This window comes from Nelumbo nucifera, chromosome 1, assembly GCF_055504915.1.
Source record: "Nelumbo nucifera cultivar China Antique chromosome 1, China Antique-T2T, whole genome shotgun sequence".
Lineage (NCBI taxonomy): Eukaryota > Viridiplantae > Streptophyta > Magnoliopsida > Proteales > Nelumbonaceae > Nelumbo > Nelumbo nucifera.
Genome location: NC_142649.1, coordinates 147985904 through 148057992, shown reverse-complemented (window position 1 = coordinate 148057992; position 72089 = coordinate 147985904).

The window sequence follows — 72089 nt, the reverse complement described above, 5'->3', positions numbered from 1 at the left end:
GCTGACTCAGCGAAAGCGACAACTCAGCATTGTGGTCCAGTACGGCTAAGTGATAGGCCCATAAAGCAGCTCGCTACATGATAGCGGGGTAAAAGAGGGGCTTGCCACAATGCGAGCTCCGGGTCCCCCGAGCTACCTCAAGGGATATTCCGAGGCAAACTTTAACTTGCGAGCTAAGAAAGCCATTTCGCCCGAGCTCCCGAACAAGGCAAGTCATCCGAGGACCAATTCTACTAAGGGTACTTCTGAAGTATTCGAAGCTCGTTGCAAAGTAGCTCGCGAATGGGCCGCACGAGCATTCCTCAAGAAGCTTCTATTGAATAAGCCGTAGTAGTCAGACTGGGCCACATCCCTAACTGACAGTGTAGTCCCTGTCCTTTCGACAGTCTGCGCCCACGTCTCTCAGTAGGCGGAGGCGTGCCTATCACTTTGGGGACGTGTCACTCGCCCGGGTAAGGAGTACGTCCCAACAGCCACCTGCGCAGCCCTGGTAGGTAATGGCTGTGGCAGGGACCCAGGGGCGGTTATGCCCGATCTCGCAAGAGCGCTCCTATAAAAGCCCTCAGGGCAGAGGAGAAATTTCTTCTTCAGACCTCCAACTTCTCGAATATAGTGATAAAGCGCGACCTCCACTCTTAGCTTTCGTTTATCTCTTTGCTCCCCATACACAGTACTAACTTAAGCATCGGAGTATTCCCAACGGGCAAATCCCCGGGAATCCTTCCTTTCATCTTCTCAGGTGCCGCTCGTTGTCAACAAGGAGCCAGTCAGCCGCCAGCTAGGAGTGCCCAGATCGCGCCACATCATTTGGCGCCGTCTGTGGAAATCGCTTCAAAAGGCCTTCCCCTTTAAATTCTTTCAGTTACTTCTTCTTCCTTGAAACAACCCAGCGCTCATGGCATCCTCTAGCAATGTCGAACGAAGCACGGAAATGGGTAACTCCAGGGAGCAACCCCAGTCTCCTATTGTTTGTATCGGACAGTTCACCGTCCCCCTCTCAGCGGACGGAATCCCCAGCTTGAATGTGCCTCTCACAATGGCACTTATCATCGCCCCACTCCCCGCTACAGTCGGAACAACGTTCATCGAACCCTCGGTCGTGCCCCCAGCGACCAGCTCGAGTCCTGCAAGTGCTACGTTTCCGCCCTAAAGGGGAAAACCAAGGTGGCCGATAACCTTGAACTGGAACAACCCATGGAGCAAGGCAAAGAACGAGCCGTGCCCACGGAAGAAAGAATCGCGGTCCCGACCTCAACAGCAGACCCAGCTCGGACGCTCCAGATCGGCACTTCCGTCCAGGAGCCCCTATGATCCGAACTGGTAAGTTTTTTACTTCAAAATTTTAATATTTTTGCATGGTCCGCGGCAGAAATGCCCGGTATAGACCCCGAACTCATAACTCACAAGCTGAACACTGATCCTGTAGTTAGGCCCGTTAGACAGCAGAAATGCAACCTAGCCCCGGAATGGTGGAAAGCGGTCAACGAGGAAGTCAAGAAGCTCCTTGCGATGGACTTCATAAGAGAAGTCCACTACCCAAGCTGGGTAGCCAACCTCGTCCTGGTAAAGAAGGCCAACGGCAAGTGGCGCATGTGTATCGACTACACCGACCTGAACCGAGCTTGCCCGAAAGACTGCTTCCCGCTCCTCAGAATCAACTGTTTGGTGGACGCGACCTCAGGGCATGCATTGCTATGTTTCTTGGACGCCTACTCGGGCTATAACCAGATCAAGATGGACCTAGCGGACGAAGAAAAGACTGCCTTCATCACTGAATTCGGCCTGTACTGTTACAAGGTTATGCCCTTCGGGTTGAAAAACGCAGGGGCAACCTTTCAAAGGCTTGTAAATAAATTGTTTGCGCCGTTAATCGGTAGAAAAGTAGAATCCTATGTAGATGACATGGTCGTCAAAACCCAATTCTCACATGAATTAATACAAGACTTGCATTCTGTTTTTGGAATTTTGCGTAAGTTCAATATGAAATTGAATCCAAACAAGTGTGTGTTCGGTGTAACCTCGGGTAAGTTCCTAGGATACATCGTTAACCGGCGTATTGAAGCCAACCCGGATAAGGTTAAGGCCATCTTAGACATGAAACCACCCCGGAAGCCGAAGGAGGTTCAGAGGTTGAATGGCCGCATAGCCACCCTAACCCATTTCATGTCTAAGTCGGCGGACCGCTGTCTGCCGTTCTTTAAGGCAATAAAGAGCAAAGGGTTCGAATGGACCCAAGATTGCCAGCTCGCGTTCGATGAGCTCAAGGAATACCTTACTAGCGTGCCGACCCTAACCCGGCCCGATGAGGGCGATGTTTTAGAACTCTACCTCTCGGCAAGCAACGAGGTGGTCTGTTCGGTACTAATAAAGGAAGTAGATCGGGTCCAATGACCCATCTATTATGTTAGTAAAGTATTGGAGGGAGCAGAAACGAGATAGCCGGAGATGGAAAAGCTAGCATATGCATTGATAATTGCAGCTTGGAAGCTCCGCTCGTACTTCCAGGCTCATACTGTTAAGCCCGAGGTCTCCGGTCGGTTAACGAAGTGGTCCATTGAGCTCAACGAGTATGACCTCTAGTACAAGCCGCGAACTGCCATTAAGGCCCAAGCCTTAGCAGATTTCATAGCCGAATGCACATTCAGCTCCGAAGTTCCCAGGCCGGTTGAGCGCGAGGCTCCTACCTCGGGTGAGCCCGAAGCTCCCGGGTCGGTCGAGTCTGAACCCCATGAAGTAGTAGCCAGTGTGGCACCTCTCCTAGCTCGGCCAACCATGAGCTGGGATGAGGAGCCCTGGATCCTTCACGTAGATGGCTCCTCGAACCAATAGGGCAGCAGTGCCGGAATAGTTCTACACGGCCCAAGCGGCATGAAACTGGAATACGCACTACGCTTTGAGTTCGAGGCGTCTAACAGTGAAGTAGAATACAAGGCGTTGATAGCTGGACTAGCTTTAGCCAAAGAAGTAAAAGCCAAGCACATCATTATCTGCAGCGACTCCCAGCTCGTGGTCAACCAGGTCACGGGCGAGTATGAAGCTCGCGAGCCGACCATGGCCTATTTAGCCAAAGTCAGAGAGGCCCTGCTCAACTTCCAATCACACTTCATCAGACAGATCCCTAGGTCGGAGAACGCCGAGGCCGATGCCCTATCCAAGTTAGCTAGCACTAGCGACATCACAATGAGAACCGTGTACATAGAGGACCTGTCTCGGCCTAGCATTCTCGGGGGGGCAGAGGAGGTCACTTCCGTCGTTCAAGTAGAGCCAAGCTAGATTGACCCACTCAAGAGCTTCTTGTTACACGGGACCCTCCCGGCAAAGCACAATGCAGCCAGAAGGGTGCAACGTCAAGCAGCTAAATACGTCATGATAGACGAGCGGCTATACAGGAGATCCTAGACACTCATGAGGGTCTGTGTGGCGGACACTTGGGGGGCAGGGCCCTCGCCCAGAAAGCGCTTCGACAAGGGTATTATTGGCCAACGATGAAGGCAGATGCCATTGAACTCGTTAGAAAATGTGATAAATGCTAGAGACATGCCAATGTTCACCACCAACCCGTTGCCGACCTCAAATACCTCACCAGTTTGTGGCCCTTTGCACAGTGGGGCATTGATCTACTCGGAACATTCCCACCAGCAACGGGTGGAAGGAAGTTCTTAGTGGTAGCAGTGGACTATTTTACCAAGTGGGTAGAAGTCGAACCCCTCGTAACAATAACAACCCGAAATGACCAAAACTTCTTTTGGAAGAACATCGTATGCCGCTTTGGATTACCTCGAGTATCGATCTCCGACATCGGCAAACAGTTCGAGGACATCAAATTTCAAGACTGGTGCCAAGACATGGGGATCCAACAGAACTTTATTTCAGTCGCGCACCCTCAGGCAAATGGCCAGGCAGAAGTCACGAACAGAGCCATCCTCCGTGGACTAAAGGCACGGCTGGATCGAGCTGAAGGATTGTGGGCAGATGAACTACCCAGTGTCCTATGGGCCTACCGGACCACGGAGAAAACCGCCACGGGAGAAACACCCTTCAATCTCACCTACGGCACCGAAGCAGTGATCCCCGCAGAGATCGAAGTACCTATGTTGCGCCTAGAAGCATACAGTGATCAAACAAACGAAGATGAGCTACGCACCAACCTCGACCTACTCGACGAAGTAAGGGATCTCGCATACATTAGGACCGCAGCCTACCAGTAGAGAGTAGCTCGGTACTACAACGCCAGGGTCAAGAAGCAGAACCTCCACGTTGGCGACCTAGCCCTTCGTAAAGTTATGGTACCTGAACCCGGCACTGGCAAACTCGGGTCCAACTGGGAAGGTCCTTACCGAGTGAAACGAGTGCTTGGGGAAGGAACATACGAGCTCGAGACCCTCAAAGGGAAACAAGTACCTCGAGCATGGAATGTTATCAATTTGAGGCAATATTATCTGTAAGAAGCGAGTAGGCCACGAGCTACTCCCAAAGCCTAAGGGCCAGAATACTGAGCTAACATGACCTCGGCACAAGAAGACCCCAATCACCACTTCGGCTTGGGAGAATCCAAGAGCAGACTATGGGTCCCTCCCTAAGCCTAAGGGCCAAAACACCAAGCTAACAAAGACCTCGGCGTGAAGAAAGACAACTACCTCAATGGCGAAGGCAAAGTATGAAATATTAAAGGCGTAAGCAGCTCGGGTTCAAATCCTACGAAGCATAGCTCATCTCGATACGTCAGTCGATCTAAGGGATAACCAACCAATGCTTAGTTCGGACGTACGTAGTAATCACTTCGCGGTATGCCACGGAGGCCCTAAACGTGACTAATGGTGCACAATCCGGCCGGTATTAGCTGTCAACGACCTTGCCTCTAAACTGAGCAGCAGGGAACCTGAAACGGAGAAGATGAGGAAGCTTCGGGGGGAACCCGATGTAAAGGCTCCGAAGCTCAAGTTAGAATCCTTCAAAGGCGAGATAAAACCAGATAGCGCAAAGTTTGCATACCATGTTCTTGAGGGGTAGAGAGCCTTTTATAACCACCTCGCGCACTCACTCCTAGGCTTCTGCCAGGTCAGGTATGATTACTTCCGTGCTTCTGCCAGTTCGGGTGTCATCACCTCTGCTGAGGCAGAACCGCCACTGCTCTTTTTGTCAGAGCCGTCTCTGTAACTAGAGATGGCGGTGGCAGGTGACGGTGGCAGGTGGCCGTTGAAGTGCGGCTGTCAAGCGTCAGATCCCAAGTCAGTCAGGTGCGCCGCCCCTGGATACGGACTCCTTCGGTGTCAGGTATGGTGTTCTGGAGGCGAAGTGCTGGAGCGGTGTGCGAGGCGAAGTCTTGAGTTCGGATAGGGGAGTGTCCCGAACTGCCATGAGGCGGGCCAGTTTGGGTCACTGCTTTGTGTGGCTCGGGGTTAAAGGGAGAGTTCGGGCTCCTCGTAGGGAGTTCGAGCTCTTAGTAGGGAGGTCGGGCTCCTCGTAGGGAGTTCGGGCTCCTCGAAGGGAGTTCGGTCTCCTCGAGGGGAGTTCGGACTTCTGGTTTCTTCCCTTTGGTGTTTGCACCCTGGGTACGTTGCTTTAAGTGCCGAGCTACTTATTTTTTGCCACGTGGCGTGATTGCGAGGTTGGGCCAAATCTTCCTCCATCAATTGCCCCCAGTCCTCGCGCTAAGGGTCTTGCCCTGGCGCGGGGAGTTCGCGAGGTGTCAGGTAGATTTGCCCTGACCTTTGGATCTTGGTTCTGATGGCGCGAGGTGCGTTGTCAGGGTTCCTTGGGTTTCTTCGAGCGTTCAAAAGGCGGGAAGCGTGCCGGCTTGCCTAGGCGCCGATAGATGTGACAATGCGCACTTTATTTCAAAATTTCAAAAAAGCGTGCCACTTGGGAGGCACGATAGAAGGCGTCTTTTCAAATTTGAAAAAACGTGCCGCTGCCGCTTTTATTGAGGAGATGTGCGCTGGCGTTCCGTCAGTTTCGAAAAGACGTGCGCCGGTGCCCTGTCAGTTTCAGAAAGACGTGCGCCAATCACGTCTCGGTCTTAGGGGACGCGCGGTCGGTGCAGCTGTGGGCCGTCAGATTGGCTTTGATCTAAGCTGTTGCTTTTCGATCACTGTGAGTATAAATAGCAGGGGGGGCAGTCGCTATCACTTCTGTGTTTTTCTTGAGGTCACGTCCGAGTTTCAGCTCGCATCCAGTTCACGTCCAGGTTTTTTCAGCTCGCGTTCAAGGTCTTCTGCTCGTCCGAGCTCCTGTGGTCTACAACCTTTTTCCAGGTGAGTATTTTTCTGGATCTCATCTCACTCCCCGATGTCTAGCTTGGATAGCTCAGATAGTACTTCCAGTGGGTCTGATGCAGGTTCTACGAACCGAGTTGCATCCCCTGACAGCCCTAGCGAGCCGGAGGTAGAGCTCGAGGAAGAGTTCGAACTCGTAGGCTGAGGCGCTTCGGGCAGTTTGGCGTCCACCTCTCGTTGGGGTCGGATGTTAGACAAGTTTGGTTCTTCGACCATGACGCCCAAGGGGCTTCAATCCCTCATTACCTACTATAACTTGCCTGGGGAGTACGCCTATTTCATACCTTCGGGTAGCTTTCCTTGGGAATATGGTCCTAATGAGATCGTGATTTTCTAGGAGCAGCTCGCCGCGGGGCTGCGATTGCCTTTTCATCCCCTCCTTGTCGAAGTCTTGAACCACTTCGGCGTGACGGTGGGCCAGCTTCACCCGAACTCCATTCGAAATTTGGTGGGGACAATCTCCTTATTTTGCGAAGAGAGCTTTCCTTTGGACTTGGAGATTTTTTCTTCAATCTTGATGCTTAAGAAGCAAGCGGGTCCCCTCCCCGGGCGTAGGCGGGCATACTACCTGTTTCCTTGCCCGGGCTTTAAGATTTTACATGAGCTCCCCAACAAGGTCCCAGCATGGAAGCGGGACTATTTCGGGGTGCGAAGTGTGCTGGGGTGGCTATTTCAGACCGGGTGGGGGATGGCCGCTCCTAACTCTGGGGTCACGCTTGACAAAGAGACGGCGAAGGGCCTCCGGCAATGGGCGCGGCTTGGGCTGAAGTGTCAACAGTATCTGACGGAGGCCAAGCTCATTGCAACCGGCCTGAGCTCAGGTAGGTTCTTTACTTAGAGATTCTGTCTTGCTGTTTTTCTTGCTTTTTACTGATGGCGAACTTCTTTTGGTAGGTGTGATGGATTCTCGAGGGACCCGGGGTGGGCACTTGTTTCAAGGCATGAAGAGGAGAAAGCGGGTTGCCAAGCGAACTCGCGCCGAGATGCCCCAGGATGCGGAGCCCGAGGTGCAGGACTATCCGCCAGAAGATCTACCCAGGGAGCCCGAGATGGTTCCTCCAATGCAGGAGCCGGCAGGGGGCTCTTATGCTGAGACTACTTACACAGGGGCTCCTACATACTTCGGGTCTTCTCATACGCGAGCTAGGCCTTCGGGCTCGGGGGCCTCGGGGGATTTCAGGAGTGTGCTGTCGCCGACCCATGCTCTTCAAAAGAGTAAGGAGGCTATTTTCCCCGAGGAGGTCGCGGCATGGACTGATCTCCCTCTGCATCAAGTGGTCTGTCGTGCCGTTACCCATGCCATGGTGGTAAGTTTTCTCCCTTTTTTAGAACTCTTTGGCTTTCGTTTTGTTGGTTTCTTTTGATCACTCGGTTCCTTTTGGTAGGTGAATTCTTCTATTCACGCCTTGGCGGCTCAGGTGGAGAGGAGCTCGAGGCAGGCGCGAGCTGCTGAAGAGGCTCGTCGCGCTGCCGAGGAGGCTGCTCGTGTTTCCCGGATCAGGCAGGCGAGGTCTCAGAGAGATGCCGAGGCCATGGGAGTGGTGGTGAAACACATGGCGGACTTGAGGCTGGATCTGCAGCATCAGGTCGAGTACCTTCAGGAGGACATCAGGGAGAGGACGCAGATCTTTTCTCAAGGTATCGAAGATGCCAAGAAGAAGGCTGTCGATGAGTACATTGCTTCGTCGGGTTTTGATGATTTGATGGTGGATTCATACAGGAGGGGTTTTAAACTAAGCCGGTGGATGATCCAGAATACGTACCTCGAGCTCGATATTAGCGCCATATCCACTTCGCGCATAACTCAGGAGATGGCCAATGCTGCTGACGGTGAGACAGACTCTGAGGGCGAGGCGGGGCCTTTGGGTATTGTTGATGTGCCTTCTGATAATGAAGAGATAGCTCCGGGCTTGTAAAAACTTTTTTTTTTTAAATGTACTACCTTACTTTTGAAATGGAATGGCTTTTGGTTAAGTGTTGGTTGTTCTTTATCCCGAACTGAGCATATTTTTCCGAACTAATCATACGTCCGATCTGTTTTCTGTCCGGGCTACCGCACTCGTGCGGCCTGTTTTGGTGGTGATTTTATCCACTTTGCTTGGCGGTCTATAGGTAGTATCGCCTTAGGTTGACGATGTTCCATGCTCGGGGTACTTGCTTTCCCTCTAAGGTTTCGAGCTCGTATGCCCCCCCGAGTGCTTTCTTTACTCTGTAGGGTCCTTCCCAATTTGGTCAGAGTTTTCCCACGCCGGGTTCGGCTACCATGATCTTACGGAGAACCAGGTCGCCGACGCGGAAGCTCCTCTTCTTTTCTCCGGCGTTATAGTACCGAGCTACCTTTTGCTGGTAGGCCGCAGTTCGGATGTGCGCGAGGTCTCTTACCTCATCCAGTAGGTCAAGGTTGGTGCACAACTCATCTCCATTTGTCTGCTTGTCGTATGCTTCTAGTCGTAGTGTAGGTACTTCGATTTCCGCCAGAATTACCACTTCGGTGCCGTAGGTGAGGTTAAAGGGGGTCTCTCCCATAGCGGTTTTTTCCGTGGTTCGGTGAGCCCACAAGACACTTGGTAGCTCATCCGTCCACAACCCTTTAGCTCGGTCTAGTCGTGCTTTCAATCCGTGGAGGATGGCTCTATTCATTACTTCTGTTTGACCGTTTGCCTGAGGGTGTGCGACCGACGTGAAGTTCTGATGAATTCCCATACTTTGGCACCATTCTTGAAACTTGATATCCTCGAACTGTTTGCCGTTGTCGGAGATCAGTACCCGAGGTAGCCCGAAGCGACATACTATGTTCTTCCAAAAGAAGTTCTGTATGTTTCGGGCTGTAACTGTTGCCAGGGGTTCAGCTTCTATCCACTTTGTGAAGTAATCTACTGCCACCACTAGGAACTTTCTCCCACCTGTTGCTGGCGGAAATGGCCCCAGAAGGTCGATCCCCCATTGTGCAAAAGGCCATGGATTGGTGAGGTACTTGAGGTCGGCAGCAGGTTGATGGTGGATATTGGCATGCTTCTGACACTTGTCGCATTTTCTGACGAGCTCGACGGCCTCTGCCTTCATCGTTGACCAGTAGTATCCTTGTCGAAGTGCCTTTTGAGCGAGGGCTCTGCCCCCTAGGTGTCCGCCGCACAAGCCTTCATGAGTGTCGCGGAGTACGAGCTCGGCTTCGGCAGGTTGCAAGCAACGCAGGTAGGGGAGTGTGTAGGATCGTCGGTACAACCATTCGTCTATTATGACGTGTTTGGCTGCCTGGTGCTGCACCCTCTTGGCTGCATTGCGGTCCGCAGGGAGGGTTCCATCTAGCAAGAAGCTCGCGAGTGGGTCGATCCAGCTCGGCTCTGCTTTAAGGATGGGAGCGACCTCTTCTGCCCCATCGAGAATGCTGGGCCAAGATAAGTCCTCTATGTACACAGTTCTCATGGCGTTGTGACTCGTGCTAGCAAGCCAGGACAGGGCTTCGGCCTCAGTGTTCTCTGACCTCGGGATTTGCCTGATGAAGTGTGACTGGAAGTTGAGCAGAGCCTCCTTTACTTTTGCCAAGTATGCAATCATAGTGAGCTCGCGTCCTTCGTGCTCGCCTATAACTTGGTTAACCACGAGCTGGGAATTACTACAGACAACTACGTGCTTTGATCCGACCTTGTGTGCTAGGTTCAGCCTGGCTATCAGTGCCGCGTACTCCGCCTCGTTGTTGGATGCCGCGAACTCAAAGCGTAGTGCGTATTCCAATTTTGTTCCACTCGGACCGCGTAGCAGTATTCCAGCCTCGCTGCCCTGCTGGTTCGAGGAGCCATCTACGTGAAGGATCCAGGCCTCCTCATCCCAGTTCGTGTTTGGCCTAACCAGGAGAGATGCTACACTGGCTGCTACTTCACGGGGTTCGGACTCTATTGGCTAGGGAGCTTCGAGCTCGCTCGAACTGGGGATCTCAGGCTCGACTAGCTCAGGGGCTTCGAGGATAAACGTGCACTCGGCGATAAAATCTGCCAAGGCTTGGGCCTTAATAGCAGTTCTTGGCTTGTACTGGAGGTCATACTCGCTGAGTTCGATGGCCCATTTCGTCAATCGACCGGAAACCTCGGGTTTGAGTAAAACTTGCCTCAGAGGTTTGTCAGTCAAGACGATGACGGTGTGAGCCTGGAAGTACGGGCGGAGTTTCCAAGCTGCTATCACTAGTGCGTATGCTAGCTTTTCTATCTGTTGGTACCTTGTCTCTGCTCCCTACAAAATTTTACTAACATAATAGATGGGTCGCTGGACCCAGTCTGCTTCTTTTATTAGTACCGAACTGACCACCTCGTCGCTTGCCGAGAGGTACAATTCTAAGACTTCGCCCTCCTTGGGCCGGGCTAAGGTTGGCACACTAGCGAGGTAACTTTTTAGCTCGTCAAATGCGAGCTGGCAGTCTTGGGTCCATTCGAACCCTTTGCCTTTGATTGCTTTGAAGAAGGGTAGGCAGCGGTCTGCTGATTTGGACATGAAGCGGCTTAGAGCGGCTATGTGGCCGTTTAGCCTCTGAACTTCTTTTACTTTCCGGGGTGGTCTCATATCTAGGATGGCTTTTATCTTGTCCGGGTTGGCCTCAATACCGCGCCGGTTGACAATGTACCCTAGGAATTTGCCCGAGGTGACACCGAAGACACATTTGTTAGGGTTCAGCTTCATGCTAAATTGACGCAGGATTTGGAAGACAGAATCTAAGTCTTGTACTAATTCTTGTAAAAACTGTGTCTTGACGACCATGTCGTCTACATAACATTCCATCTTCGTGCCAATTAAGGGTTGAAATAGCCTATTTTCAAGTCTTTGGAAGGTTGCCCCGGCATTTTTTATTCCGAAGGGCATGACCTTGTAGCAGTACAAGCTGAACTCGATTATGAAGCTGGTTTGTTCCTCATCGGACTGGTCCATCCTGATTTGGTTGTCGCCTGAGTAGGCATCTAGGAAGCTTAGCAACTCATGTCCCAATGTCGCGTCCACTAGGCGGTTAATCCTGGGGAGGGGGAAGCAATCTTTCGGGCAAGCTCGGTTCAGGTCGGTGTAGTCGACGCACATGCGCCACTTGCCTTTTGCCTTTTTCACCAGCACTGGGTTGGCTACCCAGCTCGGGTAATGGACTTCCCTTATGAAGTCTGCTACGAGGAGCTTCTTGACCTCCTCATCACCCGCCCTCCAGCACTCTGGGTCTAAGTTGCGTTTCTTCTGTCTAACGGGTTTGACTACAGGGTCAGTATTAAGTTTGAGAGTTATCAGGCCGGGGCTAATACCGGGCATGTCGGCCGCGGACCAGGCAAAATTTTCTAAATTTTGAAGTAAAAAACTCACCAGTTCGGTTTGTAGGGGTTCCTCGACGGAAGCACCGATTTGTAGTGTGCGAGTTGGGTCTGTAGCCGAAGTCGGGACTGCAACCGTTTCCTCTGTGGGCGAAACTCGTTGCTCGCCTTGCTCCGCAGGCCGCTCCAGTTCGAGGTCGTCGGCCACCTTGGTTTTTCCCTTTAGGGCGGCAACATAACACTTGTGGGACTCGAGCTGGTCGCCCCGCGCTACCCCTACACTGAAGTCTGTAGGGAACTTCATGGCCAAATAGTAGGTGGAGACCACTGCCCGCAGGATATGCGTGATTGGCCGCCCTATTATGGCATTGTATGGGGAGGGGGTCACGACCACCAGGAAATCATGGTTGAGTCTGACCACACAAGGCCATGTGCCGACTTCCATAGGTACTGTTATTTTTCCGAGGGGCCTGACTTCCTCTCCACTGAAACCCACCAGAGGAGTGTTCGCGGGCTTCAGCTCACTCCTCTGTAACTGTAGCTGGTCAAATTCTGATTGGAAGAGGATGTCTGCTGAGCTGCCCGAATCTACGAGTACGCGTCTGACCTCGAAGTCGTTGATCCTTAGTTTAATGACGAGCGCGTCATCGTGGGGGTAGTGGACCCCTCGCGCGTCGTCTTCCGTGAAGAAGATTGGTTCTTCGGTCTTCGGTCTTTTTGGGGGGTTCCGTTCCTCAAGGGCCACTTCGCGAACTGAAGTCCGGGCTGCTGCCGAGGTGCACCCTGCTACCACCGAATCTCCTACAATTACATGGATGGTTCCCCGAACTGGCCTCTCTTCCGGAGGCTGTCGCTGCAACGGTTCGGCAGGTCTACTGCTAGATTTGGGGGCATCCTTTTTGTGCTCCCCTTGCCGACCTGCCTTATTGTTATTATTGTTATGCTGTACAAAATTCCTTAAGTATCTGCGACGGATGAGCCCCTCTATCTCATCGCGGAGATTATTACACTGTTCGGTACTATGATCGTGGTCTTTATGGAAACTACAATACAAATTCTTATTTCTCTCGTTTGGATTTCCCTTTAGGAGAGGTGGCCACTTAACGTATGGGGCGTTCTTGATTGTCATTAAGATCTCGGTCTGCCTCACGTTTAATGGCGTGTAATCCGTCCGAACTGCTAGGGGAGCCCAGAACGACTGGTTCAGCTTTGGCTCTCGGGCCGGGTTTTTTCTATCGACTGGGTTGGAGGGCTCGCCTTCCCTCTTTCTTTTCTCATTCCCGCTTTCGGTTCGTTGGTTGATTTCTTCCTCTGTCCTCATGAACTTGTCCGCGAGCTTGAGGAATTCGGCCACGGTTGCGGGCTGGTTAGCTACCATGTGCCACTTGAACTCTTTGTGCATTACTCCTCTCTTGGCCGCCGCGAGCTGCACCACGGGATCTAACCGCGGTATTTGTAAGCATGCTTCATTGAATCGCTTGATGTAGCCCCGGATGGATTCTCCTTCCCTCTGGACTACTCCGAAGATGCTTTCCTCTGTTCTGGGGCACCGTTTGTTGGTGACAAAGTGTGCGGTGAAGACCTGCATGAACTGGGCCCAGCATTTTATCAACCCGGGGGCCAGGTTCCTGTACCAAGTGCGGGCTACCCCCCTGAAGGTGGTGGTGAAGGCCACACACATGCACGATTCATTGGCCTTGGCGAGGTGCATTTGGTACTAGAAAGCGTCAACGTGGTCGTTGGGGTTGAAGGACCCATCATACTTGTCCAGAGGTGGGAGCTTGAAATCCCTGGGCAAGGGGACTGCCAGGAGTTCTGATGCGGGGGGGGGGGGGGGGGGAAGAAACAAAGAGAATCGGGGCAGCTCCTACCTCATCCGAGCTCGTCTCTTCCTTGCCTTTGAGCTCTGATAGGACACGGGTGGCAGTTCGGCAACTTCGCCGGCGCCTTCGTTGTTGAGTGGGCCTGGTCCTGGCGCTGCTGGCCTCTGTGTTGCCGAGCTCGATTGGCCCAGAATGCTGGTAGTCTGCTGTTAGGGCATCGAATCGGTTTTCCGTGAGCGGGAACTCGGGCTTGGAGCGCTGAGGTGCCGATCTTGTGGGCGAGGTTCCTGACCCGCCTGCGAGCTGCGAGGTGGGGTTGATTTTTCCCTCTCTTCGGCCTGGGGACGAGGCCTGGCTGTTAGGGGGGTTCTGGGGCCGAGAGGCCTTTCCCTGGTGGGGGCATCCATCCTGTGGGGAGGCCTTAACCGGCCTCGGAGTAGGGTGCCGAGGTGGAAGTGGTGGTTGGTTCAGCGGCAGTTGTGGGAACTGCTGTTGATAGTGATACTGGGAGATGTTGTGCAGTACTTGGTGCTGATGAAGCTGGTGTTGCTGGAACTGTTGCATTTGGGCTTGCATTGCCCGCATGCACTACATCAGGTCGTCCAACCGGTTTTGGCTGGCTGCGGGGGGGGGGACGGCAGTTGGTTCAATGAAAGTTGTCTCAACAGGGGGAGGAAAGGGGATGCTCATGGCAGGAAGGTTTACGGGCGCCACTGCTTGTGGGGCATTCAAGCTGGGGATCCCATCCACCGAGAGGGGGATGGTGAACTGTCCAACGCACACCACGGGGACTTGAAGTTGTTCCCCAGTGGTGTTTGTCTCCGTGCCACGTCCGGCGTTGCTGGAAGAAGCCATGAGTGTTGGGTTTTCTTTTGAAGGAAAGAGGTTATGAGAGTTTGGAGGGAGGCTTTTTGAAGCGTTCCCACAGACGACGCCAATTGATGGTGCGCAATCCGGCCAGTCTTAGCTGTCAACGACCTTGCCTCTGAACTGAGCAGCAGGGTGAAGGGATGAGAGATCCATCCTATGGACGCCCAAAGATTGCGGAATAAGGGGCGAATTTCAAAAATTTTATCTCTCCCTTCAACTGAGAATCGTATTCCCCATTTAGAAAATCATATTTTCAAGGATCAATCTTGAACGATAAACTGAACCTGATCTGAACCAAAAGGAGTGGGAGAGGATTATACCTAATACGGAGAAATACTATCTCCCAATGGAGGTGTTCACGCCCAAGGAAGGATCCAAAATCTGCTCCCACTGAAGATGGCGTAGTGCAGGGTGGAGCAGAATCAACAACGTTCTTCAAAAGAACTTGATCCTTCCTAAGGATCAACTGGACGAATTGAGTACAGCTCCAACCAATCTTTTCCCTGAAAGATTGAAATCAAGATCCAATCTTGATTGCTCCCAAGAACTGGAGATCGAACTGAAGGAATGGCAAAAGCAGGAAGGTGGCGGCAGGAGAGAAATCGCAGTATGCAGGAAATCTCTCAATCTCTCTTTCTTTAAGAGAAGAATGCTATTGATTATGTAAAAGGCAGTCACCCCCTTCCCCTTTTATAATCTCAAAGGGATCAGCTCCTAATCAGATTAGGAGCTGCTAATCCAAATCATATTTGGGTTAGAAGTCCCTTAGTGATAAGGGATAATCCTTATCTTATCTGCAAATCAGATCAGCTGTCTCCTAATCTAATTAGGAGGTTTCCAGATCTAAATCTTATTTAGATCTTGGAGTCTCTGAGTGGATAGGGTCTAAGCCCAATCCTTTTAGCTGACCCACTTCAGAATTCGCCCCCTTTAAATGACTGATCAAATCAGCTCAGTTCGAAATGGGCTTAAGGCCCATTTAAGGTTATGTACTCAAAAGGCTTCCAAATTGCTGCCCAGTTGGGCTTCCTTGTATGGCGTGGGACCCAAGCATTGATCTACACATCAGCCACATGGGTTCGGCCCAGCCTTTGCTACAAGGCCTGGCCGAATACACTGTTAATGACAGTGCACCCCCTGAAACCCATCAAATGAGCTCTATGGGCCCAACACTTACACTAAGTGGTCCCTGGGCCAAGCCACCTAGTAACACCCAGGGACTGTGGGCAGATGCAAGATTAGCCCATCAGGTGTTATCCTCAATGGTCTTACACTTAACCTCTCAGCCCATAATGATCATACACTGCCCGACAAGAGAGGACCTCTCCCTCGGCTGCAAGGAACAGTGTTGCACTCTCCACTTATATGGATCCTGGGAATTAAAACCTTCTTGCAAACAATTTAGAAACCATACATATATGCTTTTATATCTTATATAAAATATATTTTGCAAAACAAATCTCAACGGTTGAAATCGGCTGCCGGCAGTCTTGGTTTCCATCAGTGAGAGTGCATCCCCGATCATTACCTTTGTCCGACAAAGGGGCTGATCCTGTCACTATGATCACCCACTCAGATGAATTCTCGGACTGTCCCAACATACCCAGGTTTTGACCCCCGCTAAGGATCTCACTGATTGGTACATCAAAGACAGCCCAATCCGACACCTAGTGTAGTATCATAATCGAGTCTAGGGGTCGGGTGTAACTTTCCAGTTTTGCCCATCAATCTCCAAGGTCCAAGGCAATACTGGAAATCTGGTCCAGTTCAAAGATTCAATTAATCCTACACTGTATGTGCCTAGGGTCTCACTCTGGCAGCTGAGACAGGCCACCCCAACCGACTTGGTGGCACCACAGTGTCAGCCTTGTCAGGATAGGTCTCCCCAGATCGACCCACTGGCTGTGAACATTCTAAACTAACACGAGTCTCATTAACTGTCCAGTTTAAGGGTATTACACAGAAACATACCAAGGGAACATGAATCAAATATGTATCTTTATTCATTTACAATAAACTCATAAAGTACATCATTCTGATTGAAGCTAAGGGCATACAAAACTGTCTAACACAGGGAACCTGAAACGGAGAAGATGAGGAAGCTCCGGGGGGAACCCGGTGTAAAGGCTCCGAAGCTCAAGTTAGAATCCTTCAAAGGCGAGATAAAACCAGATAGCGCAAAGTTTGCATACCATGTTCTTGGGGGGTAGAGAGCCTTTTATAACCACCTCGCGCACTCACTCCTAGGCTCCTGCTAGGTCTGGTATGATTACTTCTGTGCTTTTGCCAGTTCGGGTGTCATCACCTCTGTTGGGGCAAAACCACCACTGCTCTTTTTGTCGGAGCCGTCTCTGTAACTGGAGATGGCGGTGGCAGGTGACGGTGGCAGGTGGCCGTTGAAGTGCGGCTGTCAAGCGTCAGATCCCAAGTTAGTTAGGTGCGCCGCCCCTGGATACGGACTCCTTCGGTGTCAGGTACGGTGTTCTGGAGGCGAAGTGCTGGAGCGGTGTGCGAGGCAAAGTCTTGAGTTCGGATAGGGGAGTGTCCCGAACTGCCATGAGGCGGGCCAGTTCGGGTCACTGCTTTGTGTGGCTTGGGGTCAAAGGGAGAGTTCGGGCTCCTCGTAGGGAGTTCGAGCTCTTAGTAGGGAGGTCGGGCTTCTCGTAGGGAGTTCGGGCTCCTCGAAGGGAGTTCGGTCTCCTCGAGGGGAGTTCGGACTGCTGGTTTCTTCCCTTTGGTGTTTGCACCCTGGGTACGTTGCTTTAAGTGCCGAGCTACTTGTTTTTTGCCATGTGGCGTGATTGCGAGGTCGGGCCAAATCTTCCTTCATCAGTGACAAATAGGGAGAACGCCTACCGAAGAGCCCTACTTTGGGTAGGTAACTTCAATAACCCAAATAATGAGATCACTTTAGCAAAATAAAAGGAGTTCATCATACTCAGAAGAGGGGAGGGACTTTCATTGTCAAAAAAAAAAAACAAACAACAAACAAATGCAGTAAAGGAAAATAACAAGTGCAGCAATTGAGCTAAATAGCTCGGGAAAGGTTTGATCATCATAGGGCACAACCGCCCAACCGAAAAACTGGTGAAAGACCGGGTTTACGGCACCCGGAAGCCACAGAAGCCCAGAGAAACGCCAGCTCAAGGATCCGCCTTCTCATCCTCTGGAGAGTCAGGCTCCTCTTCATTCGCTTGGTCTGCTGTCTCGGGGGACAGACCCTTCATAGTAATGTCATCGAGGTTAAGCCCGAAGAACTTCTTTCGGACCAGCCACCAGCAGAGCTTAAACCCTGAGCGGTACGAACCCAAGCCATACTCAGCCTGGAGGTCATGAAATTCTTGGGAGTCTTTAAAATCCCAGTCTGCTTTCTCTCGCTCAGCCTCCACCATCTGGTCAAAGTTTCGAGTCCGATTCAGAAGAATGGACTCCAGGTCCCGCACCTGTTGCCTGAGGAGCTCCCTCTCCCTTGCCATTCTCGACGATTCCTCCCTATAGCATGCGCTCTCTTCAGTAAGCCGAGCGATTTGAGCCTCTTGGTCATGAACGAGCAGCCCTTGAGACTCGCTCCCCTTGCGAGTGTGATGGAGCTCGCCCCGGATCCGGTCGAGCTCGACCTGGAGCTTCTGATTGGCAGCACATTGGTCGAGGGCGTTGACGCGATGGATGCGCGTCTGGAGAGCCATGGCATGGATGGCGGAATTTACCTATCGACGAAAAGGAAGATCAGAAGACAGTGAAAAAGGGCAAAACGAGAGGGAAAAAGGGAAAAAGGCCACTTACCACCATGCAGTGGGCAGAGGCAAATGCAGAGAGATCCCTGGGCTCCATGTTTCCCCACTGAGCGATCTCGTCATTATTGATTGCCTTCCGACTCCTCCGGCGAGCTACTAGATAATCGTTTAACCCTTCCCAGTTTCCCACTGGGAACCGGGGGTAAGGACAGGGCTGATGGGGGTTAAAGGGGGCCTCCCTCGGCATAGAGGGCTCGCTTCCCCCAAGGTTGACCCCACTAGTCCCCTCAGGAGGGGGCATCGGAACCTCGGGCGGAGGAGAGGGCAGGACCGGCTCGGCAGACCCAAACTCAGTGCTTCCCGAAGGAGGGGTCCAGTCGGGGCGCGTCCTCTTCACCTGGCATCTCTGGCTGCCCGAGAGAAGGCGGCGCGAATCGGCACTAGACATGATGGCTGCCAAAAGACCACAAGATATTAGTTCAACAGAAAGCAAAATGCATGTGTACACAATAGTCACAAGACACTACGTGACTTAAAAGGCCGACCTACCCGGGCTCAAGCCTGCCTGCACGAGCTTCTCCTTGGCCAAGTAGTCCGACCAAAGGAAGCTTACTGACGCCCAGGAGAACATCGTTTTCTGAATCATAGGGTTCAGCTCGGTCTCGGGGTCCTGGATGGCGCCCCTCCAAGCGGTGGGAAAGGACCACCCCTCGGGGTTATGGACCACAAAGTAGTCTCGCTTCCAGGCGGGGATCTTATTCGGCAGCTCGTACAAGAGCTTGTAGCCACGACGGGGAGAGAGGTAGTAAAAGCGCCTCTCCGGAGGAACCCCAGGAGCAGCATTCTTTATACAAAGGATAGAGGCGAAAATGTCAAGGTCCAAAGGGAGGCAGTACTCGTGACATAGGGATATAGTCCCAACCATGTTTCAAATAGCGTTGGGGTGAAGCTGGTCAACAGTGATGTTGAAGTGGTTTAACACCTCCACTATCAAGGGGTGCAGGGGAAGGCGAAAGTAGCGGATCAGAGACCTGAGTCTCTCCACTGTCATTAAGGAAGGGCCAAAGGTATTAGGCTCCCTCCCCCTAGAAGTGGACGCCATGTCGCCAGAGGCCTCCCAAGCCTCCGGGATATGCTCCTAGGCTCCCCCCGAGCTCGAGGGAGCATCATCATCTTGGCTATCACCCCTGTGGTAGGTATGGTGTGGGTACCCAGACATGGCTGACGGCGATTGGGACTCACCAGAGTAGACAGAACAGAGCGGACTGAGGAACTCGAGTAGACTAGGCGAAGTACGCGACCTCAGAGTCCAAAGCAAGATGGTGTGGATGGAGATAGGGCCGAGGGGGGCTCCCCATTTATAGCCCTCGCCCTCTCAAACCGATGGCCCGGATCAAAGCAGATCCAACCGTCTATGGGCGCCCTGACCGCACGCCTTCTGAAAACCGAAGGCGATTGGCGGCACATCTTCCATGATTATGGTAGTCGTAGCCGAATGACATTCGGAATTAAAGGCCACCTCAGCACATTTTCGGAATCCGAAAAGTCAAAGAAGTCAGAAGATCTCTTGATTCCCGCAAATGCATTTATTGAAGACAGTCAATCAAGTTTGAATTTCGGTCAAATCAGTCCATCGCGCTTCATAAAATCCCCGCGCTAAGGTGGCACTCTTAGCCCGAGGAGTGGGGGGCAATTGATGAAGGATGATTTGACCCGACCTATGAAACGGCGACATGTGGACACTGACTTAGCGTAAGTGACAACTCAACATTGTGGTCCAGTACGGCTAAGTGATAGGCCCATAAAGCAGCTCGCTACATGATAGCGGGGTAAGAAGGGGCTCGCCACAATGCGAGCTCCGGGTCCCCCGAGCTACCTCAAGGGATATTTCGAGGCAAACTTTAACTTGCGAGCTAAGAAAGCCAGCTCGCCCGAGCTCCCGAACAAGGCAAGTCATACGAGGACCAATTCTACTAAGGGTACTTCTGAAGTATTCGAAGGTCGTTGCAAAGTAGCTCGCGAATGGGCCGCACGAGCATTCCTCAGGAAGCTTCTATTTAATAAGCCGTACTAGTCAGACTGGGCCACGTCCCTAACTGATGACGCAATCCCTGTCCTTTCGACAGTCTGTGCCCACGTCTCTCAGTAGGTGGAGGCGTGCCTGTCACTTTGGGGACGTGTCACTCACCTGGGTAATGATTACGTCCCAACGGCCACCTGCGCAGCCCTGGTAGGTAACGGCTGTGGTAGGGACCCAGTGGCGGTTATGCCCGATCTCGCAAGAGCGCTCCTATAAAAGCCCTCAGGGCAGAGGAGAAACTTCTTCTTGAGACCTCCAACCTCTCGAATATAGTGATAAAGCGCGACCTCCACTCTTAGCTTTCATTTCTCTCCTTACTCCCCATACATAGTACTAACTTAAGCATCGGAGTATTCCCACTGGGCAAATCCCCGGGAATCCTTCCTTTCATCTTCTCAGGTGCCGCTAGTTGCCAACAAGGAGCCAGTCAACCGCCAGCTAGGAGTGCCCGTATCGCGCCACATCAACAAGATAGTTAAGAAATACAGTAGAACTCCAAGAAAGAAAATGTTCATTTCAGGCGTGGAGTCACTCTCTCTAAGGGTATGTCTCCCAAGTCTCTCGAAGAGATTTAGGGCATGAAAGAGATTCTCTATGCCTCAACCGTAGGGAGCATCGTGTATGCCATGCTGTGCACTCATCCTGACATTTCTCAAGTAGTGAGTGTGGTGAGAAGATACCAATCTTAACCCAAGGCAATAGCATTGGACCGTTGTGAAAAACATAATTAAATACCTTCGGAGGACAAAAGAGTTTTGTCTGGTATTCGATGGTAGTTCACTACAGATCCAAGGGTATACTGATGCCGATTTCCATTCAGATCTAGAAGATAGAAAGTCTACATCTAGTTATATCTTCACGATATGATTGCATGTTGTTAGCTGGAAAAGCATCAAACAGGGGTTCACCGCAGATTCCACAACCAAGGCCGAATACATTGCCGCAAGTGAAACTACCAAGGAAGCTGTTTGGATGAAGAAATTCATTCAGGAATTAGGAGTAGTTCCATCCAACACATCACCTATTCCATTGTTGTGTGACAACATTAGAGCCATTGCTCAATCTAAGGAGCCACGAGCCCACTCGAAGTCGAAGCACATCGAGAGGAAGTACCATGTATTGTGGGAGATAGTTGGAAGAGGGGACGTCCTGGTTCAGAAGGTAGAATCAACGAAAAATGTAGCAGACCCATTAACTAAGCCATTGACACAGAAAGTGTTTGAGAAACACGTGGAAAGTATGGACTTTGGCTTGTACTCGATTAGACCTAAGTGCAAGTGGGAGCTGTTAGATAGTTATGCCCTTAGCTCCAATCAGATTGATGTATCTTTTAACATTTATTGTAAATGAATAAGGTATATAATTGATTCATATTATTGTGGTGTGTTTCTGTGTAACACCCTTAAACTGGACACTTATGAGATTCGTGTTAGTTTAGAATCTTCACAGCCGTTGGATAGATCTGGGGAGATTTATCCTATCAAGGTTGACTGATGTACCGACAAGTTGGTTGGGGTGGCTTCTCTCAGTTGCTAGGGTGAGACCTGAGGTACATGCAGTGTGGGTTTTTTTGAAACCCTGAACCGAACCAAAATTCCAATATTGCCATAGACCTTGGAGATAGATGGGCAAAACTGGAATGTTACACTTGACCCCTAGACTCGATTATGGTATTGCACTAGGTGTCGGATCGGGCTATCTTTGATATGCCAATCAGTGAGATCCTTAGAGGGGGTCAAAACCTGAGTATGTTGGGACAGTCCGAGAATTCATCTGAGTGGGTGATCGTAGTGACAGGATCAGCCCCTTTGTCGGACAAAGTGAATGATCGAGGATGCATTCTCTTTAATGGAAATCTAAACTGTTGGCAGTTGATTTCAACCGTTGAAATTTGTTTTTGCAAAAAATATTTATATAGTGATATACGTATATATATTGTAGCCGAGGGAGAGGTCCTTTCTTGTCGGATAGTGTTTGATCATTATGGGCTGAGAGGTTAAGTGTAAGACCATTGAGGGTAATACCTAATGGGCTAATCTTGCATCTGCCCACATTCCTTGGGTTTTAATAAGGTGGCTGGAACCAATGACCATTTAGTGTAAATGTTGGGCCCATTAAGAGTCCATAGTGATGGATTCAGGGGTTCACTGTTTCCTACAGTGAATTCGGCCAAGCATTGTAACAAAGGTTAGGTTGAACCCATGTGGCTGATGTGTAGATCAATGTTTGGGTCCTAAGACATACAAAAAGAGTCAACTGGGCAATAGGTTAAGAGGTTAAGCGAGCACATAAACTTAATGGGCCTAAAGCCCAATTTCGAACTGGGTTAATTAGATTAGTTAAATAGGGGCGGAACTAGGTTTGGATCAGCAGATTAGGATAAGAGGATAAGTCTTATGCATTTAAAGAGTACAGATCCAAATAAAGATTTGGATCAGGAAACTCCTAATCAGATTAGGAGGTTGTCTCTTTAAGGCTATAGATAAGAGAGCAGGGCAGACATATAAAAGACACTGGACAAGACACAACAAATTGCAGAGTTCTTCCCTGTTCTTGCCGCCCCTACCCAGTTCGATCTCCACCTATGGGAGTGATCAAGAATTGTTCTTGATATTGCTTCTTGGTAGAAGAAGCAATTTGAAGTCGTGCTCACCAGTCCTCTACTCCATTCTTGCTAAAGAATTCGGTTTTTGCTGAAAAGCTGTTTTGCTGATCCTGCTTCACCTCACACTGTGTCATCTTCAGTATAAGCAGGTTTTGGTTTTCTCCTTGGGCGTGAACACCTTCATTGGGAGTTACTGTTACTCCGTGTCAGGTATATCCCTCTCCTCCCTTTTGGTTTCAGATCTGGTCTGATTTGGTTCAAGATTCATCATTGAAAATGCAGCTTTCTAAATAGAGAACACAATTCCCAGATGAGAGAGAGAGAGAGAATTTTGAAATTTCGCCCAACCTTCCTGCAAGGTTTGGCCATCCATATGATGGATCTCTCATCCCTTCACAAAGATGCTTGCATCCTACCTTTTTATGGTGCATCAAGTTATAGCTTTTAGTTTTATTAACGGCGATTTCTTGTTGAAAGTTTAAACTTCTGATTAGTAACGCGGTTATCACTCAACGGATCGCATATCCAAAAGACAATTGACCAATAAACTTTTTTTGGTTCGACTATGACATGAAAAAGATATGATATAAAAAAGATAGCTGACTAATAAAAAGATATGATATAGATTACGTGACACTACATTACTAACTATCAACACGTGGTAGGGAACACGGTGTTATTTATCAAAACGTGACATTGCATTACTAACTATCAATTTAGTCTTCTTCATTAATAGTCCATAAACTAACACTTCATTACTATCAATTTAGTCCTCTGTCCCTCAGTTAATTTTAAAAATGTCAAAATTATTCAGAAAAGAAACATTGTTCATTGTCTTCTTGAGACTAAAGGCTAAAACGGTTTTATTTACCATAAAAAATTGGGAAAATTTCTGATAGGTACCTTGTTAGGCCGAGTGCCAATTTAGTACCCACACTTTAAAACGTAACAATATAATACCCGAACTTTTAAAATGCGACAATCTAGTACTTACCGTTAATGGACCATCAGTTATATATATCACATGACCTCATGTGCGATTTAAGACTTTTGAAAATATCAAAATTACCCTTAGATATTATTCATCATCTTCTTTTTCAAGAAAACGAAACAGAACCCAAACACACTGTTAATCATCTTCTTTCTCAAGAAAATGAATATCAGGTTTCAGAAACCAAAATCTCTTGATGGAGGTGAAGCCTCCATCCAAACCTAGGAATGAACGTTTGGCTTTCTCAATAAAATGAACGTCTGGTTGTCTTCGCCGCACCTCGGGAATTTTCCCTTGATAAAACAACCGTCTCCTGCTCTTTGTCTTTTAACCACGTTAAGAGTCTCTCTCTCTCTTATGGTACAAATACACAACGCACCAAATCTCATCAACAAAAAGACGCCTCCGTCGCCTCCCTTTTTTCCTTCAATATTCCCCCTAAATTTTATTTCTTCATGATCACCCAGACCTCCGATCTGACAAACTCGTTGGATTTTGATCATAAAGCAATCGGATTCAGCTCAGGATTGATTCGTTTCAATTTGGAATATTTGGATTTCCGATCTCCGTAACGTTCTATCAGCGTTCGCGTGTTGAATCGTGCATTGTGGCATTCTATCCGCATGGCCTGTTGGTCCATCAATTGGTTTTCGATCTATATCGGGCGGTGAACCCGGTGGAGCTGAAAGAAGCATGGGAGGATCGAGGACTAGATCTTCGATGATTAGCTTTTGTTTTTATTCTGCCTATATTGATGTCTCAAATATACTACTACAGTTTGGATTCGAAGTGGAGAATCTATGATGATTAGTTTTAGAGCTAATGCAGGGTTGATTACATAAGCTGCCTTTTTGTTCGTGAATTATTTAATGGGTAGCTCGTGGAAGAGATGATGTAGTTCTGAAGTGGACTATGCACTAACACTTTGTTCTCTGCTCGTGGTGTAGTTCTGGAGTGAGTTGCCCCCTCATGCGAGGCAGGAACTCCTGAGGATTGATAAATAGACACTCTTTGAACAAGCTCGTAAGAACCTTTATTGCTCTAGATGCAATGGTTTGTTGTTGGAATGTTTTTCGCAGATTGTCATGTATGGGAAGTCTTTGCAGCAGGAAGCTGCAGATGGACACTGATGGAGGATGATTTGACCCGACCTACTAAGACGATGACACGTGGATCTGATTCAGCACGAGCAACAACTCAGCATCATGGCTTGACCACAACTAAGTAACGAGCCTGTAGATCAGCTCGCTATGTTATAGCTCGCTATAGGGGGAGCTCGGTACAACACAAAGCTCCAGGTCCCCCGAGCTATTGGAAAGGGAATACTCCAAGACTATTTCAGCTCGCGAGCTAGGAAAACTAGCTCGCTCCATCACCTGGGTAGAAGAACTGCCCCAAAGACCAACCTTGATGAGGGTCACCTCAAAGTACCCCTAAGAGCTTGCTACAAAGTAGCTCGCGGCAAGGATAGCTCGCTACGAGGTAACTTGTGACTGAGTGATGCGACGCTCTCAGGAAGCTTCTATCTGACAAGACCGTACCCGTCAGATTGTGCCACGTCTCTCGACTGACAGCGCACTCCTTGCCCATTTGACAGTCTGCACCCACGTCTCTCGACAGATGGTGGCGTGCCTGTCCCTTCAGGACGTGTCACTCATCCAAGCGGGTAGTACATTGCAACGATCACCTGTGCAGCACTGGCAGGTAACGACTGCAATAGGCGCCCAGTGGCGGTTACACCCGATTTGACAAGAACGCCCCTATAAAAGCCCTTTAATCGAAAGGGAGAGGACATTCTCTCGAGTTTTGATCTGAACTTGAATTCTTACTTGTTCACGAGCTAATATTGTGACACAGTGATCTAGCGCGACCTACACTCTTAGCCTTTTATACTCTTTTCTTCCACCCCAGCGTTCTAACTTAAGCTTCAAAGTATTCCCGCCAGGAAAATCCCCCAGGAATCCTTCACCTTCGTCTTCTTAGGTGCCGTACGTTGCCAGCAAGGAGCTAGTCAGCAACCAGCTAGGAGTGCCCATATCGTGCCGCATCATTTGGTGCCGTCTGTGGGAAACGCTTCTAACAGCCTTCCTCTAAGCTTCTATAGTTCCTTCTTCTAAAAAACTCAGTATTCATGGCTTCTTCCAGCAATGCCGGATGTGGCACCAGCCAGAACGCTTCGGGGGAGCAGCCCCAGCTTCCTATCGTCTGTATTGGATAGTTCATCGTTGCCCTCTCCGTGAACGGAGTCCCTAGCTTGAACGTGCCTCTTGTAGTGGCACCCGCGGTCGGTCCACTCCCTTTCACAGTCAGGGCAACCTTTCCTGAACCCTTAGTTATGCCCCCAGTAGTCAGCCTGAACCAGTTGGAGGACCTAATGCAATGCATGCGAGCCATGCAGGCTCAAATGCAACAATTTCAACAATTCTAACTCTACCAACAACAAGTGCTGCACCAGGTTTCCCAGTACCAATACCAACAGCAGTTCCCCTCTACTTCAGGCCTAGCCGTCGCTTCCCCCTCGGCATCCGACCACAAAGAAGACCAAGCCCTCCCGCCTGAGTGAGCGACCTCACCGGGAAGAGGCCTCCCAGGCCCAGGATCCTGCCAAGAGCCAATCCTCTTCCCACAGCAAGAAGGAGAGGCCAACTACCCCTGCCTCGCAGCCTGTGGGCAGGTCGGGGGCCTCCCTGCCAACCAAGCCTGTATCGCCCCGGCCTTTGCAGTTCGAGCTCCCGCTCGCAGAGAATCCGTTCGAGGTCCTGGCCACGGACTATAGGCAGGACCCTTCGGTCCAGAGTCACCACCAGTAGTCTGAGCCCGTCGAGCTCGGCGACACTGAAGCATCAAGCACCAACGCCGAGCCAGCGAAGCAACAACAAAGACGCTGACGAGCTCGCCAAACAGCTACCTGAGTCTCTCCCGAGCTCAAAGGAAAAGAGGAGGTATGCTCAGGTGAAGTGAAAGCTACCCCTCTCCTCTCAGTTTCTTCCCCATTATCTCTAGAACTCCTTGCTGTCCCCATGACAAGGGACTTTAAGCTCCCTCCTCTGGATAAGTACAATGGGTCGTTTGATCCAAATGACCATGTGGATGCCTTCCAGTCCCAGATGCACCTGGCAAGAGCCAGCGAGTCCTGTATGTGCGTGGCCTTTTCCACCACCTTCAAAGGGGCCCCGCACCTGGTACCGAAACCTCGCGCCCGACTCGATAAGAAGTTGGGCGCAGTTCGTGCAAGTTTTCACCTCTCACTTCGTCACCAGTAAAAGGTGCCCGCGAACTCAAGAGAGCCTCCTCGGCATAGTGCAAAAGGAAGGGGAGTCCATCTGGAGCTACATCAAGCGGTTTAATGACGCTTGTTTGCAGATACCCAACCTGGATCCCGTAGTTCGCCTCACAACAGCCAAGCGAGCTATCACCCACAAAGAGTTCAAGTGGCACGTAGTTGTCAACCAACCCAAGACTGTGACCGAGTTCCTTAAGCTCGCGGATCGGTTCATAGGGACAGAGGAGGAAATCAACCAGAAGGGCGAGCCCATTAAAAAGAAAGAGGGATCCAAAACCCCCATCTCAAGGCGATAGTAGGAAGAAGAAGGACATAGCTCGGGGGGCAAGGCCAGTCCAACCCTTCCGAGCTCCAGCAGCAGAAAGGGACTGTACACCCCTCAATGTGAAGCGGACCGAGATCCTCATGGCGATCAAGAACACTCCGTACATGAAGTGGCCACCTCGGCTGAAGGCTGACCCTAACGCCAGGAATAAAAATTTGTATTGTAGCTTTCATAAAGATCATGGTCATAGTACCGAAAGTTGTAAAAACCTCTACGATGAGATAGAAGAGCTCATCCATCGCGAATATTTAAGAAATTTTATACAAAGTAATAATAATAATTAAGCAGGTCGACAAGGGGAGCAAAGTAGAGACGCTCCCGAGTCCAGCAGACAAGCGGAACAGCCGCAGAAGCAGCCCCCCGAAGAGAGACCAGTTCGGGGGACCATCCATGTTATAGTCGGAGGTTCGATTGTGATGGACTGCACCTCAGTAGCAGCTCGCACGTCAGCTCGCTAGACCGACAGGGAGGAGCGGAACCCACCGAAGCGACCCAGGAAAGAAGACCCCATCTTCTTCACAAAGGACGACACCGCGGGTCCATTACCCCCATGACGACGTGATCATCATAAAGATGAAGATCAACGACTTCGAAGTTAGGCGCATCCTTGTCGATTCGGGCAGCTCAGTAGACATCCTCTTCAAAGTGGCCTTCGACCAACTCCAGCTTCAAGAGTGTGACCTAAAGCCCGCAAACACTCCCTTGGTAGGCTTCACCCGAGAGGAAGTTTGGCCCCTGAGAAGGGTAACAGTACCTGTGGAAGTCGGCACCTGGCCTAGCATAGTGAGGCTCAACCACGATTTCCTAGTGGTCGCAACCCCCTCCCAGTAAAACGCCATAGTAGGTCGGTCGATTACCCATGCCTTACAGGCTGTGGTGTCCACCTACTACTTGGCCATGAAGTTACCACGGACTTCGGCATCGGGGTAGCGCGAGGTGACCAGCTTGAGTCCCGCAAATGCTACGTTACTGCCCTTAAGGGAAAAACCAAGGTGGCCGAAGACCTCGAGTTGGAGTGACCTACGGAGCAAAGTGAGGAGCGAGCTGCGCCCACAGAAGAGACCGTCTCCATCCTGGCCTCGGTGGAAGACCCAACCCAAACTCTTCAGATCGGTGCTTCCATTAAGGAGCCCCTGCAATCTAAACTGGTACGCTTTTTACTTGAAAATTTAGATGTTTTTGCATGGTCTACGGTAGAAATGCCCGGCACAGACCCTAGCATCATAACTCATAAACTTAATACTGATCCTGTAGTTAGGCCCATTAGACAGAAGAAACACAACCTAACCCCAAAGCGATGAAGGGCAGTCGACAAGGAGGTCGGGAAGCTCCTTGTAGCCGATTTTATCAGGGAAGTCCATTATCTGACCTGGGTGGCCAACTCCGTTCAGGTGAAAAAAGCTAACGGTAAATGGCGCATGTGCATCAACTACACCGACCTGAATTGAGCTTGCCCAAAGGACTACTTCCCACTTCCCAGAATCGACCGTCTGGTGGACGTGACCTCGGGGCACGAGTTGCTGAGCTTTCTAGACACCTACTCGGGCTACAATCAGATCAGGATGGACCCTACTGATGAAGAGAAAACTGCGTTCATAACCAAGCTCGGTCTATACTGTTACAAGGTCATGCCCTTCGGGCTAAAAAATGCCGGGGCGACCTTTCAAAGACTTGTAAACAAACTGTTTGAGCTGTTGATTGGCAAAAAAGTAGAATGTTATGTAGACGACATGGTCATCAAAACCCTGTTCTCATGCGATTTAATACAAGACTAGAATTTGGTTTTGGAAATCTTGCGTAGATTCAATGTGAAGTTGAACCCGAATAAGTGTGTCTTTGGAGTCACCTCAGGTAAATTCCTGTGGTACATTGTAAACGGCGCGGCATTGAGGCCAACCCGGACAAAATAAAGGCCATCTTGGATATGAGACCACCTCGTAAAATGAAGGAGGTTCAGAGGCTGAATGGCCGAATAGCCGCCCTGAGTCGCTTCATGTCCAAGTCGGCAGATCGTTGCCTACCTTTCTTTAAAGCAATTAAAAGCAAAGGGTTTGAATGGACCCAAGATTGTCAGCTCGCATTCGACGAGCTCAAAAAGTACCTCGCCGGTATACCGGTCTTAACCCGGCCCGAGGAGGGCGATGTTTTAGAGCTGTACCTCTCGGCAAGTGACGAAGTGGTCAGCTCAGTACTAATAAAGGAAGTAGATCAGGTCCAACGACCTATCTACTATGTTAGTAAAGTGTTGCAGGGAGCAGAAACAAGATATTCAGATATAGAAAAACTGGCATACGCACTGGTCGTTGCAGCCCGAAAGCTCCATCCGTACTTTTAGGCTCATACTATTATCGTCCTCACCAACAAACCTCTGAGGTAAGTCTTACTCAAGCCCGAGGTCTCTGGTTGATTGACTAAGTGGGCCGTTGAGCTCAGCGAGTACGATCTTCAATATAAGCCGCAAATTGCTATTAAGGCCCAAGCCTTAGCAGATTTCGTTGCGGAGTGCACTTTCAGTTTCAAAGTCCCTAGGCTATTTGAGCATGAGGCCCCCAGCTCGGGCGAGCCTGAAGCTCCCAGGCTGGTTGAGTCCGAGCACCGTGAGGTAGCAGCCAGTGCGGCATCTCTCCTAGTTAGGCCAAGAGTGAACTGGGATGAGGAGCCCTGGATCCTTCACGTAGATGGCTCCTCGAACCAGCAGGGCAGTGGAGCCGGAATAGTTCTGCACGACCAAAGTGGCACGAAACTAGAGTACGCACTACGCTTTGAGTTCGCGACATCCAACAATGAAGCTGAGTATGAAGCATTGATAGCCGGGCTATCTCTAGCCAAAGAAATGAAAGCCAAGCACATTATCATCTGCCGTGATTCCCAGCTCATGGTCAATCAGGTCATAGGAGAATACGAAGCTCGCGAATCGACTATGATTGCCTACCTGGCCAAAGTAAGAGAGGCTCTGCCCAACTTCTAGTCACACTTCATCAAGCAAGTCTCGAGGTCTGGGAACGCTGAGGCCGATGCCTTGTCCTGGTTAGCCAACACCAGTGATAACACCATGAGAATCGTGTACATAGAGAACATGCCTCAGCCTAGCATTCTCGATGGGGCAGAGGAGGTCGCTCCTGTCGTTCAAGTAGAGCCGAACTGGATTGACCCGCTCGCGAGCTTCTTGCTACACGGAACCCTCCCTGTAGATCGCAATGCTGCCTGAAGGGTAGAGCGTCAGACAACCAAATACGTCATGATAGACGAATGACTGTACCGAAGATCCTACACACTCCCCTACCTGCGCTGCTTGCGACCTTCTGAAGCCGAGCTTGTGCTCCGCGACACTCATGAGGGCCTGTGCGGCGGACACTTGAGGGGCAGGGTCCTCGCCCAAAAATCACTACGATAGGGATACTACTGGCCAACAATGAAAGCAGACGCCATTAAGCTCATTAGAAAGTGTGACAAGTGCTAGAGACATGCCAACATCCACCATCAACCCGCTGCCGATCTCAAGTATCTCACTAGCCCGTGGCCTTTCGCGCAATGGGGCATCGATATACTTGGACCGTTTCCACCAACAATAGGTCAGAGGAAGTTTCTAGTGGTCGTAGTGGATTATTTCACCAAGTGGGTAGAAGCTGAACCCCTTGTAACAATCACAACCCAAAACGTTCAGAACTTCTTTTGGAAGAACATAGTGTGCCGCTTCAGGTTACCTCGAGTATTGATTTCTGATAACGGTAAGTAGTTCGAGGATATCAAATTTCAGAACTGGTGCCAAGACATGGGAATCTGATAGAACTTCACTTCGGTCGCACACCCTCAAGCAAATGGTCAAGTAGAAGTCACGAACAGAAATATACCGAACCATGGGTGGACGAGCTAGACCGAGCTAAAAGACTATGGGTGAACGAGCTACCTAGTGTTCTATGGGCTTACCGAACCACAGAGAAGACCGCCACAAGAGAGATTCCCTTCAACCTCACCTACGACACCGAGGCATTTATCCTAGCTGAGATCGAGGTTCCCTCGCTATGACTGGAAGCATACGACGACAAGGAAAATGAAGACAAGCTACGTACCAACCTCGACCTGCTCGACAAAGTAAGGGACCTCGCATATATTAGGACTGCAGCTTACCAGCAAAGAGTAACTTGGTACTATAACGCCAGGGTCAAGAAGCAGAACCTCTGCGTTGGCGACCTTGTCCTTCGTAAAGTTATGGTACCTGAGCCTGACGCTGGCAAGCTCGGACCGAATTGGGAAGGACCCTACCGAGTGAAACGGGTGCTCGGGGAAGGAACATTTGAGCTCAAAACCCTTGAAGGGAAACAAGTACCTCGGGCATGGAATATTGTCAACTTAAGGGAATATTACCTGTAACTACTTAGTAGACCACGAGTCACTCTCAGAGCCTAAGGGCCAAAATGCCGAGCTAACACGACCTCGGCGCAACAAGACCCAGTCGCCTCCATGGCATGGGCAAGCTACTGAGTAGACCATGAGTCACTCCTAGAGCCTAAGGGTCGAAATGCCAAACTAACACGACCTCAGTGCAATAAGACCTAGTCGCCTCCATGGCGTGGGCAAACTCCAATGGCAGACTATAAGTCACCCCCTCAGCCTAAGGGCTAAAACACCGAGCTAACTAAGATCTTAGCATCAAGAAAGACTTAGCCGCTTCAGTGGTGAAGGAAAAGTGTGAAATATCAGAGGCGTTAGTAGCTCGGGTTTAAACCTCACGAAGCATAGCTCATCTCAGTACGTTGGTTGAACTAAGGAATCACCGACAAGCGTATAGTTCGGGCTTACATGGTAATCACTTCGCGGTATACCATAGAGATGCCTTATACGTTAAGGGGCAGCTCGGGATAACGACTACTGAAAAGTCCTACTTCGGACATGTAGCTCTGAAAGCTCAAGTTATGAGATTGCTTTAGCAAAAATAAAAGGAGCACACCATACTTTGAAGAAAAAAAGAAATTTCATTACCATTGCAAAAAAAAAAAAACTGAGTTAAACAGCTCGAGAAAGTCTAACAAGAGGTAAAAAGGGCACAACCGCCCAACAAGATCTTTTCAAGACTGGGTTTATGGCACCCGGGAGCCACCAGAAATCAGAGCAGAAAACCAATGCCGCCAGCCTCAGGGGTCCATCTCCTCCACCTCGTCCTCATCCTCCGGGGAGTCAGGCTCTTCCTCGTCCGCCTGGTCCGCCATCTCGGGAGACAGACCCTTCATGGTGATGCCATCAAGATTGAGCCCAGAAAATTTCTTTCGGACCAACCAACAACAGAGCTTGAATCCGGAGCAGTACGAGCTCGAGCCATACTCCACTTGGAGGTCGTGATACTCCTGGGAGTCCTTGAAGTCCCAGACCGCCCTCTCCCGCTCGGCCTCCACCATGGTGTCGAAGTTACGAGTTCGGTCCAGAAGAGTGGACTCCAAGTCCCAAACCTGTTGGCAAAGGAGCTCCCTCTCTGCGACCACCCTCGACGACTCCTCCCTCTAGCGTGTGCTCTCCTCGGAAAGCCTGGTGATCTGTGCCTCCTGGTCCCGGACGAGCTGCTCCTGGGATTCGCTCCCCTTGCGAGTGTGAAGGAGCTCACCCCGGGTCTGGTTGAGCTTGCCTTGGAGCTTTTGGACGATGACCCTCTGATTGTGAGCGTCGCCGGAGTGGATGTTCGTCTGGAGGGTCATGGCGTGGATAGCGGAGTTCACCTGCCAACAGGAGACTAAGGTCAGAAGGCAGCAAAAGGAAGCAAAAGACAAGGAGAGGGGAAGGACCACTTACCACCATACAGTGAGCGGAGGCGAGTGCGGCGAGATCCCTGGGCTCCATCTCCCCCCACTTAGCGATCTCCTCGTGGCAGATCGCCCTTCGGCTCATCCGCCTGGCCACTACATAATCATTAATACCCTCCTAGTTCCCCACTGGGAGCTGTGGGTAGAGAAACGGATGAGAAGGACTAGGAGGAATCACCCCTTGCTATGGGAGCTCGCCCTCCTTGAGGCCAACTCCGCCACCACCTCCTTCAGATGGGGGCAGCGGAACTTCAGGTGGTGGAGAAGTGAAGTCTGGCTCTGCAGACCCGAACTTAGTACCCCCAGAGGTGGGATTCCGGTCAGGACGTGATCTCTTCACTTTGCGCTTCTGGTTGCTTGAGAGGAGGCGGCGCGCGTCAACACCAGACATGATGGCTGCCTAAAAATCCACAAGATATTAGTTCGGTAAGAAACAAAATGTATGTATACACAATATTGTTACAAGGGACTACGGGACCTAAAAAGGTAACCTACCCGGGCTCAAGCCAGCCTACGCGAGCTTCTCCTCGGTCAAGTAGTCCGAATAGAGGAAGCTTACCGATGCCCAGGACATCATCGTTTTTCGAGTTTCAGGGTCCAGCTCGGCCCTGGGTCCTGGATGGCACCCTTCCAAGAAGTTGGGAAGGGCCACCCCTCGGGGTTACGAACCACAAAATAATCTCGCTTCTAGGTGGGAATCTTATTTGGTAGCTCGTACAAGAGCTTATAGCTACGACGGGGAGAGAGGTAGTAAAAACGCCTTTCCGGAGGAACTCCAAGAGTGGCATTTTTTATACAGAGAATAGAAGCAAAAATGTCAAGGTTCAAGGAGAGGCAATACTCATAACACAAAGAAATGGTCCAAACCATGTTCCGGATAGCATTGGGATGAAGCAGATCGATGGTAACATTATAGTGGTTTAGCACCTCCACTATTAGGGTGTGCAGGGGAAGACGCGGGCCAACCTCGAGCTGTTCCTGGAAAGTAACTATCTCATCGGGACAATGCTCCCAAGGGAAGTTACCACTGGGGAGACTGTAGACGAGGTCCCCAGGAAGGTGAAAATAGCGGATTAGAGACCTAAGTCTCTCCGCCGTCATAGAGGAAGGACCGAAGGTGTCAGGCTCCTTCCCCCGAGAAGTAGAGGCCACATCACCGGAGGTCTCCCGAGCCTCTGGAACCTGATCCCAAGCTCCCCTAGAGCTCGAGGGAGCATCATCGTCCTAGTTACCGTCCCGGTAATAAGTATGGTACGGATACACAGACATGATTGACAGTGATTGAGACTCACCGGAAAAGACGAAACGAAGTGAACGGAAGAGCTCGGGTAGAGTAGATGGATTCGTGACCTCAGAATCCGAAGACAGCAAGATAGCATGAAAGGAAATGAGGCCTAGGGGGCCCTCCTATTTATAGCCACTACCCCTCCAAATCAACAGCCCGAATTTAGGTAGATCCGATGGTTCACAGTCAAGCTGACCGCACGCCTTCTGAAACCGAAATGTGACTGGCTGCACGTCTCCCATGATTGAGGTAATGGCGGCTGCACGACATTCGGAGTTGAGATCCGCTTCAGTGTGTTTTTGGTATTCGAAAAGTCAGAAATGCCCTGATTCCTGTGCACGCATTTAACATGAGCAGTCAATCAAGTTTGAATTTCAGTCAAATCAACCCGTCACACTTCATGAACTCCTTACGCTAAGGCAACACTCTTAGCCTGAGGAGTGGGGGGCAATTGATGGAGGTTGATTTGACCTGACCTACTAAGACGATGACACATGGATCTAACTCAGCACGAGCAACAACTCAGCATCATGGCCTGGCCACAACTAAGTAACGAGCCTGTAGAGCAGCTCGCTACGTCATAGCTCGCTATAGGGGGAGCTCGCTACAACACGAAGCTCCAGGTCCCCCGAGCTACTGGAAAGGGAATACTCCAAGACTATTTCAGCTCGCGAGCTAGGGAAACCAGCTTGCTCCAGCACCTGGGCAGAAGAACTGCCCCAAAGACCAACCTTGATGAGGGTCACCTCGAAGTACCCTTAAGAGCTTGCTACAAAGTAGCTCGCGGCATGGATAGCTCGCTACGAGGTAACTTGTGACTTAGTGATGTGACGCTCTCCGGAAGCTTCTATTTGACAAGACCGTACCCGTCAGACTGCACCACGTCTCTCGACTGACGGCATAGTCCCTGCCCATTTGACAGTTTGCACCCACATCTCTTGAGAGATGGTGGCGTGCCTGTCCCTTCAGAACGTGTCACTCATCCAAGCGGGTAGTACATTGTAACAATCACCTATGCAGCCCTAGCAGGTAATGGCTGCGACAGGAGCCCAAGTGGCGGTTACGCCCGATTTGACAAGAACACCCCTATAAAAGCCCTTTAATAAAAAAGGAGAGGACATTCTCTCGAGTTTTGATCTGAACTTGAATTCTTACTTGGTTACGAGCTAATATTGAGACACAGTGATCTAGCGCGACCTATACTCTTAGCCTTTTATACACTTTTCTTCCTCCCCAGCGTTCTAACTTAAGCTTTGGAGTATTCCCGCCGGGCAAATCCCCCGGGAATCCTTCACCTTTGTCTTCTCAGGTGCCGTCCGTTGCCAGCAAGGAGCCAGTCAGCAGCTAGCTAGGAGTGCCCGGATTGTGCCGCAACAGACACCTTCCCAACAGAAGAGCATGAACTTTGAAAATTCAGAATGATGGTGGATTGAATATTTTGCCTTTGAGCTGCCATGATGACTTCCAAGATCCTTCAGTTCACCCTTGGGGAGGTTTGGCTGCAACTCGGGATGGGATGCTAACACTTTTGAATTGCTTTATAGAGGCAAAATCACTCAAGCCACTTCAAAATGTCAGTCTAATGATTCCTCATAATCTGATAAGGTCCCAGTTTTCTCCCCAAACTCGTTTATTCCTCCCTTCGACGCAACGTGCGAGACAGCCAAACGTTCTTCAAAACCTAAGAGATGGTCTTCTGGCGTAGCGAGTTAAAGAAAATTTGATGGTCTCTCAGTCAAAATCTTAGTTGTTGTTGATGGTTGATAAGGAAAATTTGATGACATTTGAAGGGTATTTGTGTCTTTTCCCATAATACTTAACGGCGAGTTAACGGTAGGTATTAAATTATCGCATTTTGAAAGTTCGGGTATTAGATTGTCGCGTTTTAAAATTAGGATACCTATTGAAAATTTTCTCTAAAGGGATTCAACTATTATCATACAGCTCTCTCAGTAGTCTCGATAATAACAAAGAAGAGGAGGTTTAGGCTTTCTCTCATTTTTTTTTCTTTCTTCCTCTGTTACTGTCAAATCTACTCGACCGAGAAGATTCTAACAGCAGTCATGGCGACTGCAACAAAGGGGTTGTCAAGGAGGTCGGCATCCAGATCATGTTGGCCGCAAACATCCATCTCCAGACCAAGAATTGTGCAGAAATACGATGTAATAGGAAGAAATACGATCATGGCGACTGCAACAAACGATTTTAGCTTTTCTTTTTGCCATACTCCAACCAATATAAGAAAAAGCAACAGAAATACGATGAAAAACTAGGGAAGAAAAAAAAATCAACTAACAGGAAAACATAAATCGGTTATGGCATGTGAGCGCTCATTTTGGCCAAATTTCTGGTGGGATGAGGAAATCCCGGCATAATCAGCAAACATCACTTTTCCTATCCAACTTCATTCTTCACCAATTATTGCAACTCAAAATAGGAGGAAGACAGAAGGCCGGACGGTCATTTACTTGCTTTTGCAACAATATTTGGAACTTTGGCATCCTCTTCGGGGCTTGGAACTCCCTCAATAGCCTTGTTCTCGCCTACCTTCGGCTCGTTGGTATTCTTACTCCTTTCTCCCATCAATAAGAACAATCTCCATTGTTTCAGCAACCAATCACTGGCTTTGGCTTTCAAACTTCTTTTGTCACTCCTCAATTTGCTCTGTTTTCTCAATCAATTCCTTTGCACCTCGCAAATGCTCAATTGACAACTCAAATGCCGCCAATTTCCCTTTTACCTTTCTTCCTTGCTGATTTGCGACACCCAGACGATTGTTGATGCTTACAAAGACGAACCAGGAAATCCCAAGTACGCATTCAAGTATTTGCCGTTCAGTGTGACTGATCCAGCCGCTATAACAATCCTACTGGCATATCAGATATCATTTGGGCAGAGGCAATGGGGAAGCTGGTTGGGTAAAGAGGAACAAATCTGGTTTCGTGTTATATTGATGTAGTTGAGAAGTTTCACAAATTTCTCATGCATACCATCATCATTCCACTGTGAAAGCATGGGAATGTTGTCGCATATTGAGACAATCTACATCTCTTCATGAACATGCATCAAACTCTCTTGAGAAGGCTTTTTTTTTTCTGAACTTGGGTCAAACTCAGAGAAGGTGCAGCAGCTGCACCACCAATGGCTGATATTCCAGCTCTTGCTACGGGTTGGGAATAATAGAGCTAGTCATTTGAAACATTTCTTTTTTTTTTTTTTAGCATCATTTCAAATCCCTTCCCATGAATTAGAACTTTCTTTAAAGTACATAGGGAAAATCTCGTTGAAGGTGGTGAGAGGGATGAACTTGGCAAAACCCCAAGTTTTCATGGCATGAAAACAATGCCTCTTTTGGTTTAGTCTTAAGGTAGAAGACAATGAACAATGTCTTTTTCGAAGGGTAGTTTTGACATTTTCAAAAGTTTTAAGTCACACATGTCATCTTTGATATAGATAATTGACTTTTAACGGCCGGGACTGAATTAACAGTTTTTAAGAGTACAGGTACTGCAAGGGCACATTTTGAAGTCCAGGGGCGGACTTGAGGCAACACCTAAAGTATAGAGTACTAATGAGCAATTTTCCTTTATTTCATCCACTAAAAAGTAATGGTACATTGCTAAAACCTCCCTCTAAAGTTATTGTTTGGAACTTTCTTTGAACTTTGGTAATTGCAATCACTACTCATGAACTTCCTAACACATTTGCAAGTAGACCTCCTCTAATAGAATCCTCTAACAAAAGGCATGAAAATGCCCAAAATATCCATATAGTTGACTAAAATTTTTATTTTTCAAAATTTCTCTTCATATCAATCTTTACCCCAAACCCTTTTAATCTCTTTTTTTTTTGAAATTGACTTATTTTTCAAATTTGATCGCTCAAAAGTAAAGTTGCAACTTTAAATTATTGGATTTGGTCCAATATGATCCAGTCCAACGTGAGTCCATTACAAATGGACCAGGTCCCATACAATCTAATTGAATATTTTGGACCATTTTGGACCCATCCAATTCAATGTCTATACCATCTAATTTGTTCAAATTCATTTTAATTTAGATTGGCTTCAATCCAAACCTAGTCCATTATACTTATATTCTTATCTTATATCAATGGACCACATATTGGCTTAATCCAACCCAATATGCCTTCTTGGTCCGTCCAATCTATCCAAATTGATTTTGGACTAGACAGGGTTCAGTCCAAAACCGGTCCATTAACACCCTTAAATATAGTAATTGTATGGATATTATGGACATTTTCATACCTCTTGTTAAAGGATTCTAATAAAGGGGTCTACTTGCAACTATTTAAGAATGTGATTACAATTACAAAACTTCAAATGAGATTTCAGCAATTTACTCGAAAATAAAAACAAAGTAGTAACGTCAATTCAGCAATGCCAATTTCAATTGTTAGGGTTAATAAAGGTAGCCCCTCCTCATGGAACCATCTTAACAGGCTTTTATAGCCATGCATTGAGTACCTCTCCATAGTTGTATGTTTTCTTATGGGGAGATATTCCCAATGCATGCCTGCAAGGGAATGACAGTCTTATGAGGACCAAATCCGACTTCCTATTGAGTTTCGATTTGCCTTTACATAACCACCCTCAGGATTTTACAGCCATGCATTAATATTGGAAACATTTCCATAGTTACTGTTTGGGTTATGGTTGAGCTGGCCTTGGATGCCACGTGTCACCTCCGTGGTCACCTTATCTCTTCGGCCATGTCACCTTCGTGGCTTGTCTTATCATCTCGACCATGTTAGCGCCACGCCATATGGATAAGTGCGACCAAGATAGGAGAATGACGTATGGATGAGGACAACTCCACTGGGAATTAGGTCTTATCCTGAAGACCTCGGTGGGCAACCTCACCCTGACAACCCTGGAAGCCTCATCAGACCAGGACACAGATCTTTGGCTTTAAAAAGGTACCTCCCGCTCAAGGTAGGGGATCCAACTTTTGACTTTCATACCGTTACGCTGCTCGGACCAGAACCGTTCTCCCAACTGCTCGGCCCGACCACCCGTCCTCTTTCACTGACTTGAGCATCGGAGTACCTACCCGGAGAATAACTCCTTGAGCCTCTGATCTTGTTCTTGGTTTCAGATCTTGGAGCACGACATCATCCTTCCACCTCAGCTCCACCCAATTGGTAGGATCATCTGATTGTGACCTCGGTTCAAGAGCTACTTTGGATCGAGCAGCATCAGATTGGCATTGTCAGTGGGAATCGTAAAAAAATCCATTCCTAATTCTCTCTCTGCGCAATCCAGAAACGATGCCAAGAAACACATCGAAACAGTCAACAGGCTGATCCCCATCTTGGGGATGTCGCTCTCACCGCAACCCTCCACGTGAGTTTCAACAGTAGCCTCAATCCCAGGCTGCAGTTGATCCCACCTAGTTTCAAGTGATGCAACAAAAGGTCGATTGGATCTTGGCCATGATGCAGACACTGAACCTTGCTCCGCGACCTCCTCAAGCTGTCCCTCCCCTACCCTGATGCTTACTGATGAAGGGAAATTTGGCCCGACCTCGCAATCACCCGACACGTGGCAAAAGCAAGCAACTCGGGGCAGCAGAGCGCCCAAAACGAGCACTGAAAGTAACGAAGTCCAAGCTCACTACTGAGCCCGAACTCCACCAGACCGGATTCTCTACTAGGAGCCCGAGCTCCCTACCAAGAACCCGAGCTCCCTACTGGGAGTCCGAGCTCCCTACTGGGAGTCCGAGCTCCCTACTGGGAGTCCGGACTCCCTACTGGGAGTCCGAGCTCCCTACTGGGAGTCCGAGCTCCCTATTAAGAACCCGAACTATCTTGGGTCCTAAGCCTCACTAAGCCGTGATCCGAGCTGGCCCATGGCAGCTCGGAAACACTTCCCAAACCGAACTCAAGACATCTCGCTCGCCACTCCAGCACTTCGCTTCTGAAACACCAGACTGGCCAGACGTACCTGACACCAAGGACGTCCGTATCCAAGGGCGGCGCACCTGACTGATTTGGGATCTGACGCCTGACAGCCGCACTTCAAACGGCCTCCTGCTACCGCCACCTGCCACCGTCGTTACCAGCCGCAGAGACGGCTCCGACAAAAGGAGCAGTGGCGGTTCTGTCCGGCCAGAGGAAATGACATCCAAACTGGCAGGAGCTCAGAGATAATCATGCCCGATCTGATAGAAGCCTGGAAGTGAGTGCGCGAGGTGGTTATAAAAGGCTCCTACCCCCCAAGAACAAGGTATGCTAACTTTTGTGCTATCTGGCTTATCTTGCCTTTGAAAGACTCTAACTTGAGCTTCGGAGCCCTTACGCCGGGTTCTCCCCGGAGCTTCTTCACTTCCTCCATTTTAGGTCCCCTGCCACTCAGTTCAGAGGCAAGATCGTTGACAGCTAAGATCGGCCGAATTGTGCATCATCAATTGGCGTCGTCTGTGGGAACGCTTCAAAAGGCCTCCCTCCAAACTCTCATACCCCTTTCTTCTTCTTTAAAAAACTCAACACTCATGGCCTCTTCCAGCAACGCCAGACGCGGCACAGAGACAAACACCACCGGGGAACAGCCTCAAGTTCCCGTGGTGTGCGTTGGGCAGTTCACCATCCCCCTCTCGGTGGACGAAATTCCCAATCTGAATACGCCACAAGCAGTGGCGCCTGTAAACCTTCCTGCCACAAACATCCCCTTTCCTCCCCCAATCGAGACTACCTACGCTGAACCAACCGCCGTCCCCCTGGCAGCTAGCCAAAATCGGTTGGACGACCTGATGCAGTGCATGCGGGCAATGCAAGCCCAAATGCAACAGTTCCAGCAACACTAGCTTCACCAGCACCAAGTGTTGCACAACCTCTCCCAGTATCACTATCAACAGCAGTTCCCCCAACTGCCACCGAACCAACCACTACTTCCACCTCGCCACCCTGCTCCGAAGTCGGTCAAGGCCTCTCCGCAGGATGGGTGCCCCCACCAAGGAAAGGCCTCCAGGCCCCAGAACCCCCCAAACAGCCAGGTCTCATCCCCAGGCCAGAGAGAGAGAAAAGTCATCCCCGCCTCGCAGCTCGCAGGCGGGTCGGGAACCTCACCCGCGAGATCAGCACCTCGGGGCTCCAAACCGGAGTTCCCACTCATGGAAAACCGATTCGGTGCACTGGCAACAGCGGACTACCAGCATTCCGGGCCCATCGAGCTCGGCAACACGGACGCCAGCAGCACCAGTACAAGGCCCACTCAACAGCGAAGGCACCGTCGAGGTCGACGAACCGCCACCCGTGTCCTGTCAGAGCTCAGAGGCAAAGGTGAGACGAGCTCGGACGAGGTAGGAGTTGCCCCGATTCTCTCAGTTCCTTCCCCCCTCGCGTCAGAACTCTTGGCAGTCCCCTTGCCCAGAGATGTCAAGCTCCCACCTCTAGACAAGTATGACGGGTCCTTCGACCCCAACAACCACGTTGATGCTTTCCAGTCCCAAATGCACCTCGCCAGAGCCAGCGAATCATGCATGTGTGTGGCTTTCACCACCACCCTCAGGGGGGTGGCCCGCACTTGGTACAGGAACCTGGCCCCCAGGTCGATAAAGTGCTGGGCTCAGTTCGTGCAGGTCTTCACTGCACACTTTGTCACGAGCAAATGGTGCCCCAGAGCAGAGGAAAGTATCTTCGGGGTAGTCCAAAGGGAAGGAGAACCCATACGGGGCTACATCAAACGATTCAATGAAGCATGCTTACCGATACCGCGGTTAGACCCCGCGGTGCAGCTCGCGGCAGCAAAAAGAGGGGTGACGCACATAGAGTTCAAATGGCACATGGTAGCTAACCAGCCCGCGACCGTGGCCGAATTTCTCAAGCTCGCGGACAAGTTCATGAGGACGGAGGAAGAAATCAACCAACGAACCGAGGGCGGAAACGAGAAAAGAAAGAGGGATGGCGAGCCCTCTAACTCAGTCGACCGAGAAAACCTGGCCCGGGACCCAAAACCGAACCCGTCGTTCCGAGCTCCCCTACCAGTTCGGACGGATTACATGCCACTGAACACAAAGTGGACCGAGATCTTAATGACGATCAAGGACGCCTCGTACGTGAAATGACCACCTCACCTAAAGGGAAATCCGAACGAAAGAAACAAGAATTTGTATTGTAGTTTCCATAGGGACCATGGTCATAGTACCGAGTAGTGCAATAATCTCTGAGACGAAATAGAGGGGCTCATCCGTCGTGGATACTTGAGAAACTTTGTACAGCGCAACAATATTGACAATAAAGCAGATCGGCCGGGCGAGCACGAAAAGGACGCCCCCGAATCTAGCAGCAGGCCTGCCGAACCGTTGCAGCGACAGCTTCCAATAGAGAGGCCAATTCGGGGAACCATCCATGTAATTGTGGGAGGTTCGGTGGTAGCAGGGTGTACCTCGGCAGCAGCCCGGACTTCAGTTCGCGAAGCGGTCCTCGAGGAGCAGAACCCTCCGAAAAGGCCAAAGACCGAAGAACCAATCCTCTTCACGGAAGACAACGCGCGAGGAGTTCGCTACCCCCATGATGACGCACTTGTCATTAAACTAAGGATCAGCGACTTCGAGGTCAGATGCGTACTCGTAGATTCGGGCAGCTCGGCGAACATCCTCTTCAAATCAGCGTTTGATCGGCTACAGCTGCCGAGGAGCGAACTAAAGCCCACAAACACTCCCCTGGTGGGCTTCAGCGGAGAGGAAGTCAGGCCCCTTGGAAAATAACAGTACCTGTGGAAGTCGGCACGTGGCCATGTGCGGTCAGACTCAACCACGACTTCCTGGTGGTCGCGACCCCCTCCCCATACAATGCCATAATAGGGCGGCCAATCACGCATATCCTACGAGCGGTGGTCTCCACCTACTATTTGGCCATGAAGTTCCGTACGGACTTCGGTGTGGGGGTAGCACGGGGCGACCAGCTCGAGTCCCGCAAGTGCTACGTTGCCGCCCTAAAGGGAAAGACCAAGGGAGCCGGCGACCTCGATTTGGAGTGGCCCGCGGAACAAGGCGAAGAACGAGCCTCGCCCACAGAGGAAACAGTCACGATTCCAACCTCGCCTACGGACCCAGCTCGCACACTCCAGATCGGTGGGTCCGTCAAAGAACCCCTACGGACCGAACTGGTAAGTTTTTTACTTCGAAATTTAGATATTTTTGCATGGTCCGCGGCCGATATGCTCGGCATTGACCCTGGCCTTATAACTCACAAACTTAACACTGACCCTTTAGTCAGACCCGTTAGACAGAAAAAATGGAACTTAGCCCCAGAGCGCTGGAAGGCAGTCGATGAGGAAGTCGAGAAGCTCCTCGCGGCAGACTTCATAAGGGAAGTCCATTACCCGAGCTCGGTGGCCAACCCTGTGCTGGTGAAAAAGGCGAACGGCAAGTGGTGCATGTGCGTCGACTACACCGACCTGAACCGAGCTTGCCCAAAAGACTGCTTCCCCCTTCCCAGGATCGACCGCCTAGTGGACGCGACCTCGGGACATGAATTGCTAAGCTTCCTGGATGCCTACTCAGGCTACAACCAAATCCGGATGGACCAGTCCGACGAGGAAAAAGCCAGCTTCATAACCGAGTTCGGTCTGTATTGTTACAAGGTCATGCCCTTCGGATTAAAAAATGCTGGGGCGACCTTCCAAAGACTTGTAAATAGGCTGTTTCGGCCCCTGATTGGCACGAAGATAGAGTGTTATGTAGACGACAAGGTCGTCAAGACACAGTTTTCACAAGAACTAATAAAAGACTTGGATTCTGTCTTCCAAATCCTGCGTCAGTTTAGCATGAAATTGAACCCCAACAAATGTGTCTTTGGCGTCACCTCGGGCAAATTCCTAGGCTACGTTGTCAATCGGCGCGGTATCGAGGCCAACCCAGACAAGATAAAAGCCATCCTATATATGAGATCGACTCGGAAAGTAAAAGAAGTTCAGAGGCCAAACGGCCGCATAGCCGCTCTAAGCCGCTACATGTCCAAGTCGGCAGATCGTTGCCTACCCTTCTTCAAAGCAATCAAAGGCAAAGGGTTCGAGTGGACCCAAGACTGCCAGCTCGCGTTTGACGAGCTAAAAGGTTACCTCGCCAGTGTGCCAACCTTAGCTCGGCCCGAGGAAGGCGAAGTCTTAGAACTGTACCTCTCGGCTAGCGACGAGGTGGTCTGTTCGTATATATTATGTTAGTAAAATCTTGCAGGGAGCAGAGACAAGGTACCCGCAGATAGAAAAGCTAGCGTATGCACTGGTGATAGCAGCATGGAAACTCTGCCCGTACTTCTAGGCTCACACCGTCATCGTCCTGACCGACAAACCTCTGAGACAAGTTTTACTCAAACCCGAGGTTTCCGGCTGACTGACGAAGTGGGCCATCGAACTCAGTGAGTACGATCTCCAGTACAAGCCAAGAACTGCCATTAAGGCCCAAGCCTTGGTAGATTTTATCGCAGAATGCACGTTTAGCCTCGAAGCCCCTGAGCCGGTCGAGCCCGAGATCCCCAGTTCGGGCGAGCTCGGAGCTCCCAAGCCAAACAAGTCTGAACCCCGTGAAGTAGCAGCCAGTGTAGCATCCCTCCTGGTTAGACCAAGCGCAAACTGGGATGAGGAGCCCTAGATCCTTCACGTAGATGGCTCCTCGAACCAGCAAGGCAGCGGGGCTGGAATAGTGCTACGCGGCCCGAGCAGAACAAAGCTGGAATACGCACTACGCTTTGAGTTCGTGGCATCCAACAACGAGTCGGAGTACGAGGCACAGATAGCCGGGCTAAACCAAGTGCACAAGGTTGGAGCAAAGCACATAGTTATCTGCAGTGATTCCCTGCTCGTGGTCAACCAAGTTACAGGCGAATACGAAGCGCACGAGCTCACAATGATTGCATATTTGGCAAAAGTAAAGGAGGCTCTGCTCAAATTGCAGTCACACTTCATCAAGCAAATCCCGAGGTCAGAGAACGCTGAGGCCGACGCCCTGTCCCGACTAGCTAGCACGAGCCACAACGCCAGGAGAACCGTGTATGTAGAGGACTTACCTTGGCCCAGCATTCTCGGTGGGGCAGAAGGGGTCGCTCCCGTCACTGAAGTAGAGCGGAGCTGGATCGACCCACTCGCGAGCATCCTGCTAGACGGAACCCTCCCCGCGGACCGCAACGCAGCCAAGAGGGTGCAGCGCCAGGCAGACAAATACGTCATGATAGACGAACGGTTGTACCTACGATCCAACACACTCCCCTACCTGCGATGCTTGTGCACAGCCGAAGCCGGGTTGGTACTCCGCGACACTCATGAAGGCTTGTGCGGCGTGTTAGACAGTTTTGTATGCCCTTAGCTTCAATCAGAATGATGTACTTTATGAGTTTATTGTAAATGAATAAAGATACATATTTGATTCATGTTCCCTTGGTATGTTTCTGTGTAATACCCTTAAACTGGACACTTAATGAGACTCGTGTTAGTTTAGAATGTTCACAGCCGGTGGGTCGGTCTGGGGAGACCTATCATAACACGGCTGACACTGTGGTGCCACGAAATCGGTTAGGGTGGCCTGTCTCAGCTGCCAGGGTGAGACCCTAGGCACATACAGTGTAGGATTAATTGAATCTTTGAACTGGACCAGATTTCCAGTATTGCCCTGGACCTTGGAGATTGATGGGCAAAACTGGAAAGTTACACCCGACCCCTAGACACGATTATGATACTGCACTAGGTGTCGGATTGAGATATCTTTGATGTACCAATCAGTGAGATCCTTAGCGGGGGTCAAAACCTGGGTATGTTGGGACAGTCCGAGAATTCATCTGAGTGGGTGATCATAGTGACAGGATCAGCCCCTTTGTCGGACAAAGGTAATGATCGGGGATGCACTCTCACTGATGGAAACCAAGACTACCGGCAGCCGATTTCAACCGTTGAGATTTGTTTTGCAAAATATATTTTATATAAGATATAAAAGTATATATATATGGTTTCTAAATTGTTTGCAAGAAGGTTTTAATTCCCGGGATCCATATGAGTGGAGAGTGCAACACTGTTCCTTGCAGCCGAGGGAGAGGTCCTCTCTTGTCGGGTAGTGTATGATCATTATGGGCTGAGAGGTTAAGTGTAAGACCATTGAGGATAATGCCTGATGGGCTAATCTTGCATCTGCCCACAGTCCCTGGGTGTTACAAGGTGGCTTGGCCCAGGGACCACTTAGTGTAAGTGTTGGGCCCATAGAGCCCATTTGATGGGTTTCAGGGGGTACACTGTCTTCAGCAGTGCATTCGGCCAGGCCTTGTAACAAAGGTTGGGCTGAACCCATGTGGCTGATGTGTAGATCAATGCTTGGGTCCCACGCCATACAAGGAAGCCCAACTGGGCAGCAATTTGGAAGGTTTTTGAGTACATAACCTTAAATGGGCCTTAAGCCCATTTCGAACTGGGCTGATTTGATCAGTCATCTAAAGGGGGCGTATTCTGAAGTGTATCAGCTAAAAGGATTGGGCTTAGACCCTATCCACTCAGAGAGTCCAAGATCTAAATAAGATTTAGATCTGGAAACCTCCTAATTAGATTAGGAGACAGCTGATTTGATCTGCAGATAAGATAAGGATTATCCCTTATCACTAAGGGACTTCTAACCCAAATATGATTTGGATTAGCAACTCCTAATCTGATTAGGAGCTGATCCCTTTAAGATTATAAAAGGGGAAGGGGGCGGCAGCCTTGAAAAACACAACAACATCAATAGCATTCTTCTCTTTGAAAAAGAGAGATTGAGAGATTTCCTGCATACTGCGAATTCTCTCCTGCCGCCACCTTCCTGCCATTGCCATTCCTTCAGTTCGATCTCCAGTTCTTGGGAACAATCAAGATTGGATCTTGATTTCAATCTTTTGGGAAAAGATTGATTGGAGCTGTACTCACAAGCCGTCCAGTTGATTCTTGCGAAGGGTCAAGTTCTTTTGAAGAACATTGCTGATTCTGCTCCATCATTCACTGCGCCATCTTCAGTGGGAGCAGAATTTGGATCCTTCCTTGGTCGTGAACACCTCCATTGGGAGATAGTATTTCTCCGTATCAGGTATAATCCTCTCCCATTCCTTTTGGTTCAGATCTGGTTCAGTTTATGGCTCAAGATTGATCCTTGAAAATATGATTTTCCAAATAGGGAATACGATTCCCAGTTGAAGGGAGAGATAAAATTTTTGAAATTCGCCCCTTATTCCGCAATCTTTGGGCGTCCATAGGATGGATCTCTCATCCCTTCAGTGGTATCAGAGCCAGGTTCAAATCTTGAACCAGTTTGTTTCAGATCTGAACCGGCGCAAATGGGCAGAAGGTGTTCTACCCGATTTGCGCAGATATGGGTTTTTGGGAAATTTTGTTCCCAAAATTAAAGGGCGAATAATCTGAAATTAATTTTATATAAATCTGATTATTATTTAGAATTGTTCTTTATGATTTTCTTGATTTATGGGCTGTTCGTACAAGAGGAGATCGAAATCTTGGTTTGCGCAGGGAACCTGCAAGATTTGCAGTTTCTTGATTTATTTATTACATTTGGTCTGTAAATATTTTTTTTTATTTTTCTAGACTCAATGTATAGGTATTCGATCTGATGTAATTATTAATAGAAATAGGATTTCTATTTATTTTAATTATGGATCGAAGATGGTGGCGCAGAAAGGGAGATTTCGCAGAGAAGAAGATTTCGCAGATGGGAGAATCGCTATCTGCGATTTGCAGTTTGTGAAACTGCATTCTGTGATCTAACCTCTGTTTTGCAGGATGGGTTGTGCGAACAGCCCTGATTTACTGATTCTTGTTTTTCTTTTATCAGTAATTAATTTTAGATTATTTTCTTGAATTAAAGATTTAATTAAAGATCAAACCCTAGACCCATTCGAACCAAGATTGGTTCAAACTGTTTGGACCGAATCTAGGGTTTAATCAAGGCTGAAAGTCAGCCCTAATTTTCCCACTGATGGGCCTAAGGATTGATATTTAATTAAATGGTTAATTCGGCCCAACCTATAAAAGCCCAGTTTTAAATAGTTAAAACTGCTAAATGCCCACTTAACACATAAAGCTTTATGGGTTGAACCGTTCGGCCCATATACCTAGATAATATTAATGGATAATATTATGGATTTAAAATGGGCTTCAAATGGGCTTTATAGATAATTAATTGATTGGATCAATTTATCCCTACATGTGATGTATGGATGTGTGATGTGCTACGTACATGGGCTATAAGTACTTGGCCCATGCTCAATCGACAGTGGCTCTTTCGCACACCATGGCTGAATGCACATCATTGCCATGGTGTCCCTTTTGGTCATTGGATGACCTCCCTCAGTGGTGGGCCCCACACCTCATCATGAGGTCTCGTGCGGAACCCTAGTCGATTTAGGCCCACCAAAATCTGGCTTTATGAAAGTCAGTGGGAGCCACTTTGGTTTGACCTAAAGATAGAACTAGGGCGTAATTATCTATTCCCTCCAGACAATATGAGTGCATGTGATAACGAGATTCATATGATGAACTCTCTAAAGGCCTTCCATCATTAGCACAAGGATGGGTCCTTCAGTAATGAGGAAACGCACCAGAAAATGGGCTATCCATTTGCTGTTGGGCTTGTCTAAGTGTTTCATAAGATGATAGGGGCGTCATAGACCGATGTGGGAGGGGCATCACCAGAAAATGGGAACTCTCTCACGGTACCTTGGCGTTCACGAATATGATGGGTAAGCACTCACTGGACAGAAAGGTTTACCTGAAAATGGCTCTGAACCTTGTCTGACAGAGGCCAAAGGGAAAACTCATATGATGAGTGGATATGATCCTTCACAGAAAGGTGGTGGGGTTATGCAGCTGAAACAGTTGGCTTCATGCACCCTATGTGATTTCCCACATTTCCAGAGACAACCCATAGTCTCCGTCACTGAGAAAGGAGGGAAATCTCAGAGATGAATAAATGGAAATGGATCGTAGATTAAAATCCATATCTATGAAATGAACATGAATCAAATTAGGTCGTGGACTGATGTTTGCTCTTTTAGCAGTAAATGGCAAACGGATCATTTGCAAAGCTACTTGATGACAACAAGTTGAAGGGCCCAAACTATGCTGACTGGTATAGGAACCTTATGTTGGTCTTAACCTCTGAGAAATTGGACAAGGTAGCAAAGAATCCTGCCCCGGATCGTCCGGGAGATAGGGCTTCTGAGGCCCGAAGAAGAGAATACCAAGAATGGGAGGAGAAAAACTCCCTTGCCCGCTGCTATATCATTGCCTCTTTAGACAATCCAATTCAGAGGCAGTTCGATCAGATCGAACTTGCTAAGGACGTATTGGACAGTCTTAGGACAATGTACGAAGAGCAGAATTGTTCTACTCGGCAGAAGGTCTTGAAACAGTTCATGACCGCGCAGATGTCCAAGGGCCAACAAGTTCACGACCATTGTCTCCGGATGATGGGCTATATCAACGAACTAGAGGCTCTTGGATCTGGGCTGGATCTGGTAACTCAGATCAATGCTATTCTCAACTCTCTGCCTCCATCCTTTAATCCATTCATCATGAACTACAACATGAACAAGTTGAACGTCAGCTTGCAAGAACTCAGCAATATGTTGTCGAGGGCCGAAGAATTGATTAAAAAGGATGAGCCCATTGCCATGCTTGTTGAAACTGTCAAATCGGGCAAGAAAAGGAAGGCGAAGAGAAAGCCCCAGAAAAAGGCTGCCAAACCCAAGAAACAGAGGAAGGACAATGCATCAGATGCCTGTCATTTTTGCAAGAAGACCGGCCACTGGAAAAGGAATTGTCCTGCCTACCTGGAATCCAAGAAAGGTAATTTCGAAACTTGTGTTATAGAAACCAATTTGTTGGTAGCTTCTGCGTCCTGGTGTATTGACTCCGGGGCTTCAACTCATGCGTGTAACTCACTGCAGGGGTTCAAGGTAAGCAGAAGGCTGAGTGAAGGAGAAGTCACACTCTACTTGGGGACTACTGCAACTGTTGCAGCCGCGGCCATAGGAACCGTGGAATTATATTTTAGAGAAGGAATAATTGTACTGAAAGATTGTCTTTTAGTACAAAATTTAAGAAGAAAATTGATTTCTGTCTCAAAACTGTGTGCAGATGGTTATTCTGTCTTCTTTAGTAATACGATTACTATTAAAAGAAATAACAGATTCACCGCATACGGGGAACTGGAGAACGGTCTCTATGTTCTACATCCTTCTCTAGAAACTAATATAACCGAAACTACGTCGGTTGAAAACCCCAAGAAGAGAGCCCGTGATACAGTTAATCCCACGTGTCTCTGGCATTACCGACTTGGCCACATCGGTGTTGACCGAATCACAAGGTTGGTAAAGGATGGTCCTTTGGATTTTCTAGCTGTAGAAGATCTTCCCACCTGTGAGCCTTGCCTACAAGGCAAGATAACGAAACGGCCATTTAACGGTAAGCCTGAAAGATGTACAGGCACACTTGACCTAATACAAACTGATGTATGTGGTCCCCTGAGTGTTAGGACACGAAATCAACACGTGTATTTCATCACCTTCACATATGATTTTTCACGATATGGTTACGTGTACCTAATGAGACACAAGTCTGAATCCTTTGAAAAGTTCAAAGAGTTTAGACAAGAGGTCGAGAAACAGTTAGGGAGAGAAATTAAAGCCCTTCGATCAGATCGAGGTGGCGAATATCTCTCTGACGAATTCAGGGACTACTTAAAGGACAATGGGATAGTATCACAATTAGCTCCTCCTGCTACACCACAACTTAACGGTGTTTCAGAGAGGAGGAATAGGACCTTATTAGATATGGTCCGGTCGCTTCTCATACACTCAGAGTTACCCACATCCTTTTTGGGTTACGCATTAGAGACTGCGATTTACATGCTGAATCGGGTTCCAACCAAATCGGTTCCGAAAACTCCATATGAACTTTCGACCGGAAAGAAACCAAGTGTCAGACACTTGAAGATTTGGGGTTGACCAGCACACGTTAAAAGAACGAGTGTAGACAAGTTGGAATCTAAGACCAGTCGTTGCCTATTTGTAGGCTACCCAAAAGGCTCTGTAGGTTACCTTTTCTATGACCCAAGTGAGTAGAAAGTGTTCTGCAGTCGAAATGCGCAATTCTTGGAAACCGACTATATCCTGGACACCCATCGTCAGGAAGTTGTTCTTGATGAGGAGAGGTCAGGAGCAGTGGGAGATGTCCCACAAGTTCTAGGTAGTGACCAACTTAGAAGATCCACTCGGGCATCCAGGCCACCAGTCCGTTATGGTTATGACCAGGATAGTTACCTGGTGGAAACCTTGACTAGTGAGGAGGATCCCGTGACTTACGCGGAAGCTATGTTGGACATAGATTCCCAGAAGTGGGTGGAGGCCATGAGGGCAGAGATGGACTCAATGGAGACCAATGGAGTCTGGACTCTAGTAGATCCGCCCTCCGGGGTAAAGGCAATCGGTTGCAAATGGATTTACAAGAGGAAGAAGGGCCCCAAAGGTAAAGTTGAGACTTTCAAGGCTCGTCTGGTGGCGAAAGGGTACACTCAGAAAGAGGGCATCGATTATGAGGAAACCTTTTCGCCTGTGGCCATGCTTAAATCCATTAGGATCCTGGTAGCTGTAGCGGCATTCCATGATTATGAGATTTGGCAGATGGATGTCAAAACTGCATTCCTGAATGGAGATCTTACTGAAGATATCTATATGCAGCAGCCGCAAGGCTTCATTGCTGCAGGTCAGGAAAACATGGTATGTAAACTTAACAGATCCATTTATGGACTTTAGCAAGCTTTTAGAAATTGGAAAATCCGTTTTAACTCTGCTGTCAAATCGTTTGACTTTGAGCAGAATCCGGATGAACCCTGTGTTTACAGGAAGTACAGTGGGGATAAGGTTACCTTTTGGTTCTGTATGTAGATGACATTCTACTCATTGGGAATGATGTAGGAATGCTAACTACGGTGAAAGTATGGCTTTCGCAGCAATTCTCCATGAAAGATCTTGGAGAAGCCTCCTATATACTGGGTCTTCGACTCTATAGAGATAGATCGAAGTGGATAATAGGATTATCCCAATCTGCTTACATTGACAAAATAGTCAAAAGATACAGCATGGAAAACTCCAAGAAAGGAAATGTTCCTTTCAGGCACGGAGTCACTCTCTCCAAGAAGATGTCTCCCAAGACTTCTGAGGAGATTGATGGCATGAAAGACGTTCCTTATGCCTCAGCCATAGGGAGCATCATGTATGCCATGCTGTGCACTCGTCCTGACATAGCTCAGGCAGTGAGTTTAGTAAGCAGATTTCAGGCCAACCCAGGGCAGGAGCATTGGACTGCTGTGAAAAACATACTTAAGTACCTTCGAAGGACAAAAGAGTTTTGTCTGCTGTTCGACGGTAGCTCACTACAGATCCAGGGGTTTACAGATGCCGATTTCCAGTCAGACCCAGATGATAGAAAGTCTACATCTGGATATGGTTTCACGATAGGATCGTGTGTTGTTTCCTGAATGTCAGCAAACAGGGGTCCTAAGTAGAAAATTAATAGTCCACAACCCAAGCTGAAAGCATTGCCGTAAGTGAGGCTGCCTTATGAATGAAGGTGTTCATTCCAGAATTTGGAATTCAGCACATCACCCATTCCACTGTTGTATGACAACGCTGGACCTACGGGAGGATAGTGTAAAGAGGTAGCATCAGCGGAGAATGTGGTAGACCCATTGACAAAGCCACTATCACAGAAAGTGTTTGAGAAACACGTGGAAAGCATGGGACTCCGGCTAGTACCTGATTGGACCTAAGTGCAAGTGGGAGCTGTTAGACAGTTTTGTATGCCCTTAGCTTTAATCAGAATGATGTACTTTATGAGTTTATTGTAAATGAATAAACATACATATTTGATTCATGTTCCCTTGGTATGTTTCTATGTAATACCCTTAAACTGGACACTTAATGAGACTCATGTTAGTTTAGAATGTTCACAGCTGGTGGGTCGGTCTGGGGAGACCTATCCTGACAAGACTGACACTGTGGTGCCACCAAGTCGGTTGGGGTGGCCTGTCTCAGCTGCCAGGGTGTGACCCTAGGCACATATAGTGTAGGATTAATTGAATCTTTGAACTGGACCAGATTTCCAGTATTGCCCTGGACCTTGGAGATAGATGGGCAAAACTGGAAAGTTACACCCGACCCCTAGACTCGATTATGATACTGCACTAGGTGTCGGATTGGGCTATCTTTGATGTACCAATCAGTGAGATCCTTAGCGGGGGTCAAAACCTGGGTATGTTGGGATAGTCCGAGAATTCATCTGAGTGGGTGATCATAGTAACAGGATCAGCCCCTTTGTCGGACAAAGGTAATGATCGGGGATGCACTCTCACTGATGGAAACCAAGACTGCCGGCAGCCGATTTCAACCGTTGAGATTTGTTTTGCAAAATATATTTTATATAAGATATAAAAGTATATATATATGGTTTCTAAATTGTTTGCAAGAATGTTCTAATTCCCGGGATCCATATGAGTGGAGAGTGCAATACTGTTCCTTGCAGCCGAGGGAGAGGTCCTCTCTTGTCGGGCAGTGTATGATCATTATGGGCTGAGAGGTTAAGTGTAAGACCATTGAGGATAATGCCTGATGGGATAATCTTGCATCTGCCCACAGTCCCTGGGTGTTACAAGGTGGCTTGGCCCAGGGACCACTTAGTGTAAGTGTTGGGCCCATAGAGCCCATTTGATGGGTTTCAGGGGGTACACTGTCTTCAGCAGTGCATTCGGCCAGGCCTTGTAACAAAGGCTGGGCTGAACCCATGTGGCTGATGTGTAGATCAATGCTTGGGTTCCACGCCATACAAGGAAGCCCAACTGGGCAGCAATTTGGAAGGTTTTTGAGTACATAACCTTAAATGGGCCTTAAGCCCATTTCGAACTGGGCTGATTTGATCAGTCATCTAAAGGGGGCGAATTCTGAAGTGGGTCAGCTAAAAGGATTGGGCTTAGACCCTATCCACTCAGAGAGTCCAAGATCTAAATAAGATTTAGATCTGGAAACCTCCTAATTAGATTAGGAAACAGCTGATCTGATCTGCAGATAAGATAAGGATTATCCATTATCACTAAGGGACTTCTAACCCAAATATGATTTGGATTAGCAACTCCTAATCTGATTAGGAGCTGATCCCTTTAAGATTATAAAAGGGGAAGGGGGCGGCAGCCTTGAAAAACACAACAACATCAATAGCATTCTTCTCTTTGAAAAAGAGAGATTGAGAGATTTCCTGCATACTGCGAATTCTCTCCTGCCGCCACCTTCCTGCCATTGCCATTCCTTCAATTCGATCTCCAGTTCTTGGGAACAATCAAGATTGGATCTTGATTTCAATCTTTTGGGAAAAGATTGATTGGAGCTGTACTCACAAGCCATCCAGTTGATTCTTGCGAAGGGTCATGTTCTTTTGAAGAACATTGCTGATTCTGCTCCATCCTTCACTGCGCCATCTTCAGTGGGAGCAGATTTTGGATCCTTCCTTGGGCATGAACACCTCCATTGGGAGATAGTATTTCTCCGTATTAGGTATTATCCTCTCCCATTCCTTTTGGTTCAGATCTGGTTCAGTTTATGGTTCAAGATTGATCCTTGAAAATATGATTTTCCAAATAGGGAATACGATTCCCAGTTGAAGGGAGAGATAAAATTTTTGAAATTCGCCCCTTATTCCGCAATCTTTGGAAGTCCATAGGATGAATCTCTCATCCCTTCACGGCGGACACCTGGGGGGCAGAGCCCTTGCCCAAAAAGCACTTCAACAAGGATACTACTGGCCAACGATGAAGACAGAGGCAATCGAGCTCGTCAGAAAATGCGACAAGTGTCAGAAGCATGCCAACATCCACCATCAGCCCGCTGCCGACCTCAAATACCTCACTAGTCCATGGTCCTTCGCCCAATGGGGCATCGACCTCCGGGGGCCATTCCCACCTGGGACAGGCAGGAGAAAATTCCTAGTGGTGGCAGTATATTACTTCACAAAGTGGATAGAAGCCGAACCCCTGGCAATAGTTATAGCCCGAAACATACAGAACTTCTTTTGGAAGAACATTGTATGTCGCTTCGAGCTACCTCGGGTACTGATCTCCGACGACGGCAAACAGTTCGAAGATATCAAGTTCCAAGAATGGTGCCAAAGTATGGGAATTAGTCAGAACTTCACGTCGGTCCCACACCCGCAGGCAAATGGCCAAACAGAAGTAATGAACAGAGCCATCCTCCACGGACTGAAAGCACGATTAGACCGAGCCAAAGGTTTGTGGGCAGACGAACTACCAAGTGTTCTATGGGCTCACCGAACCATGGAAAAAGCCGCCACAGGAGAGACCCCCTTTAACCTCACCTACGGCACCGAGGCGGTGATCCCGGTGGAAATCGAAGTACCTACGCTGCGACTAAAAGCATACGATGAACAGACAAACGAGGGCGAGTTACGCACCAACCTCGACCTACTGGACAAAGTGAGAGACCTCGCGCACATCCGAACTGCGGCCTACCAACAAAAGGTAGCTCGGTATTATAACGCGCGAGTAAAGAAGTGGAACTTTCGCATCGGCGACCTGGTTCTCCGTAAGGTCATGGTGCCCGAACCCGGCGTAGGGAAACTTGGACCAAACTGGGAAGGACCCTACAGAGTAAAGAAAGCACTCGGTGGGGGGGCATACGAGCTCGAAACCCTAGAAGGAAAACAAGTACCCCGAGCATGGAACGTCGTCAACTTAAGAAGATACTACCTATAAACCACCATGGCAAGTACCCCGAAGCCGAGGTAAAAAATGAACTAAAGGACCGAAATGGTCAGTTTGGCAAAAAACGCAGCTCGAAGACAGGACAACCAACACTTAAACAAAAAAGCCATTTCATTTCAAATAAAGGTGTACATTCAAAAAAAAAAAAAGGGCAAAAGTCACTTCATCTTTTACAAGTCAGGGGCTACTTCATCATTATCAGAAGCCACTTCGACAACACCCGAAGGACCTGCCTCCCCCTCGGAGTCCGGTTCGGCATCCGCAGCATTAGCCATCTCTTGAGTAATGCGCGAAGTGGATATGGCGCTGGTATCGAGCTCGGGGTACGTATTCCGGATCATCCACCGGCTTAGCTTGAAACCCCTCCTGTAGGAGTCCACCATCAGATCATCGAAATCCGGCGAAGCAATATAATCACTGACAGCTTTTTTCTTCGCGTCTTCGATGCCTTGAGAGAAGATCTGAGTCCTCTCCTTGATATCCTTCTGAAGATACTCGACCTGATGCTGCAGGTCCAGCTTCAATTCCGCCATATGCTTCACCACCACTCCCATGGCCTCAGCATCTCTCTGAGACCTCGCCTGCCTAGACCGCGCGAGGCGAGCAGCCTCCTCGGTAGCACGAGCAGCCTCCTCAGCAGCTCGCGCCTGCCTCGAGCACCTCTCCACCTGGTTCGCCAAGGCGGGAATAGAAGAGTTCACCTACCAAAGGGAAACAAGGGATCAAAGGAACGAATAGAAGAATAAAGGCCGAAGAACTCTAAAGAAGGGAGCACTTACCACCATGGCATGGGTAACGGCACGGCAGGCCACTTGGTGCAGAGGGAGCTCGGTCCACGCCGCGACTTCCTCGGGAAACATGGCCTCCTTACTCCATTGAAGAGCGTGAATAGGCGACAGCACACTCCTGAAGTCCCCCGGGGCCTCCGAGCCTGACGGCCCAGCTCGCGTATGGGCAGACTCGGAGTAAGCGGGAGCCCCTGTGTGAGTAGTTTCGGCATAAGGAGCCCCCGCCGGCTCCTGCATAGGAGGAACCATCTCGGGCTCCATAGGCTGATCCTTCGCCGGGTAGTCCGGCACCTCGGGCTCCGCACCCTGGGGTGGCTCGACGCGAGCTCGCTTAGCCACCCATTTTCTCCTCTTCATGCCTTGGAACAAGTGCCCACCTCGGGTCCCTCGATAGTCCATCGTACCTACGAAAAAGAGTTCGGCATCAGTAAAACAAGTAAAAGAAGAGCAAGACAGGACCGCTAGGGGAAGAACCTACCCGAACTCAGGCCAGCAGCAATAAGCTTGGCCTCCATCAGATACCATTGACACTCCAGCCCAAGCCGCGCCCATTGCCGGAGGCCCTTCGCCGTCTCCTTATCGAGTGTGACGCCGGAGTCGGGAGCGGCCACCCCAGCGCACTTCGCACCTCGAAATAGTCCCGCTTCCACGCCGGGACCTTATTAGGGAGTCCGTGTAAGAGCTTGAAGCCTGGGCGAGGAGACAGGTAGTATGCCCGCCTACGCCCAGGAAGGGGACCCGCTTGCTTTTTCAGCATTAAAATAGAGGAGAAAATCTCCAGATCCAAGGAAAGTTCTCATCACAGAATAAGGAGATTGTCCCCATTAAATTCCTAATGGAGTTTGGGTGAAGCTGATCGACCGTCACACCAAAGTGGTTTAGAACCTCGACGAGAAGAGGATGAAAAGGCAGTCGTAGCCCCGCAGCAAGCTACTCCCGGAAAATCACGATCTCATCAGGACCGTGTTCCCAAGGGAAGCTACCCGTAGGGATGAAGTAGGCGTGCTCCCCGGGCAAGTTGTAGTAGCCTATGAGGGATTGAAGTCCCTCAGGCGTCATAGTCGAAGGGCCGAACTGATCTAAAGCCCGGCCACGACGGGAGGTGGACGTCGACCTACCCGAGGCACCTCGGCCTGTAGGTTCAACCTCTTCCTCAGAACCTACATCGGGCTCACTTGAAGTACCGGGGGATGCAAATTGGTTCGTAGAACCTGCATCAGACCCGCTTGAACTGTCTGAACCCTCCGAACTAGACATCAGGGAATGGAACGGGATTCCAAGAGCACTCACCCGGGAAGAAGACTGAAGTAGACCACGAAAGCTCGAACAAGGAACCTGGGACGCGAGCTGAAGAGCCTGGACGTGAACTGAAACTTAGGCACAAGCTCAAGAGGTACAGTAGCAAGGATTGGCCTCAGTTCAGAGGCAAGATCGTTGACAGCTAACCTCTGTTTTGACAGCTAACCTCTGTCCAAACAGATCGCAGAGAAGAAGATTTCGCAGATGGGAGAATCGCTATCTGTGATTTGCAGTTTGTGAAACTGCATTCTGTGATCTAACCTCTGTTTTGCAGGATGGATTGTGCGAACAGCCCTAATTTACTGATTGTTGTTTTTCTTTTATCAGTAATTAATTTCAGATTATTTTCTTGAATTAAAGATTTAATTAAAGATCAAACCCTAGACCCATTCGAACCAAGATTGGTTCAAACTGTTTGGACCGAATCTAGGGTTTAATCAAGGCTAAAAGTCAGCCCTAATTTTCCCACTAATGGGCCTAAGGATTGATATTTAATTAAATGGTTAATTCGGCCCAACCTGTAAAGGCCCAGTTTTAAATAGTTAAAACTGCTAAAAGCCCACTTAACACATAAAGCTATATGGGTTGAACCGTTCGGCCCATATACCTAGATAATATTAATGGTTAATATTATGGATTTAAAATGGGCTTCAAATGGCCTTTACAGATAATTAATTGATTGGATCAATTTATCCCTACATGTGATGTATGGATGTGTGATGTGCTACGTACATGGGCCATAAGTACTTGGCCCATGCTCAATCGACAGTGGCTCTTTCGCACACCATGGCTGAATGCACATCATTGCCATGGTGTCCCTTTTGGTCATTGGATGACCTCCCTCAGTAGTGGGCCCCACACCTCATCATGAGGTCTCGTGCGGAACCCTAGCCGATTTAGGCCGACCAAAATCTGGCTTTATGAAAGTCAGTGGGAGCCACTTTGGTTTGACCTAAAAATGGAACTAGGGCGTAATTATCTGTTCCCTCCAGATGATATGAGTGCATGTGATAGGGAGATTCATATGATGAACTCTCTAAAGGCCTTCCATCATTAGCACGAGGATGGGTCCTTCAGTAATGAGGAAACGCACCAGAAAATGGGCTATCCATTTGCTGTTGGGCTTGTCTAAGTGTTTCATAAGATGATAGGGGCGTCATAGACCGATGTGGGAGGGGCTTCACCAGAAAATGGGAACTCTCTCATGGTACCTTGGCGTTCACGAATATGATGGGTAAGCACTCACTAGATAGAAAGGTTTACCTGAAAACGGCTCTGAACCTTGTCTGACAGAGGCCAAAGGGAAAACTCATATGATGAGTGGATATGATCCTTCACAGAAAGGTGGTGGGGTTTTGCAGCTGAAATAGTTGGCCTCGTGCACCCTATGTGATTTCCCACATTTCCAGAGACAACCCGTAGTCTCTGTCACTGAGAAAGGAGGGAAATCTCAGAGACGAATAAATGGAAATGGATCGTAGATTAAAATCCATATCTATGAAATGAACATGAATCAAATTAGGTCGTGGACTGATGTTTGCTCTTTTAGCAGTAAATGGCAAACGGATCATTTGCAAAGCTACTTGATGACAACAAGTTGAAGGGCCCAAACTATGCTGACTAGTATAGGAACCTTATGTTGGTCTTAACCTCTGAGAAATTGGACAAGGTAGCAAAGAATCCTACCCCGGATCGTCCGGGAGATAGGGCTTCTGAGGCCCGAAGAAGAGAATACCAAGAATGGGAGGAGAAAAACTCCCTTGCCCGCTGCTATATCTTTGCCTCCTTAGACAATCCAATTCCGAGGCAGTTCGATCAGATCGAACTTGCTAAGGACGTATTGGACTGTCTTAGGACAATGTACGAAGAGCAGAATCGTTCTACTCGGCAGAAGGTCTTGAAACAGTTCATGACCGCGCAGATGACCAAGGGCCAACAAGTTCATGACCATTGTCTCCGGAGGATGGGCTATATCAACGAACTAGAGGCTCTTGGATCCGGGCTGGATCTGGTAACTCAGATCGATGCTATTCTCAACTCTCTGCCTCCATCCTTTAATCCATTCATCATGAACTACAACATGAACAAGCTGAACGTCAGCTTGCAGGAACTCAGCAATATGTTGCAGAGGGCCGAAGAATTGATTAAAAAGGATGAGCCCATTGCCATGCTTGTTGAAACTGGCAAATCGGGCAAGAAAAGGAAGGCGAAGAGAAAGCCCCAGAAAAAGGCTGCCAAACCCAAGAAACAGAGGAAGGACAAGGCATCAGATGCCTGTCATTTTTGCAAGAAGACCGGCCACTGGAAAAGGAATTGTCCTGCCTACCTGGAATCCAAGAAAGGTAATTTCGAAACTTGTGTTATAGAAACCAATTTGTTGGTAGCTTCTGCGTCCTGGTGTATTGACTCCGGGGCTTCAACTCATGCGTGTAACTCACTGCAGGGGTTCAAGGTAAGCAGAAGGCTGAGTGAAGGAGAAGTCACACTCTACTTGGGGACTACTGCAACTGTTGCAGCCGCGGCCATAGGAACCGTGGAATTATATTTTAGAGAAGGAATAATTGTACTGAAAGATTGTCTTTTTGTACAAAATTTAAGAAGAAATTTGATTTCTGTCTCAAAACTGTGTGCAGATGGTTATTCTGTCTTCTTTAGTAATACGATTACTATTAAAAGAAATAACAGATTCACCGCATACGGGGAACTGGAGAACGGTCTCTATGTTCTACATCCTTCTCTAGAAACTAATATAACCGAAACTACGTCGGTTGAAAACCCCAAGAAGAGAGCCCGTGATACAGTTAATCCCACGTGTCTGTGGCATTACCGACTTGGCCACATCGGTGTTGACCGAATCACAAGGTTGGTAAAGGATGGTCCTTTGGATTTTCTAGCTGTAGAAGAGCTTCCCACCTGTGAGCCTTGCCTACAAGGCAAGATGACGAAATGGCCATTTAATGGTAAGCCTGAAAGATGTACAGGCACACTTGACCTAATACATACTGATGTATGTGGTCCCCTGAGTGTTAGGAGACGAAATCAACACGTGTATTTCATCACCTTCACAGATGATTTTTCACGATATGGTTACGTGTACCTAATGAGACACAAGTCTGAAACCTTTGAAAAGTTCAAAGAGTTTAGACAAGAGGTCGAGAAACAGTTAGGGAGAGAAATTAAAGCCCTTCGATCCGATCGAGGTGGCGAATATCTCTCTGACGAATTCAGGGACTACTTAAAGGACAATGGGATAGTATCACAATTAGCTCCTCCTGCTACACCACAACTTAACAGTGTTTCAGAGAGGAAGAATAGGACCTTATTAGATATGGTCCGATCGCTTCTCATACACTCAGAGTTACCCACATCCCTTTGGGGTTACGCATTAGAGACTGCGATTTACATGCTGAATCGGGTTCCAACCAAATCGGTTCCGAATACTCCATATGAACTTTGGACCGGAAAGAAACCAAGTGTCAGACACTTGAAGATTTGGGTTTGTCCAACACACGTTAAAAGAACGAGTGCAGACAAGTTGGAATCTAAGACCAGTCGTTGCCTATTTGTAGGCTACCCAAAAGGCTCTGTAGGTTACCTTTTCTATGACCCAAGTGAGCAGAAAGTGTTCTGCAGTCGAAATGTGCAATTCTTGGAAACCGACTATATCCTGGACACCCATTGTCAGGAAGTTGTTCTTGATGAGGAGAGGTCAGGAGCAGTGGGAGATGTCCCACAAGTTCCAGGTAGTGACCAACTTAGAAGATCCACTCGGGCATCCAGGCCACCAGTCCGTTATGGTTATGACCAGGATAGTTACCTGGTGGAAACCTTGACTAGTGAGGAGGATCTCGTGACTTACGCGGAAGCTATGTTGGACATAGATTCCTAGATGTGGGTGGACGCCATGAGGGCAGAGATGGACTCAATGGAGACCAATGGAGTCTGGACTCTAGTAGATCCGCCCTCCGGGGTAAAGGCAATTGGTTGCAAATGGATTTACAAGAGGAAGAAGGGCCCCGATGGTAAAGTTGAGACCTTCAAGGCTCGTCTGGTGGCGAAAGGGTACACTCAGAAAGAGGGCATCGATTATGAGGAAACCTTTTCGCCTGTGGCCATGCTTAAATCCATTAGGATCCAGCTAGCTGTAGCGGCATACCATGATTATGAGATTTGGCAGATGGATGTCAAAACTGCATTCCTGAATGGAGATCTTACTGAAGATATCTATATGCAGTAGCCGCAAGGCTTCATTGCTGCAGGTCAGGAAAACATGGTATGTAAACTTAACAGATCCATATATGGGCTTAAGCAAGCTTCTAGAAGTTGGAACATCCGTTTTAACTCTGCTGTCAAATCGTTTGACTTCGAGCAGAATCCGGATGAACCCTGTGTCTACAGGAAGTACAGTGGGGATAAGGTTACCTTCTTGGTTTTGTATGTAGATGACATTCTACTCATTGGGAATGATGTAGGAATGTTCACTACGGTGAAAGTATGGCTTTCGCAGCAATTCTCCATGAAAGATCTTGGAGAAGCCTCCTATATACTGGGTCTTCGACTCTATAGAGATAGATCGAAGCGGATAATAGGATTATCCCAATCTACTTACATTGACAAAATAGTCAAAAGATACAGCATGGAAAACTCCAAGAAAGGAAATGTTCCTTTCAGGCACGGAGTCACTCCCTCCAAGAAGATGTCTCCCAAGACTTCTGAGGAGATTGATGGCATGAAAGACGTTCCCTATGCCTCTGCCGTAGGGAGCATCATGTATGCCATGCTGTGCACTCGTCCTGACATTGCTCAGGCAGTGAGTGTAGTAAGCAGATTTCAGGCCAACCCAGGGCAGGAGCATTGGACTGCTGTGAAAAACATACTTAAGTACCTTCGAAGGACAAAAGAGTTTTGTCTGGTGTTCGACGGTAGCTCACTACAGATCCTAGGGTATACAGATGCCGATTTCCAGTCAGACCCAGATGATAGAAAGTCTACATCTGGATATGTTTTCACAATAGGATCGTGTTCTATTTGCTGGAAAAGCAGCAAACAGGGGTCCACTGCAGACTCCACAACCGAGGCCGAATACATTGCCGCAAGTGAGGCTGCCAAAGAAGCAGTGTGGATGAAGAAGTTCGTTCACGAGTTAGGAGTTGTTCCATCCAACACATCACCCATCCCATTGTTGTGTGACAACAATGGAGCCATTGCTCAGACTAAGGAGCCATGAGCCCACTCGAAGTCAAAGCACATCGAGAGGAAGTACCACGTACTGCGGAAGATTGTTAGTAGAGGGGACGTCCTGATTCAGAAGGTAGCGTCAGCGGAAAATGTAGCAGACCCATTGACAAAGCCACTATCACAGAAAGTGTTTGAGAAACACGTGGAAAGCATGGGATTCCGGCTAGTACCTGATTGGACCTAAGTGCAAGTGGGAGCTGTTAGACAGTTTTGTATGCCCTTAGCTTCAATCAGAATGATGTACTTTATGAGTTTATTGTAAATGAATAAAGATACATATTTGATTCATGTTCCCTTGGTATGTTTCTGTGTAATACCCTTAAACTGGACACTTAATGAGACTCATGTTAGTTTAGAATGTTCACAGCCAGTGGGTCGGTCTGGGGAGACCTATCCTGACAAGGCTGACACTGTAGTGCCACCAAGTCCGTTGGGGTGGCCTGTCTCAGCTGCCAGGGTGAGACCCTAGGCACATATAGTGTAGGATTAATTGAATCTTTGAACTGGACCAGATTTCCAGTATTGCCCTGGACCTTGGAGATTGATGGGCAAAACTGGAAAGTTACACCCGACCCCTAGACTCGATTATGATATTGCACTAGGTGTCGGATTGGGCTATCTTTGATGTACCAATCAGTGAGATTCTTAGCGGGGGTCAAAACCTGGGTATGTTGGGACAGTCCGAGAATTCATCTGAGTGGGTGATCATAGTGACAGGATCAGCCCCTTTGTCGGACAAAGGTAACGATCGGGGGTGCACTCTCACTGATGGAAACCAAGACTGCCGGCAGCCGATTTCAACTGTTGAGATTTGTTTTGCAAAATATATTTTATATAAGATATAAAAGTATATATATGGTTTCTAAAATGTTTGCAAGAAGGTTTTAATTCCCGGGATCCATATAAGTGGAGAGTGCAACACTGTTCCTTGCAGCCGAGGGAGAGGTCCTCTCTTGTCGGGTAGTGTATGATCATTATGGGCTGAGAGGTTAAGTGTAAGACCATTGAGGATAACACCTGATGGGCTAATCTTGCATCTGCCCACAGTCCCTGGGTGTTACAAGGTGGCTTGGCCCAGGGACCACTTAGGGTAAGTGTTGGGCCCATAGAGCCCATTTGATGGGTTTCAGGGGGTACACTGTCTTCAGCAGTGCATTCGGCCAGGCCTTGTAACAAAGGCTGGGCTGAACCCATGTGGCTGATGTGTAGATCAATGCTTGGGTCCCACGCCATACAAGGAAGCCCAACTGGGCAGCAATTTGGAAGGTTTTTGAGTACATAACCTTAAATGGGCCTTAAGCCCATTTCGAACTAGGCTGATTTGATCAGTCATCTAAAGGGGGCGAATTCTGAAGTGGGTCAACTAAAAGGATTGGGCTTAGACCCTATCCACTCAGAGAGTCCAAGATCTAAATAAGATTTAGATCTGGAAACCTCCTAATTAGATTAGGAGACAGCTGATCTGATCTGCAGATATGATAAGGATTATCCCTTATCACTAAGGGACTTCTAACCCAAATATGATTTGGATTAGCAATTTCTAAACTGATTAGGAGCTGATCCCTTTAAGATTATAAAAGGGGAAGGGGGCGGCAGCCTTGAAAAAAAAACACAACAACAACATCAATAGCATTCTTCTCTTTAAAAGAAAGAGAGATTGAGAGATTTCCTGCATACTGCGAATTCTCTTCTGCCGCCACCTTCCTGCCATTACCATTCCTTCAGTTCGGTCTCCAGTTCTTGGGAGCAATCAAGATTGGATCTTGATTTCAATCTTTTGGGAAAAGATTGATTGGAGCTGTACTCACAAGCTGTCCAGTTGATTCTTGCGAAGGGTCAAGTTCTTTTGAAGAACGTTGCTGATTCTACTCCATCCTGCACTGCGCCATCTTCAGTGGGAGCAGTCTTTGGATCCTTCCTTGGGCATAAACACCTCCATTGGGAGATAGTATTTCTCCGTATCAGGTATAATCCTCTCCCACTCCTTTTGGTTCAGATCTGGTTCAGTTTATGGTTCAAGATTGATCCTTGAAAATATGATTTTCTAAATAGGGAATACGATTCCCAGTTGAAGGGAGAGAAAAATTTTTGAAATTCGCCCCTTATTCCGCAATCTTTGGGCGTCCATAGGATGGATCTCTCGGTCCCTTCACCAATCAGTGGAATCCTTAGCTGGGGTCAAAACCTGGGTATGTTGGGACAGTTTGAGAATTCATCTAAGTGGGTGATCATAGTGACATGATCAGCCCCTTTGTCGGACAAAGGTAATGATCGGGGATGCACTCTCACTTATGGAAACCAAGACTGTCGGCAGCCGATTTCAACCATTGATATTTGTTTTGCAAAGTATATTTTATATGAGATATAAAAGTATATATATATTGGTTTCTAAAATGTTTGCAAGAAGGTTTTAATTCCCGGGATCCATACAAGTAGAGAGTGCAACACTGTTCCTTGCAGCCGAGGGAGAGGTCCTCTCTTGTCGGGCCGTGTATGATCATTATGGGCTGAGAGGTTAAGTGTAAGACCATTGAGGATAATACCCGATGGGCTAATCTTGCATCTGCCCACAGTCCCTGGGTGTTACAAGGTGGCTTGGCCCAGGGACCACTTAGGGTAAGTGTTGGGCCCATAGAGCCCATTTGATGGGTTTTCAGGGGGTGCACTGTCCTTAACAGTGTATTCGACCATGCCTTGTAATAAAGGCTGGGCTGAACCCATGTGGCTGATGTGTAGATCAATGTTTGGGTCCCACGCCATACAAGGAAGCCCAACTGGGCAGTTGTTAGGAAGGTTAAGTGAGTACATAAGCTTAATGGGCCTAAAGCCCATTTCGAACTGGGCTATTTATTTAGTTAATAATGGGGCGAATTCTGAGATGGATTAGCAGATAGGATAGGGTCTTGACCCTATTCAGATCTAGAAGCCTCATGAGATTAGGAGAAAGCTAATCTAATCTGCAGATAAGATAAGGGTTTATCCTTATCACCTGAAGAGAAGGCTGATCCAAATATGATTTGGATAAGCAGTTCCTGATGAGATTAAGAGTTGATCTTTTTAGGTTAACAAAAGAAGAAGGGGGCGGCAGCCTTTAGGAGACACACATCAGATTTTCTTCAGTGCTGAAATCAAGAAGAGAGAATTCTGCACCCTGCGAATACTCTCTTGCCGTCTCCCTGTTCTTGCCGCCCTGTTTGCCAGTTCGATCTCCAGTTGTGGGAGAAGTCAAGATTGGATCTTGACATCAGTTCTTTGAGAAAGAATTGATAGGAAGCTGTGCTCATGTTCCATCCTGCTGATTCTTGCGAAGGTCAGAGTTCTTGGAGAAGAACACTGCTGATTCTGCTCCATCCTGCACTGCGCCATCTTCAGTGGGAGCAGTCTTTGGATCCTTCCTTGGGCGTGAACACCTTCGTTGGGAGATACTATTTCTCCGGATCAGGTACAATCCTCTCCTGCTCCTTTTGGTTCAGATCCGGTTCAGTTTATGGTTCAAGAATGATCCTTGAAAATATGATTTTCTAAATAGGGAATGTGATTCCCAGATGAAGGGAGAGAAAAATTTTTGAAATTCGCCCCCTTATTCTGCAATCTTTGGGCGTCCATGGGATGGATCTCTCATCCCTTCAGTGGTCACCATATCTCTTCAGCCATGTCACCTCCACAGCCCGTCTTATCACCTCAACCACGTTGGCACCACGTCATATGGATAAGTGCGACCAAGATAGGGGAACAATGTACGAATGAGGACAACTCCGCTGGGGATTAGGTCTTATCTCGAAGACAGTGGGCAACCTCATCCCGACAACCCCAGAAGCCTCATCAGACTAGGACACGGATTTTTGACTATAAAAAGGTACTTCCCGCTCAAGGTAGGGGATCCAACTTTTGACTTCCATACCGTTACTCTACTCGAACCAGCATCGTTCTCCCAATTACTCGACCCGACCACCCATCCTCTTTCACTGACTTAAGCCTTGGAGTACCTACCCGAAGAATAACTCATCGGGCCTCTGACCTTGTTATTTGTTTCAAATCTTCGAACGCGGCATCATCCTTCCACCTCGACTCCGCCTAGTTGGCAGGATAATCTGATTGTGACCTCGGTTCAAGAACTACCTCGGATCGAGCAGCATCGGTTAAATGTTTTTCTTTTCATGAGAAGATATTCCCAATACATGGCTACAATTCACTATGAGGATATTGTGAGAACGGTCTTGTGAGGACCAAAGCTTATTCTTTAAGGAGAATGATGATCCAAAATTTTGTGATAAAATAGTGCCATTTTAAGTATCGTTGCTTAGAATTCGGTGATTATGTAATTTTTGCGTATCACCAAGATTCGTATTTTAATCATGTTGAAAAATAAGGTTGGTTTTGTTTTAAATAACAAAAACAACTATCACATTGGCGAAAACAGTATAGTTTTGCTGATTAGGCAATTGTTTCAATTTCTAAAACCAACACCAACCCGTTGTCCAACACACCTTAGTTGTAAGGATAATAAAATTGTTTTTGCTGATGTAGCAATTATTTCAAAAACAAAATCAACCCTGTTGTTAAAAACCCCTTACTTGTAAGGATTATTAAAGGGATTGTAGCCGATAAAGGCAATTTTTGGGTTCTAATATCAATAAAATAATCCTTTTAATATAATTTTTAAAATAGACTAACTTTTTTAAAAAAATATCAAATAGGGGCAGAAACACCATTCATCTCCTTCCTCCTTCGAACAATCGAACAAATCTCCCCTAAGATTAATAAATATTGATTACAAATCTCTACTTTTTTGTTCACCCTTGTAGTTGTTAACTTGCTGAAAGCAAAAATGGTGAAACCCACTCTTGAGTTTTTGCATTTCGTTATGTGTATCTCGCTTCTCCACTTAGCATACTCATAGACCTCTTTCAATCCCGATTTCCCAGCTTTAATGGCATTCAAAACTGCTTCAAGTACTTCTAATAAGCTTAGTAGTTGGAACTAAACCGTCAATTCATGTACCTAGTACGGTGTTTCATGTATTCTTCTAAGTGCTTTAGAAGAATAACTCCTAGCAGTTCTGCTCTGAGTTTGGAACAACTCAGATGCAGAGAAGAAGAAGAAGGAGGGGGGGGGAGAGAGAGAGATCCGTTTGGTCAGAGGTCATCGTCTTAGGTGATTCAGGCTCCTCTCCGAGGTAGTAGATAGTATAATTATCCAAAGAGGAGCTCTTCATTGTGGATGAGTGGTTGAGAAAAGAGATCACGACTTTGGAAAATGCCGTAGCCTACAAATTTGTTGGTGATGCACTCCGCGATGATGGGTGCATATAGCTCCATGATGCCACCGTTAGATGTTACCACTTTGATCACCTCATGTACGCCTCCAATGCCATGAAAAGCACAGTTTCTCATGTAGAAATACTGAAATACTACTGTAATGTGTGCGTACCCTCTGTCTTCTTCTTCTATTATAGAATTTTTTATTAATTTCTTCCAGAGAAGTGATTAGAGAGACAATTCGCATTGGTGATTTGCTTTGCTTCTCTACTAGACACATCATGTCATAGTACAAGAGGCATCTCTTTCTGTTTAACTACTTTTGCCTCAGAAAAGAAAAATAAAGGGGAGTGTTCTGCTATGAGTTTTCCAAACTCAGATGTAGAGAAGAAGGAGGAGGAGGTGTTAGACAGTTTTGTATGCCCTTAGCTTCAATCAGAATGATGTACTTTATGAGTTTATTGTAAATGAATAAAGATACATATTTGATTCATGTTCCCTTGGTATGTTTCTGTGTAATACCCTTAAACTGGACACTTAATGAGACTCGTGTTAGTTTAGAATGTTCACAGCCGGTGGGTCGGTCTGGGGAGACCTATCCTGACAAGGCTGACACTGTGGTGCCACCAAGTCGGTTGGGGTGGCCTGTCTCAGCTGCCAGGGTGAGACCCTAGGCACATACAGTGTAGGATTAATTGAATCTTTGAACTGGACCAGATTTCCAGTATTGCCCTGGACCTTGGAGATTGATGGGCAAAACTGGAAAGTTACACCCGACCCCTAGACTCGATTATGATACTGCACTAGGTGTCGGATTGGGTTATCTTTGATGTACCAATCAGTGAGATCCTTAGCGGGGGTCAAAACCTGGGTATGTTGGGACAGTCCGAGAATTCATCTAAGTGGGTGATCATAGTGACAGGATCAGCCCCTTTGTCGGACAAAGGTAACGATCGGGGGTGCACTCTCACTGATGGAAACCAAGACTGCCGGCAGCCGATTTCAACTGTTGAGATTTGTTTTGCAAAATATATTTTATATAGATATAAAAGTATATATATGGTTTCTAAAATGTTTGCAAGAAGGTTTTAATTCCCGGGATCCATATAAGTGGAGAGTGCAATACTGTTCCTTGCAGCCAAGGGAGAGGTCCTCTCTTGTCGGGTAGTGTATGATCATTATGGGCTGAGAGGTTAAGTGTAAGACCATTGAGGATAACACCTGATGGGCTAATCTTGCATCTGCCCACAGTCCCTGGGTGTTACAAGGTGGCTTGGCCCAGGGACCACTTAGTGTAAGTGTTGGGCCCATAAAGCCCATTTGATGGGTTTCAGGGGGTACACTGTCTTCAGCAGTGCATTCGGCTAGGCCTTGTAACAAAGGCTGGGCTGAACCCATGTGGCTGATGTGTAGATCAATGCTTGGGTCCCACACCATACAAGGAAGCCCAACTGGGCAGCAATTTGGAAGGTTTTTGAGTACATAATCTTAAATGGGCCTTAAGCCCATTTCGAACTGGGCTGATTTGATCAGTCATCTAAAGGGGGCGAATTCTGAAGTGGGTCAGCTAAAAGGATTGGGCTTAGACCCTATCCACTCAGAGAGTCCAAGATCTAAATAAGATTTAGATCTGGAAACCTCCTAATTAGATTAGGAGACAGCTGATCTGATCTGCAGATAAGATAAGGATTATCCCTTATCACTAAGGGACTTCTAACCCAAATATGATTTGGATTAGCAACTCCTAATCTGATTAGGAGCTGAACCCTTTAAGATTATAAAAGGGGAAGGGGGCGGCAGCCTTGAAGTACACAACAACATCAAAAGCATTCTTCTCTTTAAGAAAGAGAGATTAAGAGATTTCCTACATACTGCGAATTCTCTTCTGCCGCCACCTTCCTGCCATTGCCATTCCTTCAGTTCGATCTCCATTTCTTGGGAGCAATCAAGATTGGATCTTGATTTCAATCTTTTGGGAAAAGATTGATTGGAGCTGTACTCACAAGCCGTCCAGTTGATTCTTGCGAAGGGTCAAGTTCTTTTGAAGAACATTGTTGATTCTGCTCCATCCTTCACTGTGCCATCTTCAGTGGGAGCAGATGTTGGATCCTTCCTTGGGCGTGAACACCTCCATTGGGAGATAGTATTTCTCCGTATCAGGTATTATCCTCTCCCACTCCTTTTGGTTCAGATCTGGTTCAGTTTATGGTTCAAGATTGATCCTTGAAAATATGATTTTCTAAATAGGGAATACGATTCCCAGTTGAAGGGAGAGATAAAATTTATGAAATTCGCCCCTTATTCCGCAATCTTTGGGTGTCCATAGGATGGATCTCTCATCCCTTCAGGAGGAGGAGAGAAAGAGAGGGAGGGAGGTGGGGAGATTTATTTGGTGGTCTGGAGCAAGAAGGAGATGAACAGTGTTTCTGCCCCTATTTATATTTCAAAGAAAAAAGTTAGCATATTTTAGCAATTATGTTAAAAAGATTATTTTATTGATATTAGGGCCCAAAAGTTGTCTTTGTCAACTAGAATTTCATTATTTAAAATAAACATTTACTCATTTTAAAGGGAAAATTCCATATTAGTACCCTGTACTTTGGATCTAATGTCACTTTGCTCCCTAAACTTTAAAACATGTTAATCCAGTACCCAAACTTTCAAAAAGTATCACTTTAATATCTACCGTTAGTAGTCCGTTAATTATTTGTATCACGTGATGATATGTTCGATTTAAAACTTTTGAAATGTCAAAACTACCCTTAAAAATGTTGTTCATCGTTTCCTATTTTGAGATTGAGACGGTGCTTTGTGGTCGGGATTCAAGATTGCTTGAATTACAAAAATATCCTTGAACTACCAAAACGATTTGATTCTAGACTGAATAGCTAAACAAATTAGGAGACAATGAATAGTGGGAAGTCGAATCTAAAACAGGAAGCTTAAACAAACGTATGAAATTCAAAACAGGTCTCGCTAGCACCAGTAGATACTTGTTTACCTTAGCATCTGCAGTGTAGGTAGTTGTCTCCATGGAACCCTCACCGGCTTTATTGCTGAAAATCCGCTTCTTCGAGGATAAGCATCTTTTACCATCTTTGCCATCATTTTCACCCAAACACTCGGAACTACTCTTGGATGGCTGTCAATAATCTGACGTGAAATCGCTATCAGCCCAACTGGTACTGCTAATGGCTGTACTGGATGAACTCTCATTTCTGATCTCAGTGCTATGTGATCTCATTGGATGGAGCAACGTTATTATCTGGTCTCACTGGGTGCAAGCAATTATGAAGACGGGAAATTTGTGTTTTTTGTATGAAGATGTGATATGAATTTTTTGATATGAAGGTGGGAT